At 33.9% G+C, this 72,089-nt stretch overlaps 1 pseudogene; it reads left to right on the plus strand.

The window, feature by feature from the left end:
* The first annotated feature begins 35,841 nt into the window (after positions 1-35,841).
* LOC107858906 lies at positions 35,842-40,802 on the plus strand (annotated as a pseudogene).
* Positions 40,803-72,089: the final 31,287 nt, after the last annotated feature.

A 72,089-nucleotide genomic window follows, 5' to 3' on the forward strand; every position in this document is an offset into this window, starting at 1 on the left:
ATGCCAAAAAGAGGTATATATATTGCAGAAAAATCAGGTATTGCACCAGTTTTTTCACATCAATTTCACCCCAGATTTCAACGGAGTGCCCGAGATTCGTTCGGAGTCTGATACATGCAAACAAAATATGCAACCATACTAAGTTCGACGTTCCTAATGCATTGGCGATATCAGATTATAGAAAAAATATTATTTTCTGAAAGTTGACCTCCAAAATCCGAAATCATAATTTTCCAAATCGAGGGTCGAAATGAGATTTAAAAGCCGTAAAATTATACCAAACATGCTAACACCCTAAAATCAATATTCTTGAATCTACTGGAGAAGTTGAATTTTTCATCCAAAGTCGTTTCGAACAAATGTGGGTCCCACACTCATATTTCTAATTTTCCAACTTTCCAATCAATAGGTCGAAATGAGCTTGGGTGCACCGGAACTCAAACCAAAGGTCTACCTAGCCTAAAATTGATATTCCAATGTTGTTGGCGCAGTCCATTTGGCCATCTATCACACGGATTAAAAGATATCCCCATAAATCTAAAATAAGGCTTTCGAAGCCATCAAAAACCACAATATCGCATAGATGATACCAAAATGCATTGGAAATCATGACAATCACTCCTACATCCTAGAAATACCATAATGCAACTACTGGAAGGAGTAAAATAGTCTAATCACAAATTTCACATATTTTATCAAATTTTTAGGTCGTTAAGATTTGTTAGACGATCCAGCTTCCAACAGTAGCTACCAATAGGAAACATTACTTGTGCTACACAATAATATTTTGATTATTTTTTTCCGCTCCAAGATATATACGAATAGCTTAGTTAGTGACATGTACAAAAAATGAGTTGTGGATGGAAATGTCGCAAAAATATTATGACCAAACTCCAGATGTTTCACAATCATAGGATATAACTATGAAAGGACCTCACTTACTGAATCATCACTACCAGCAAGGATAAGTGTTCACTTAAATTTAATAACCACGTGAAAGCCTGTTGTGACTTGGTGGAGCTTGTATTTGTTTGTTCTTTTCATATAATTGTTAAGAGCTTTATTGAGGATGAAGCTTCTGACAGATCCAGAGAAAATTGTAAGTTGAAAGCTTAAAGAAGATAACTTGTCAAGTTATAGATTAGCAACTAGAAAAGAAAACAATTAAGAGAAACTACGTTGCTTATTAAGTTTAATCAACCCCAAAAAACAGCATAAATAATTGTTAAGTGTTCACTTAAATTTAATATAGTTGAGTTGAATGTATTACCTGTATTAACAATGGGAGTCGGGCTATTTGATTCATGCAGTGATTGAATTGCTTGAATAGATCCTCCAGTAAGTGTAGTTTGCCTAAAGACACTTCCTCCTGATGCCATTGATTTGCAAAATTCTGCTCAAACACACTATGTAATTATAGTACATTCATAACATAAAGATTCCACTGGTTTAACAAATGAATAGTTAATAAAACAAGCAATAATTGACAACTAAAAGAAGATTTAAAGAACGTAAATCATCAATCTAAAATGTCATTTTATTTTTAAGTCTCATGTCATTTTATTAATAGTGCTAGCCGCATTTAAGTCATCGTATTTTAATTCTACATATTACATCTTCATCTATCATACCATTATCCAATACCATTCTCCTGGAACACTGAGTGTAGATATCTGACTGTTTATATTTACACAACAAAATTTTATCTATTCTAAGTTCAATTTCATTCTTCTTATAGGGATTACAATGCTCTAGTTATTGTCTTTGTTTATGTTTTTTTCCAGTACATACTTGATTTGCAAACTAAGGGGCTTAAAATGGAATCAAAATATGCTACTTGTGTTCTTTTGCTTGCATTATTTGTATCTCAATGTGTGCATACATGGTTTTTTATTCATGTTGTTAATATTGTTGTTTAGCTTACTTTTCCTTTTGAAGATGGAAAAAGAGAAAACTCACAAATATATATATAGCAACTAATATATAAAGGGTACAAAGCAAACATCAACTTCAATAGTCTTCCTATTGAAACTGGTGACAGAGCAACAAGCCAGTGAAAGGTGGTTAGTTTTACACCCTTTGCCGAAAATCATATTGATATACCTATAAATAAGTAAACCAACAGTGTTGGGACAAATATACATTTGGAATCACCTATAGATTACAAACAAACTAGTTGGAGAAAAATAAAGCCTTTAGCATTTAATTTTCATTAAAATGTATGTTGAATTTCTTTCTGTACAACTATATGACTTACAAGCTAGGAGTAATTAAGGAGGATGACTCATGTTGCTTCCTTTGATTCTTTATGTGGTTTGTGACACATAAACTACCAGAACACCACTTCTTTTCATAGAGCCTCACCAAGTTAACCTTGAGAAGGAGTGGACATGAAGAAGAACCTATGCTTATTTTACAGAAGTTGCCTAATCTATTTACTGACCAAAGGATTAAGCAGACAACAACATGCTTTTTAACATTCTACACCCTCCAACTTGAGGGGGAGTGTTGAACTAAGCATAAGCATGTTACAATCACTTATAATTAGTTGGTTATTATTTCTGTAATCAGTTTATATTCATAGTTAAATGATTAGCTAGAAAAGTAGTTGAGTAGGTACGAGTCTATATATGCACTACAACTGTAATAGATTAGATTAATACAGTTTCCAATTCAGAAAATTCTTCTACTCCCTCTATCTCACAAATTATCCATTGCTAAATTGTTGAAGCTGAAGCTGAAGCTCTCGATCTAGATTTTACCACTAACCTATTTATATAAAAAAAATTATTGTTCAACATAGCAGCCCTGTTCAACTTTTTCACAAATGATACTGACCTTTTCCCATATGGGTACAATGGCACCAAAGGCACAAACAAAGCTACAAAAGGATATCTCTAAGAAAAGGGCACCCAAGGACACACCTCCAGCTTCGAAAAGTGAGTCCAAAACTCAAGTGGGACTGAGGTGGAATTTTCCAATAGATTTGAACAGAAACAACACTCATTTTGGACAATGAGGGCTAAGGAAAAAAATAGGGAACAAGACAAGGCCACGACATTTGCAGCCTTCGTCAAGACTGCTACCCCAATAAACATTTCCTAGTCTGAAGAGGGAAGGGACCAGGGGGTAACAATAAGTATACTAAATAAGAAAGTTCCTCATAGGAGAAGGATGAGTCCAATCTCGAATAATTTTAGGGTGCTGCTACTGCCTCATCTTAAAGGGGCGTGGATTTGAGATGTTGGATAGTCCTAAACTCTAGCAACTATTACACTAAAGGGATCTCAGTGACAAACTGGGGGAACAGGAAGATGATCATTCAAGAAGAACCACAAATCCTACTAGAGTCTGTCCAGAAAATTCTAGCATTAGTTCATGGATTTGAGCGATTTGAGATGGGATGGATGACAAGACCCTAAAGGAACTATGTTTTAGAGTTGGTAAGTTTTACTCTAGCAATGCATCCATGCTAAAGAATATGAATCCTTCAGGGAAGAATAAAGACATGAAGAAGCAACCTATACTTAACACTATATGGGTCCAGGACACTAAAGTAGATATCTCTATCAAGGGTATCTCTAGTTCCTTATTCTGAGTCGCATTTGAGATAACTGAGGAGATGGTAGAGTATAAATTTTAGATAAATGACTTAAAGAGGGTCAGAAGTTTGAGTGTGGGTGATAATTTGATGCACTATAGGTGTCGGCGGGTATTACTGAAGTTGATAAAAATGCCCCAGGATCAATATGGTTGCAATCTACAAGCACAGTATAAAGTTTACTACCAACGTCTGGTGGTCAGTTGTCAGCAATGGATCGTACCTAAAACTAATTATAATACATTGGGCATGACCAATGCTTTATTGGTAGCTGCATTTATTTCTGAAGTTGAGTTAAACATCCTATAGATCATTTCAAAAAAGATATGAGACAGGGTGCTCTAGTTTAGCACCATATTATATTTCCCCTATCGTGTTACTCAATTGATGAGACACGCATAGGTTCAACTATTAGTGTAGTAGACCAATTGATTCAGTTGACCAAGGTTGATGACATGGCATTGATAAAGGATATATACAACCAGACTACCCCAACAATAGGTCTTAAGATACCAGATATAGTTGGGGGTGCCCCAGCGAGTGACTCACTAGAATCTAATAATCGTGCCTCATCCTCTTTTGCACCACCAACATCCATTCACAGTCGACCATTGGTTCCAACTGGTTACACATTGATTCGAACTACACAGTTAGAAGAGATCTTATAGAGCTTACTTCTACATGATGCTAGGATCAAGAGTTAGACGTTGGGATTAAGCCCTATGTTAGTGATGATATTTGGGGTATGGTTAGGTTAATGTATACCCAATAAGATAGGTATGATAGCCGAACTATGGCTAGGATGTATATAATCTTAGAACCAAATGTGATGAATATAAAGACGGCCTTAACCGAGCTTAAAGCAGTGGTCAGGGTATTGACTGAGAGGGTATTCTCACCATAGCTGTCAATTTATCTTCTAATTTTAATTCTTCTTTTTCTAACATTAAATATAAATGTTCACCTATTTTCTTATACCTTTTACCTAAATTAGAAAACACTATTTTTATTTTTAATCCTTCGTGATTTTCATATGTTTTTTCGTCTATTATAAATTTTTCTTTGTTCATTTTTTATTTAATTGTTAATAGATCATGTTGGTATGAATATTCTAGACTATCTATTATTGATTCTAAATTTGATATTTCTTCTTTTGTGAATTTATTGAGTTTTTACTAACTCCGGCAATTATGTTATATTATAGTCTTTCTATCCTTATTTTTAATTCTTTAAGTTTTTTAGATATTATTTGCTTTAATTCTTTATATTTTTGTACGTTATTCATTTAAATAATATTTTGGAGAATATCTAAATCTATTTTTATCAAATAAATCAAAATAATAAATTAATCAAATAAATCCATATATATACGACTTTCGTATCATGTAAATAACAAGGCTTTGATACCAATTATAGGGGGTTGCAGATTAGGCATGATAACTTTACTAAGAAATAAATAGTTATTGGGTATTTTTGATAATTAATCAACAATTGAAGAAAATAAGTAAAAAATAAATAAATTTTATCTATTGTAACGGTTTTTAATAAAGGACAAAAAATTTAAATAATATTTTACACTCTTCACTTTTAATATAGTACTAATTTAGTGTATGTGCTTTTCACGCGTGTCTAATGTTAATTAATGGAATTATTTTTAAAATGAATAAAATTATTTTTTGTAAAAAAGAAAATGATTGTTGTAGATTTCAAAGTCTTAAATATTATGAAAATTATTAAATAATTATTTCTTATGTTAGGAATTGATTAAATGATTGTTCTTAAATATTAGAAAAATAAATAAATGACATGACTATTTATATATATTAGGAAATAACGAAATGATTATATTTAATAAATTTTATTGTTGATATAGATATTGAACACGGTACTTCAATTACTGTCTGAAAAATCATTGAATAAAAAAAATATGCAACAAACTTGATAAAATTGAAGGAAAGATGTCTTTTAAGTCTTGAATGAAGGATTGGTGACATTGACCAATAGATAGGGTCAAACATCATTAGGAAACTTGATTAAGTTAATCATGGACTTGATTAATATTTTCAAAACTTTCTAATCTTTTCAAAAAAATAAATCAACCCAACCCATACCCCTCTTTAATCTTAATCAGCCACTCTATCTCTCCAGCTTCTTCCAACCAACAGTTGTGCAAAATTTCTCTCTTCAACCTCCGACGATAAATAGTCGGGCAAGTTTCTTTTCAGCTTTCAACCATCAATCGACGTGAATACTTCCCCAGCGATAACAACTTTGAGTTCTTCGTCCTCCTATTTTCTTTTTCACAAGTAAAAAATTATAAAGAAACAGAGGAACTTGAGCCAACTACTCTTCTGGTATTAAAATGTGGACTGAATAAAGCCCTAATTTCTGGCATTTCTGCATTCCTTCTTCTCGTTGTTGTACTGTTGATTCAAATTTTTTGGTGATTTTTGATTACAGTTGATGTTCTTAGTATGTATATGTATGTGTGATATATTGGTATTGCTGGGTTGATTTGTTGTTTGTCTTGGTAGAAATGGTATTGTAACAGTTGAAATATTTGATGTAATAGATGAAACATATGATGCAACAGATGAAAATCTGATGTAACAGATTAAAAATCTGATGCAACTATGAAAATCTTATGCAACAGGTGAATAATTTAACAGATCATTCATCTGTTGTGATAGACGACTCTTCTGTTTGGAAGAAATCTAAACAATATTGATACAAAAGATAACAGACTAGTGATCTATTTTTATTCTTTCCAACGGTTTACTCTTCATTTTAAAATCTGATGCAACAAATTAAAAATCTGATGTAACTACGAAAATCTGATGCAACAGGTGAACAATCTAACAGATCATTCATCTATTGCGACACACGACTCTTCTATTTGGGAGAAATCTAAACAATATTGGTCCAACAGATAACTGATTAGTGATCTGTTTTTATGCTTTCCAATGGTTTACTCTTCATTTTACAACAGATTAGGACTGTTTTTATTCTTTCCAATGATTTACTCATACAGGTCGGTTATCTGTTACAACAGATAACATACCTGGTGCAACAAATTAGTGATCTATTTTTATTTTTTCCAACGGTTTGCTCATCCGTTGCAACAGATCGTTATATGTTGCAACAGATAAAATACCTGGTGCAACAGATTAGTGATCTGTTTTTATTATTTCCAACAGATTACTCATCCGTTACAACGGGTCAGTTATGTGTTGCATTAGATAAAATACCAGGAGCAGCAGATATTGCTGTTTTATGGTTCCCACGTATTACTCATCCGTTGTAACAGGTTGATTATATGTTGCAACAGATAACATGCCTGGTACAACAGATTAGTTGTCTGTTAGAACTGTTATATTACTGTTATGCATTAATCAATTATAATCTATGTTATATTCCTATTAATTTAAATGGCTCCCAAAATAAAAGAAATTGAATCAAGTCCAAGTAAAGGAACAAGTGCAGCAGCTCAGCTACATCCGCTACTCTATAAGCTTGCTTTACAAGCGTTATCTCAATCAGGAGCAGAAGATAATGAACACGGGGAGGAGGAATCTTTCAAAAAAAAGATCCAAATGCTAATATCCCTTCCGATGAAGAGTTGGTCAAAACCTTCAGCATTGATCGTTACCTTTGAGAATACAGTGCAATCGTGCCATAGATTTAACGGGTGATCTCGTGATTAAGTCAGTCATGGGAAAATCTTTTGACGCCTTCAGAAAAATACTTCGAGAACAAAAATTAGATTTTTAGTTCAGGGAAAGATACTTTGGGAAATATCTTGATTTGTCGGAGGACAACAATGCTCGTTTCCAGATGAAAATGGTATATGATTTGCTCAAGCGCAGGTTTATGTATGAAAACCAAGATAAGGTGGATGAGGTGTGGATAAATTAATATGGCATACCTGTTTGTTTTGGTTGGGAGGAGTTTGCCATAGTTACTAAACTAAAATATTATCCTCCTTCTCCTTCTCAAGTTATACCTACTCTGACCTAAAAAAAACACTTCGCACACCCAAAAAAGGAAAAGGCAAGTCGAGTGATCGTGATGACCTGGTGTCCATTGTTGGTCCAAGCTTCAATAATAAAAATCTGATTGAAGCGTTGAAAGGTAAAGGACTTTCAAAGAAGCACAAGCAATCATTATGCTGTAATACCTCGGGAAATTTTTTGTTGAAATTTTGTGCGTAAACGTGTTGGGTTCTATCTTCTAGAATAAATTATAATTTTTTCATGTGGAATGTCTTAGATTATGACCCACCATTGCATAGATTATTGAATAAGTTTTCCAACTATATGTGGATCATTCAAAACGGACACCCGAGCGACGAGTTATGAACATTCCGATCGAACCGTGAATAGTAGTGAACAGTAAAATATGCAGGAAAAAGTACTGAGTCCTGGTGTATTTTTGCTCCAACTTTAAACGATCATAACTCCTTGTACGTAATGATATGAGTGATCTACTATATATCAACAGAAAGCTCTGCGAGTCCTCTTTCCAATGAAATTGGTTTCATCCAATTTGTCTATCGGAGCAAAAAGTTATGGTCGATCTACTTCAGCCTATCAAAAGTGAATTTTTGGGTCAACTTCAAATGATCATAACTCCTCGTACACAATGAGCTGGGTGAGATACTATATATAAACGAAAATATATGAGAGTCCTTTTTCTAATGAAATTGGTTTCATCCAATTTGAATATTGAAGTAAAACGTTATGGTTGATCTACTTCAGACTATCAAAACAGTCCACAAAAGAACAGATTCGAGAGTTATTTAATTTTTAGGGGCATTTTGGTCATTCCCCCTCACCTAAAATCCATCCAAACCCTCTATTAAAGCCAATTAGAAATATTATATGTTATATTTCATCAAATCTCCTCAAAAAGAAAACCCTAAGCTCCTACATCCAACTTCAAGAACCTCCAAAGTTCACCATTAATTCTGCAAATTTATTCAAGATTCCAAGTTCCTAGTTTAAGAACTCCAAGAACCATCATTCAAAGGTACGATTAACATCTCAAAAATGAGTATTGATCTAAAGTTCATCATTCAAGGTATGTGGGGTTTTTAAACAAGAACTCTCTTTCGTTCTTGTGCCCAAAAGTACTTTTGTTTACAAAGGCATGATTTTTATTTGATTTTTTATGAATTTGAAGCATGAACCCATATCTTATGATGATTATTATGAAATCTTGATGTTTATGATTTTGAAAGATGAATTTACTGTGTGGAGATATAAAGCATGAATCTTGAACTATATTTATCATGATTTTGAAATTTTGGGTCATGAATCCTCATTGAAAATTGTGTTTTTTTTGAGAAAGTATGTGTTATAAGCACATTGATGTTGAATATTTGAGATATCTTGAATGATTTGACCTTTTGGTTTTAATGGAGTTGTTTTGAACTCGAGTGTGAAAGAAATCCACAACGTGGTTGATTTTGATAGATGGGAAGCATGATGGCTCCCGATGTATATTTATATATTACTGAAATTGTTTTGTTGTGGATTGTTTCTGAAATGATCTGAGCTAAGTTCGGGAGAAATCTTTAGCACTGAGTGGGAGGTATAAAGCGACCTTACTTTTCTAGAACTACGTGCCCCTATAGGAGTGAGCCTCAGGCTGATTTATATAGTGATCACTAGTTTGTGTGGATTTGATATCGATAGTCCTACTTCGATGGAAAGAATAGGACGGCTCTCCCCAACGTGGGTTGTAAGTTGGACCCCATGTAGCTCACATGGTTTATGTTGGTTATAGGATCTCCCAGTGTGTGTGTGTTTCCTTGTGTCTATGGTGAATGGTGAAGTAATTTGAAAGTGGAAATGTGAAAGTTTTTCTTTTGAAAGATTTAAATGATATTTACATTATGAGAATTGATATTCATGATGAACTGAAAGTGATTGACAAATTATATGATGATTCACATGTGTTATTGTACTTATTTCATCCTCTCATGATTATGATGATTTTCTTCGAGCTAGGTGAGTCTTTCATACATCCTGTATATTTCTTAGAAATATTTATGATGATGATGTTTATAAAACTGCATACACCCCCATATACTCGGTTCCTTTCCATAGTACTAACCCACATCTTTGGATGTGGGCTGCATTTTCTCGGAATGTAGGTTCAGGTGCTTAGTTCCAGGTTCGACAGTGATTTTTCGAGAACGTTGTTCTACATCCCCTGTTGTGGTGACTCCTCATGTTTCGAGGATGTGATGTCTGATGTTGGTTTCACAGAATTGTTTACATTTGATAACTGAGTATGAGTCAGTTGGGGCATGTCTCAATGGCTCGCTGGTTTTATTGATTTTCTTAGAGGCTTTTCAGATTAGTATAGATGTTGGGAGTTGACTAATAAGTCATATTTTGTTATCTTTTTGAAATTCTTTTATTCTTGGATGATGATTACTCTGTTGATATTTGAGGGTTATTTATGGAAACCCCATTGATTTGTGTCAAACTGAATAAAAATGGCTCAAAGGGTTAGCTTGGGGCTACTCGTAGCCTCAAGCACTGTGTGACGCTCTGGGACCCATTTTCTAGGGCGTTACATGTGCTTGGTTTGGTTTGTACATAATGTTCTTTGGGAGAGAGACATTAACAACAACATAAGCCTTGGTTTAATAAATCTCTCCGAGGATCTTGAGGCATTTAACAGCTATCCTTGGGGTTATGAAAGCTTCAAAATGACTGTCAAATATTTGTTGACTCCGTTAACGCCAAAAACAGTCAACTTATATGGTTTTCATGGGCCTTCATGGTAAATATTTCTTTTATCATGATATGATTCATCTTTTTTTTATTCAATAATGCTTTTGATTTATTGGTGTTATGTTATAGGCTTGGGAATTTGAAGCCATTTCTTATTTGAGACAACAAGTGAACTACCAGGAAGAAGTTTCCTGTCCAAGAATTTTGAGATGGTTGTCGGCCAAAACCGATAAAAATGCAAAATTTCTTGATCTTTTCAATCCCGCCAAGGAGGCAATAAGTCCAATTCTAATCAAGTTTTTATTTTAATTAATGATTAAATGATTTCATCATCATTCTTAATATGTGTACCGATTTATTTTAGATTGTCTATCCATGGCTTGTTCTGACCAACCGAGAATTGAAGATGCCATTTTTTCTTACTTTATGGTCTGTGCAAAATTTATCGGATCCTAAGATCGTTGATGGAATAAAAATGAAATTATTTGGAGCAACAACTATCACAAGAAAAACAATTTCGAAGGGTGGGGCTAATGATGCTCCTCTTATAGTTTTTTAAACAACAAGCTATTATGGTTAAGATCATAATGGTTGTACAGATTTTTTTTCTAGATTTTGCCTCATCTAGCGAATGTTCTTCATGCAAATTTCAAGACTGCAAGACAAAACACGATGGAGTGATTAATGATATTAATGGAATAACTGCTTCTGTAAAGGAAATGACATCTAAGAGGGGTGTCATTTCATCACAGAGGATTTCATATCCAGACACTCCACTAGAGATCAAGACGGCTAAGAGGAGAAGGAAAGAAACTTCCAAGGCATCATCAACCATTAAAAAAAGCAAGATTGCAATGCCTCTATCTTTGTCTTGCACCAATGTTCAGTGTGCAAGGGCCACAGAAGAACAACATGAGCTGAAGAAGGTGAATGTACATCATCTGTTCCAAAAAACAAATAAGCATATATCTGTTTCAACAGATGATACATTTGGTGAAAATTATCAAACAGATGTATACATCTATTGCAACTGTTGTCTAACCTGTTGCATTAGATTCGTTATTTATTTCAACGGATGAGTCTTATGTTGTAACAGATGTGCCATCTATTTGAAATTGCAACAGATAAGTCTTATTGTACGTCTGCTCTGATTTACCTGTTCGAATTTTTCCCAATAGATAATCCATATGATGCAACATAAGAATCATTTGTTACAACAGATGGAAAATCTGTTGTATATCTCTACTTAGCATCGACAATTTTGGCTTTCCAGGTGGATGTCACAGCTACTGTCGAAGAGCATAATATGATAGTTGATAATCCATCAACTACTTCCAAAGATGAAGAAAAAGTAGAGCCTTTAAGTTTGGGAGAACGGAAGAATTACTCATTTGAAGGGTTCAACATCTCGGACGAGGCTCCAATAAAACTAATACAATTAATCAATGACTATTCATAATGGATTGCCGATGGGCTGTTAAAGCATTATGCCGGAAGGTACATAAATCAATTTTATGGATATTGGTTTATACAATTCTTGTTGTAAGAACCTGACATTAACACATATAAATCATCATGTAGAAAATAAAATGATGAGCACTACAAAGTGAACGAATCGAGTTCTGGTTTTGATATATTCGACTTTGTTATTGCATATCCCGGAATGAAAAATTGGTTCTATTTGATGTCATAGCCCCAAACTTGCTGGAATGATGAGGTTTAAAGGCCATACATATTACTATTAATTAATAGTTTATTTAATTGCATCTGTGTATTGATTTTTTTGTCACGTAATCCAAACTATTTGATGATATGTGCAGCACATCGATGTCATTTTTACTACCTCCGAAAGAAGGAAAAGTTGCAAACACAAGAATAATACAGATGCACAACACATAATTGTTAGTACAAAGTTTACATCAATAATGCCTACGATAGGTATTGTCAACAACAACCGAAAGTTTCTCAAAACGAGGAATGCTTAATCAACATCATCAAAGGTTTTAGCATTTTGGCTGGCTTACCTTGGCATTTGGTCAACTTAGTGTAAATTCCAATTAATTATGGTGATGAATTCCATTGGCTGTTGGCTGTCGTCGTTCTAAAAGAGAGGCGCATCCGAGTTTATAACTTGATGTCGCAAAAGAGACGTTCCGAACCGTCATCCGAGATACAAAAGATAGCCAAAATATTGCCTACTCACCTTGATATGAGTGGCTTTTTGGATCAAAAGGTTCGTACTGATTGGTCGACGATTGAAGCATACCGGGATAAAATGGCTAATCTATTTGATGTACAATATATTGATAGAATTGCTCAACAAACCATTGGTATCCTGTAAGTTTAAGTGTCATGATTTAGTTTCATTTCACAAATTTCACAACGCTTGCATGAACTGTAAGATATGGATTATCTATTTTTCTTATAATGCAGGGATTGCGGTCCTTTTGTTGCCGCCTATGCCGAGTATTTGAGTGATGGATTACAAATACCAAATGATGGACTTGATACCGAATTACTCCGCAAAAGATATGTTGCTATTTTATGGTAATATGGAGAGGCAAAAGCTTAGAAGTCGTACGTAACCGATGTTAAAGATCCACGACGACTAAAGCCGAATTCCATAGCACTAGATAAAGAACAACTTGTCCATATTGATTAGATCTTTATAGCTTGAGTCTGTCAATGTAATAACCTATCCTCCTTGGTTTAACTTGTTGATTTATTTGTAGAGTAGATCGTTTGTACTCATAATGATTTTTTTACATTTCATTTTTTTGTTGAGTTATTTTATTTCATGTAATTTTTGAAGGCTTCGATTTATTTTATTCTATCTATGAATATAATTAATTCTGAGTTTTGAACATGTTAATTGAAATTGAGTACTAGATTCAAATATCACAGCAGATAATACATCTGCTACAATAGACGACATATCTTATCAGATAGATTTAGAAATATGTTGCAACATAAGATGCAACACGTAGGTCATCTACTGGAAATTATATTATAGGTCTTCCTACTTTTTTGATTTGCTCCAATAGATTATCGATCAGTTGCAAGAGATAAGTTATATGTTGCAACAGATCATAAATCTGTTGCGACAGATAGACGGGGAACATTTGCATAATGTAACAGATGACCAACCTATTCCAACAGATAATCAATCTGTCACAACAGGTACTATATCCGTTATGACAGATATTAAATCTATTGCATTATAAAAATTCAACTTTGCCAGACATAAAAATTACCGCCCCTATATGTATAGTGAATTGGCTTGAAATGAAAATTTGTTATCGTGTTCATCTCTGTCTTTGTACATTTTTTTTATACACGGGATTAAACCATTTAGTTAGTACCCCATATGCCCAGACCTATTGAATCTTTCCCACAACGGTGTCGCATACACCGGTCATTTGTGTGCCGGTCAAGAAACACTCCATGTATGCAAGCGAGTAAGGACTGTACGCTGCACCAGTTGTATTTTTTAGAAGCTAGATATTCTTATTTTGACCTTCAAAAACCCATGATTCCTTCGCCAAGACTTCAGCCAGCAAATGATCCATCAGCTTACTCTGCGTCAACAACTTTAAGAGTGGCTGCATGAGGGTTAAAAATGTCTTCTCGCTGAACACAGGTAAGTTGCAGTCATAAAACTTAATATTTCCCTCGTATAGTAGTATCTCAACAGTAAGAAAATGGATGACATCCACATTCATGACTGCAAGGATTTTCTTTGCCTTGCTCCAGATCTTGCCGTGTGGATATGGCCTTTTCCCTCTAATATATTTAATCGCTTCTTCATCCATTAAAATGTAGAAACTAACTGATCAAATCCCAGGCCACCAGAATTAGCTAGATTACGAAGATCAGCGTATCTATCTTTGAAATTATTGTAGAAGTTGAGGTCTATTATCCTATCAGCATCATCATAAGCATCTGGGTAGGCTAATTGCCTGCCCCTCATGAGGCAGAGAATTTCATCAACATATTGTGGTATAAGAATATAATTTTTAAATAAGTTAGTAATTGTAAAGAATAAAAATACAGTGAAAAGAATCCGACGCAGAGGGTTCTCTGAATCAGTTCACAGATTACCCAGCTAATGCAACTTATGCAACAGATGTGTATTATGTTGCAACAAAATTCCAAGCTGTTGCAACAGATTACACATCTGCTGCATAGATTCTTCTTCATGGAGTAGATTGGAAGGGTAGGTTAGAAAAAGTAAACTTACCTTGTCCTCGTACCACACACACATATTTGTCATATTCGAGAAGTCTTTGGTGGCAAATGAATGCATGATGTATTCTTTTTGAACCTTTATCTTGATGAATTCTTCCAATTCCTTCTTCTTCTCCTTGCCAAGCGCCGTAAATATGTCCACCTTCTTCCGCGGCCCCTGAACTTCAACAACTATTAGAGCGGGGGAAGTTGCATTTTTTGCTTATTTCAGAACGGAGAGAATTTGTCTAATTTTTATTCTCTTCCTCCTAACCTCCACTGTAAGAGTGCATGGCTCCCTCACCTCGTTGGATGGTATGATATCCCTCCTGTATTTTAACTCTTTGGAAGCTTTATCAATTGCCTCTAGCTTGTCGAGGATTTTATCCTCTCTGTCCTTACACACTTTGCATTTGCAATGAGAACATGAGGGTGAGGAGGGGTGAGAGGGACCACTGTAAGGGTAGGAGGGACCGATGTAGGGGTGAGAGGGAGGACTTGTTCAAGGGGTATTTTCAAACATTTTTATTTTTTGCTGAGCACCAACATGCTCATAATCACGAATGGCAGCAGAAGCAAAAGCAGGATGCTGCCACCATCACAAACAACTCCACCAGCAATACCCCCAGAAGAAGCACCCAGATCTGTTGTAGTTTGAGTTAGGTCGTGAAGAGCTTCAACATTTGACTGACCTTGCCTAACTGCTTTTCTTATGGATGTTTTCCATCCAATTCCTTCTTTATTAACTCTACCGTTGGGTCTTCTTTTGTATCAACAAAACCCAGAGTAAGAAAATAAGTCATCCCCAACTCATCAATGGTAGGCACAATACAAGGATGCAAAACCTATAAAAAAATGACAGGAGAAATTTAAATCATATAATAATAATTTACAGTCAGTTGGATTACATGGGGCTCGGGTTATGTTAACAAAGACAACTTATGCAACAGACGATCTAGCTATCGCAACAGCTGATTTGTATGTTGAAACAGATTGATAATATGTTGCATCAGAATACCTATCTGTTGCATAATTTACAGTAGATGGGTAATCTGTTGAGTAGGGTTCAGAGAACAGAGCAACATATGGTTAATCTGTTGTGAAATATGGATCATCTGTTACAACAGATTACCCATTGCACCAGTTGCAGTTGACTGGTAATCTCTTACAATAGATGGAACATCTGTTTCAATATCTTTCTTTGAGACAAATTATTTTAGTTGAAAGAAGACGTACTGTATCATCCGGAGGGTTAAAGAGATCAACCTTATTAATATTTTTTTTGCTACTATCTACTACAGCCAACCACATAAGGATCCTTGGATGATAAACCTTATCTGGGTAATCCGTGAAATACTTTTGGAGGGGAGGAATGACTTCACATGCCCAAGCCTAAAAATTGTAAACAGGAAGCAAGCAAAAAAAAAGTCATAAGTATATTCAATATAAATTAATGAATGAGTAAAAATAGTGATCAATTTTACCATGAAAGCCTAAGGAAAGTTGTATAATGTGGTCGTCTTTCGCTTTAGCTCTTTCAGTAAATAATTGACAGTCAAGTAGTAGCTGTTGTAGCCCCAGGGATAATTGTTGAATCTCCCAAAATAATCAGCAAGCGCTAACAAATCATGTTCTATGACTTTCTTGATGTCTCATACCTATAAAATAGAATGGACAAACCAAACTAAGCACAATTTCTCCCTGTAGTGCTTTGGTATGTCTTTATTCTTGAGATCCGCTATCAAATCCTTCACTTTGTAGCTAGGTCCACAAATGCCCAACAACCCATCTTTTTTTACCTTTCATTTGTCAGACCCTTTGTGGGGTGTTGTCTTGATGGCAGGTTCTTTTGGACGATTGCATCTCAAGCCCGTCACAATGGCAAACTCTTTCAATCCAAAACAAACCGGCATGCCACAGTAATTGATCCAAAATTCATCCATCTTATTACCACCCTTCTTTGGACCTCCATCATCCCCCGCATACATGATCCTGTGCTTGAGAAGGCCATATACCATGATCATTGGGAAACAGAGAGGGCGGGGCCCAGACAACTCAAGAAAGTGTGCAAAGCAGCTCTTCTTAAAAAGTCCATCTATGTTTTCCTTCTTCATAATACTCCTAAGTTCGTCAAAAGGTTTCCCCAACTGAAGTTTAAGTACAAGATCACCAAATACTGTATTAGGATTATTCATCGGCATCGTAACTCAAAACTTGTCAATACTAATGGTTTTGACAGAATCATGCTGGAATTTTGATATTATTTCATGCCCCATTGGTGAGGAGGAGTTATCACTTTCCTCGACTTTATTTTGCCCTGACTGAGATTGTTCTGGAAGATTCTCCGAATCTATCTGTACTCTAGACTTTTTTGTTTGGTGATCGGAGTTGTTCCACTTTCTCCACTTTCTGTTTCTTTTCTTTTGGGAGACATCTTTTAACTACAAACAAAAGAAAAATAAAAAATACATTGCATTTGATGTCTGCATAATGTTTTTAAAAAAGGTGAGACAAATTTCAATAAATTATTCTTACCACATAACCCAAAAAAATACTCCAACGGACAGCCCAACAGTTGGAACAGATGGGGAACCACAATCTGTTTGAAGACCTATTTAATATCTCCCCACAGATATTCCACCTGTTGCAACTGGTGGAGAAATTTCAATAAATTATTCTCTGCCACATTATAAGAAAATACTCCAACGGATAACCCATCAGTTGGAACAGATGGGGAATCTGTTTGAAGACCTATTTAATATCTCCCAACAGATCTTCCACCCGTTGCAACAGATGGACCACCACCACCACAACCAATACCACGACCAATGCCACCAAGACCTCCACCAATGCCACCAATACCAATACCAACACCAAGACCACCGACACCACCACCAAAAAACACAAATACCAACACCACCAACAACACCACAAACACCATCCAATAATACCACAACAGTCAACAAAACACTGAGAGAAAAACTAGGGTTTTCTCGGGTGCTCCCTACTTTTTTAGCATCAAAACTCAAAATTGTTAACCCATTCTCAAAGATAATACAACTAAAAGTCTTTTTCTTCAGCATTAACTAAAAAGCCCTATTTTTTAGAATAAAGAACAAATGTAGAACTCTTCTCGAACTCTATTACTTTTGAAGATAGAGAAAACAATAGATACAAGAGGGAATGAAGTCAAAAAAAAATAACTATATGTAGTCATAAATGGGAAGAAAATCGACCTGTTTTGAAGGGTTGACCAATATGTTGAGTAGTTGTTTGTATTGTTTGTATTGTTGAGAGGGAGAGGACACCCCAAGAGAGACAGAGAAGAGAGAGAGCTTAAGATTTAAAATAAAAAGTTTTTCACGCAAATAGATGATTTGTATGGGTTGATTTGTAATTTTGGAAAAGAATGACAAGTTTTGAAATTGCTAATTTGGTCCGAATTGATCTTAATTAATTATAAAAATTTTAGAAGATATATTTTTTAAAACATTGAGTTGATGAGAACTCATTTCTACTCAGAGTGATCGATCGACGACTCAGGTCGGGATGAATGCAATACCAGCACCATGCAATTACAAAGACTCAATTGTATTTGTAGTTGACCCTGCGAGCTCATTCATTCATCCCTAGTTCTACCTAAATCAACTTAGGTACTATCACTATCCTAACATTGAGTTAATGAGAACTCATTTAAACTTAGAGTGATTGATTGATAACTTGATTCGGGATGAATACAATACCAACGCCATGCAATTGTAAAGACTCGATTGGATTTATAGTTGACCCTGAAAGATCATTCATTCATCCCTAGTTCTACCTAAATCAACTTAGGTACTATCACTATCCTAACATTGAGTTGATGAGAACTCATTTGAACTCAGAGTGATTGATCGACGACTCGGGTCGAGATGAACGCACTACCAATGCCATACAATTGCAAAGACTTGATTGGATTTGTAGTTGACCCTACAAGTTCACTCATTCATCCCTAGTTCCACCTAAATCAACTTAGGTACTATCACTATCCTAACATTGAATTAATGAGAACTCATTTCAACTCAGAGTGATCGATCGACGACTCAGATCGGGATGAACGCAATGACATACAATTGCAAAGAATCGATTAGATTTGTAGTTGAACCTGCAAGCTCACTCATTCATCCCTAGTTCCATATAAATCAACTTAGGTACTATCACTATCCTAACATTGAGTTGGTGAGAACATATTTCAACTCAGAGTGATCGATCGATGACTCAGGTCGGTATGAATGCAATACCAATGACATGCAATTGCAAAGAATCAATTGGATTTGTAGTTGACCCTGCGAGCTCATTCATTCATCCCTAGTTCCACCTAAATCAATTGCTATAAAATCTATTGCAACAAATGACTAAGCTATTGAAAATTTTCAAACAGGTACATATATGTTGCAACAGATGAAATATCTGATTTAATTATCAAATAGATATTTGCATCTATTGTGATAGATGACTGAGTTATTGGACATTTTCAAAAACATATTTATATATGTTGTAACAAATGACATATTTGATTTTATTAATTATCAAATGAACATTTTTATCTGTTGTCACAGATGACTGAGATTTTGGGATTTTTAAACAGATATTTATATCTGTTGTAACAGATGATTGAGCCGTTCAGATTTCTAAATAGATATTTATATATGTTGCAATAGATGACATATCTGCTTGAAAATATTTTTATCTCTTTTAATTTTAAAGCAAGAAACTTCTGGTCCGAGTAGATAATGTCAAGTAGTAGTACTTACTACTAAAGGTGGTAAAAAATGTTTCTTGGATATCTCAAAAGTGAGTTTATTGAGCAGTCTTGTCTTGTCTTTTCAATGTCAGTAGTCTTAGTCTTCCTCGTGCCCCTCAAATTATTAATGAAATTAATGAATATTAATTAATGAATATTCAAAACCACCACGTCTACGTACAAAATACATCTATAGAAATTATCTCATCTCTTCCTTCAGCTGCAATTTATTTTTTTCAACTCTCATCTTTTTATCTCTCCTCTTTAGGGTCACAACCTTTTTTCTCTCTTTTCTCTTCTCTTCTCGTAAAGATCTTTTTCGATCTAAACCCATCCATATCTTTTCTAGACTTAAATTTCTATTTTGATCCCCTTCTTGATATTAAGGTATGGTTCATTATTGCTTTTTTATTCTCGTCTTCTTCTTTGCATGTTATTTACATCAGTTTTTTTATTTAATTAATATTTACCCATATCATATTTATTAAATTTTTTTTAAGGAACTTGTAAGTGTTGAATAAATAATTCGAGAATTTTTATTACAATATGAGAAAAAAGTCATCTGTTAAGAGAGGTTTAAAAGTCTTGTTGGCAGTATTAGTTTTTTGGTATATATTTTGTTTGTTTCATTATTGTTGATGCAGTTATTGATGTTGTTGGTGGGGTTGGCGTTGTTGGAACTTATGATTTTGTTGATGGTTCTGGCACAAAGGATGTTGCTTCTTTGTTGTTGATGATGTTGTTGGAACAAATGTTGTTTCTTTTTTGTTGATATTTATGCTGTTGTTGATGTTGCAACAGATGGAGAAACTATTGAAATAAATAAAACCACCAGAAAGGATGGTTTGATGTATTCCATCAGACTCCATATTTGTTGCAATAGACTTCACATCTGTTGCAACAGACAGACTCCACATCTGTTGCAATAGATGGATAATATTCTTTTTGTGACATCAAATTTTTTCCTCTTCTTTGTAGATATAAGGAACTGACAGTTGATTAACTTTTGATGGACTATCTCAAGAGGCTGCAGTAAAAATGGGATCGGAGGAATAAGATGCTTGTAGATGGAACCACTTTATATGTGGGAGGTATGTATTACTGATAATGTTATCGTGGAAATACACATAGAGTGCACTGATTTTGTGAATGATATTTTTACTGATTAGTCATAGATCGTTCAAATAAGATGCCTACAATTTTACAGTTAAGTTTGGTAGGTCCGAACTGATAAGGCTGCGGGACCATGAATATGGTTCTGATAGCCTGTTAAGATTTAATGTCGGTTGTTGCTCATGTTTATTTGTCAAGCATTATGAAGGGATCTAATTTTTGTGTCATTGTAAAGAGATTCAATAGCGATTGGACTAACTTTTAGGGTGCATTGGACCCTTAGAGGGCCTTTAAAACTTAGCACTACATCTAATAAGAACGAAAAAACAATATATTTTTTTCCCTAGACAAAATTTATATGGCAGGGTTGCTCGCTTGGGGTGATGATTTTATGCTAGAATGTCTGGTAGGAGAACGCTTTCGAAGGAAAATGGGTGGTTAATGGAAGACTATATCATCTGAGAGCTAATTGAAGAAGAGACATAGGATAGAAAGTAACTTTTAACAAATCTGGCAGGTAGAATTATCTTAACAGATGCGAGATCTAAATCAAGTGTAAATATAAAAGTGTATCCGGTAATGTAATTTCATCTGTTGTGTCTTGGAAAGAAAAACAATATAGATGGACACTTTGCTAGGGAGTTGCGTGGTCGGGATTATCACCTAGATAGAAAATAGGAGAAGACCAACAAAGAAGCCTCACGAGCATCGAAGGTAGAAATAATATACAGCAAGTGTAGAAAACTTATGCCAACAATAAATGCAGTTAAAATAAGGAATCTAAGCGAATGCGAAAAATTTCTGAATTTTAAATTTCATCCCATGCCTTCTTGTTTGTGTTTTTGATCAGGTCCACTGTCGTTGACCTGATCAGAACCACAAATGAGATTGAAAGGCAAATAGAGTATCATTGGTTCCTTAGAAAAATGGTTATAATTGATTGTGTTTTCTTGCCTTGACATGCTTTCAACATTTTTTGGAGAAGATCAGATGCGTGCTGTAGTATATGAATCCCGATAATTTTCAAGCTTGCCTCCAGCTTGTTGATTCTGTATTCAAGTTGGTCGTTGCCCTCTTCGAAGTTGGAAAAGAGTTCCTCGTTTCTCTTGAGCTCGATCAGGAACACTACCTTCAAAGTTTTGGCATTCTAGAAGCCCTTTAGAGCACTTTCTTCAGAAGCCTTAAAGGATACATGGAGGGTCTCTGTGTTTGATTTAGGTCAAAATATGTTGATGCACATTGAAGATGTGGTCCCAAAAGTTGAACAACACACTTTTATCTAGTATTGCTCCATGCATCTTGCTCAACCAATTTGATAAATTAGTAAGTATGGAGTTACGTAGCGTGTGATCTAAACCGGCTCTACCAAGCCTATCAAACATTACGTAACTCTAAGCTCATTACTTTATCAAAAAAATATGACCAAGTTATTGAACAAATCTAACCCTCTCAGGCTTTCTGCTGATTGCTCTTCTCCAATATAGATGATAAGATATCTACTATGCAAAAGTCTACACTATCGCCAGACATGTTCCCAGGCAATCATGTCTGGCGATGGTATAGACTTTTGCATAGTAGATATCTTGTCATCTATATTGGAGAAGAGTGATCAGTAGAAAGGCTGACAGATTGGGCTTTTTTTCTATGTGCACTAACTCAGGCATATTGTTTTGATAGGGTAATGAGCTTGGAGTTACGTAACATTTGATAGGATTCTACGTAACTCCATGCTAACTAATTTATCAAATTGGTTGAGCAAGATGAATGGAGCAACGCTCGATAAAAATATGTTGTTCAACTGTTGGGACCACATCTTCAACGTGCATCAACACATTTTGACCTAAAACAAACACAATGACCCTCCATGTATCCTTTAAATCTTCTAAAGAGAAAGTGCTCTGAAGGGCTTCTAGAATGCCACAACTTTGAAGGTAGTGTTCCTAATCGAGCTCACAAAAGATGAAGAACTCCTTACCAACATCGAAGGCGATAACGACCAGCTTGAATACAGAATCAACAAGTTGGAGGCAAGCTTGAAAATTATCAGGATTCACATACTACAACAATCATTTGATCTTCTCCAAGGAATGTTCAAATCATGTCAAGGCAAGAAAACACAATCAATTATAATCATATTGCTAAGGAAGAAATGATACTCTATTTGCCTTTCAATCTCATTTGTGGTTTCGATCAGGTCAACGGTAGTGGACCTGATCGAAAATACAAACAAGAAGATGGGATAAAATTTAGAATTCAAAAATTACCGCCTTCGCGTAGTTTTCTTATTTTCACTGTAGTTGTTGTTGGCATAAGTTTTCTAGACTTGCTGAACATCATTTCTACCCTCGATGCCTATGAGGCTGCTTTGTTGGTCTTCTTCTATTTTCTACTTAGGTGATAATCCCGACTATGCAACTCCTTAGCAAAGTGTCCGTCTGCATTATTTTTCTTTCAGAGACACAACAAACGAAATTACATTACTGGATACACTTTCATATTTGCACTTGATTCAGATTTCGCATCTGGTAAGATAATTCCATCGGCCAGATTTATTAGAAGTTACTTTCTACCCTGTGTCTCTTCTTCAATTAGCTCTCAGATGATATAGTCTTCCATCAACAACCCATTTTTCCTTGAAAGCATTCTCCTACCGCACTTTCTGGCTCATAATCATCAACCCGAGCGAGCAACCCAACCATATAAATTTTGGCCAGGGCAATAACTATATTGGTTTTCTATTCTTGTTTGATGCAATGCAAGGTTTCGAGGGCTTTCTAAGGGTCTAATGCACACTTAAAGTTAAGTCCAATCGCTATTGGTTCTCGGTAGTGACGACAAATATTGATCCCTTCTCAACACTTGACACGTATAAACATGAGCACCAACCGTCAGTAATTCATAACAGGGTATCTGCACCAACTTCATGAGGTCCTCAGCCTTATCAATTTTGAACCCATCAAACTTAACGGTATAATGCAGGATTTTGTTTGAATGATCAATGCCTAATTGGTTAAAAATTGCATTCACAAAAACATTATACTTTGTTTGTGTTGTCCTGGTAACCTTATTAGTAATACATACTTAACTCCCATACATATGATAGTGGATCCATCTGCACTAACCTTTTTCTTCCTAGACCATCTATGGCTTAAATTGAATAAAAAGATGACTAGCTTATTGCAATAGATGACACATTTGTTTATATTGTCAATCAATTGGAGACATCTGTTACGACAGTGATCAACCTGTTGTAGAAATCAAAAAAATATATACATCTATTGCAAAAAGATTGCCAGTATATTGTAAGTTATCTAACAGAAAGAATATATTTTCTAACAGATAAACCCATCTATTAGATTTATTTTAAAGCAATTTTCTTTTCTTTTAGAGATACAATAATTTATAAATAGGTCCCTCCTTACAAATATGGATGATCCAGATTTGTGCAAGAATATTCATATCGAGTCCATGCGTGAACTTCAAAGACAGTTTGATTGATAAACTCCAGAGAGATATTTGGATGACTTCGGAGCAAGGCTGCCGGATGAATGAAAGATGTCTGATTGACAATAATAATAATAGTAGTAATAATAATTAGGTAATGTATTTTATTTTAGCAATTATTTTCCTTCTTTTGTAGATCAAATCTATCCAAGGAATTCAAAAATCTATGAACATTCATTTCATTTTATTGTCGACTTTGAATTTTTAATTCTTATTTAGTATTTAATAATAATCATTCTGCTTATTCCTTATTCTCAACATGTCGACGGTTGGTGGTAGGGATTGAGCAGCAATTTATGTCAATAGTTAGAGGTTAATCTGCTACAACAGATTGATCATATGTTGCACCTAGCAGTTATTAATAAAAAGGGCAATTGTTGTTATTGAGAGGGTGAAAAGATAGACATGACTCGGAGTTCTGATTATTCAATATGAAAAATGTTTTGTAAATAAATAATAAGGAAATAAATAATAAACACAATTTATAACCACAATTTTAATAACTGATCGTGACTTTTCACCATTTTTGTTTTTTAAATTATTTATTATATAATAAAATGATTATTATTTTATTAAGGAATTTGAAAAGGTATTTTTTTTATTTATAAAATAAAAAAGTAAGCAAATTTTGATTAATGATATGATGATATAGTTTTTTTTTAAAAAAAGTAGATTATATGTTGCAACAATTAAATTATCTGATGCAACAGGTTCACTATGGTTGCAACAGATGATACATCTATTGTCACAGATGATTTATCTGATGCAACCTATATCGAGTCACAACTCAATAAAAACAGTTCTTGGAAAGAACTAATTAATAATAATAATCTGAAAAGTCATGACTTATCACAATATTTCTTAATTTAATTAATTCATTACTTTTGACATTAATAAAAAATATAATTAATAAATGGAGGTGAACAGTTAGATTATATGTTGCAACAGATATGTTATCTGATGCAACATATTTTATATTTGTTGCAACAGTTAATATATCTGTTGTCACAGATGTGTTATCTGATGCAACAGATATAGAATATGTTGCCACAACTCAATAAAAACGGTTCTTCGAAAGACTAATTAATAATAATAATCTCAAAAGTAATGACTTATATCACAATATTTATTTTCTTAGTTTAATCAAAAATTTAATTAATGTATGGAGGTGAATAGTCGCGTCTTTTTACCTCTTATTCAAATTCAATCCTCTATAAATAGGTCTGTCCTTACTCAATCATTCATTCAAATACACAGTCTATTTATTTATTGCATCTCATCTTTCATATTACACTCTAGAAGATAAGATTATGGCTGACCCAGTGTGGGACGTTGCTTTTCTACAAGACGCCGTGAATGAACTTCGGAATCAAGTTCGTGATCTGCAATGGGAATTGAGAGGAGTTAGATCAAGAATGCTCCGTGAGATACAAAGGCTGAGGAGGGCCTTGTTGCTACTTCCGGTTGAAGATTGGCTGATTGGCAATGATGATGCTGATACTAATAATAATAATTAGACTATTATTTTTCTTTTAGTCTATTATATGTATTTTTAAAAATAAATTATGTTTTATCTTTGACGTTTTAATCCATATTTAATTTTCATTCTGTCTATTATCTTCTCAACAATTTTGACAATTCGATGTAAAAAGGAATAATTTAGAATCCAGTAGCAATAGCAAGATTTATCTATTGGGTTTGTGGCAGGGGTTGATTTGTGTTGTTTCAAACAGATTAATCATTTGTTGCAACAGATAATTAGTCTGGTGCAATAGATAAACATTCTGATGCAATAGATAATTAGTCTGGTGCAACAGATAAACATCCTGATACAACAGATAATACGTCTGATGCAACAGATAATATGATGATGCAATAGATAAATAGTCTGATGCAATAGATTACTCATCTGATGCACCAGATGATTGATCTATTTAAATTATGGGAACTTGTGCTGGATTCATAATTGGGGTTCTATCCATTGTTGGAAAAATAGAAGTGTACCCAGATGATAAATACGAATAAAAATCATAATTTTACTTACCAAAGTAACCTATGAAGTAATGCCAAAGTGGAAAGTGATGTCGTAAACAAAATTTGACCTAAGAAATTGGTCAGATTGCAGCAGTAGTGTTATACCAACAACAATAACAACAACAACAGCAACAACAAATGATTGACAAGAAGAAAATGAAGCAGAAGATGATGAATAAAGCAGCAGAAACAAAAACAAATAACAACAAAAATACTAAGAGAGAGAAAACAACAATGAATGAGAAGAGAGAGAAAGGCGCCTTTTTCCCCCTCCGTTTTTCATTATTTTAGGTATACATTGGGATCAAAGTGTAAATTTAATAACTTTTGGGTTATTTTAAAACTTTTCTAACTTTCTTAATACATAATAAAGTAATTGTCACCTCCAACTAATAATTAAGACTTGTGTCACCTACACCCCATTTTAAAACTCTTTTGTCACCTGTGGCCCAAACCCCCAACAAACTTACAAAATTATGATTCAATAGTTATGCCTTCAATCTCAAGATAATTTTCAATATAATCTCAATGTGTATTCTGTAAAGCATAGAATACATACCTTATCACTACTTTTGTAGAGCAAAGAGATTGTTTTTGATAAACCCTCCACTAAATTATAAATAATATGATTTTAATTTTTTATGCTTCCAATCTCAAGATAATTTTCAATATAATCATATATGTGGAAATAGAATAGATACCTTATCACTAACTTTGTAGGGTAGAGAAACTGTTATTCGATAGACCCTCGACTAACTATGGATTCTATGGAGAATAGAATAGATACCTTATCACTACCTTCCTAGGGTAGAGAAACTATTTTTGATAAACCCTCGGCTAACTTACAAAACTTATGATTCAATACTATGTCATCAATCTCAAGATAATTTTCAATATAATCTCATATGTAGAGTCAATAGATCTTTGTCTAACTTGTAAAAATTATGATTCAACAGTTATGCCTTCAATATCAAGATAATTTTCAACATAATCTCATATGTAGAGTCAACAGACCCTCGACGAAGTAACAAAAATTATGATTCAATAGTCATGCCTTCAATTTTAAGAAATTTTTTAATATAATCTCATATGTAGAGTCTACGGAGGATAAAATACATACCTTATCACTATCTTTGAAAGATAGGGAAATTATTTTCGATAGACCAAACATTCATCTACCATTTGTATTAAGCTAAACAGTTTCTAACAATAGACATGATTGTAATAAATACTATAGAATAAATTGTATATCAATATTGTGGGTCAATAAATTATAATAATGAGTTATCTAGATATGAAAAATAATATATTTGAAAATAATTAAATCAACAACAATTGTATATTGATGAATCGCACAATAATATAATTGTAACAATAAAAAAAGAAACAACATCTCACTCTTGCTAACATATGTATCCAATTATCTGAAAGTTTGGCATGAAATTCTTTACATGTCCATGCCTGCAATTTATATGCTTAACAACATTAGAAGAAACAATAAATATAATCCCACTATGAAAATATAGAACTCAAAAATATTGTCAAAATACACACAAAAAGAATTACTATAAAGAATGTTAAAAAGGTCAAAATAAAATTGCACGTCACATACCATTATCCTTATGCTTTTCATATATGTTAGAAGTCTAAACATCTATTATTTTCTTGCTATATATTTTAGAACTCTTAGGAGCACTTTTCTCATGATAAAAACTTTTTCATGAATAAAAAATTGTGTTATAGAATCTTTCCACTACCCTTTATATAGAATTAATTATAAATCTTTTTATTTTGATTAAAATAATAATTTTAATAACTTAGCTTAGGTAAAAATCTAATTCTATAATTAAACTTATGGAAAACATTAATTCCATTCTCAATGGACCTGTGGCCGTACAGGGAATTTCCATAATTGGAAACTTATACGTGATTATACACGTGATTGTCCAATATAATTGAATGCTTTTTAAGTATGTTAGGAGTCTTACCATATATTATTTTCTTGCCATATATTTTAGGACTTCTTAATTTTTTAGGTTTAAAAGTCATAATTTAATATTATAAATATAATTAAATAATAATTGGAGAAAATAAGTGAAAAGACGATTTTGTCTATTGTAAAGAGTTTTAATGAAGGAAAAAAAGTTCAAATCATATCATTAAGGATCTTCACACTTTTAATATATTATAGATATAGATATATATAGATTATAGATACAGATATATATACTACAATATATTCACAAATAAATTATCACAAAATTATAATTAATTCAAATACACAAATTTTTATTTAATCACTAATCACTAATCACCAATATATTAAAAGTGTGAAAGACCTTAAAAATATTGTTTGAACTTTTGTCCTTCACAAAGAACTCATGATAGACGAAATTACTTTTTCACTATTTTTCATATATAAAAATAGTATTTAATTATTTTTCTATTATTTATTTTTTCTTATAAAATTAGTACGAATTTACCATAAGTAATAATAATAATAATGATTTAGGTAATTCTCTTTTATTTTTTGATTGGGCTTTCACAAAATCGCCGCATAAGAGAGTCCTAATTGGCAATTGGCAATGGATTGAAACTGATAAAATTATATATATAATTTTACAAGATAAATTGCTACAAATTTTGACAAACCAAAATAACAACAAATTTAGTCTAAAAAATGCTATTTACAAAATAAATATATTTAAATAGAGATTCTATACAAACGACTATCAAAATTTGCTTAAATTGACTAAAGTATATTTTAGTACAAGTTAATTTGGTTTAACACTAAACCAAATAAATTAAAAGAAAAATGCTTTGTTTCCCCCCTGAACTATACAAGAAATTGTTGAGACACACCCGAACTTTAGAAGGGTCCTATTACCCTTGGACTAATTAAAACCGTATTTTTGGTAACCTTAGTGCCTATGTGGCATATACGTGGCACATACATGTGCCTACCTAGACCTTCAGTGTGTTAATTCGCTGATGTACTACGTAGGCACTAAGGTTGCCAAAAATATGGTTTTAATTAGTCCAGGGGGTAATAGGACCCTCCTCAAGTTCGGGAGTGTTTCAGCGATTTCGTGTATAGTATAGGGTAGAAATAGAGCATTTTCTCTAAATTAAAATTGCAAAGTTATCGTAAATAAGGCTAATAATTTACACCAGTTTTTTAACGTGTGTACTTAATAATATAATGTATACAGATGAATTTATTTTTCATATACATTTATTTTTAATTGATAATCTCTATTTCTTTTATATGATTTGTACGAATATATTAGTTTTATATTTAACAGTTTTTGTATTACATAAATAAATTAATTTATTTCTTAATTCAAGCATATTTTCTTTTATAATATTGAAATAATTTTGGTAGATGAATTTCTTGAGCGAGATACACGTGCGAGCCATGTAAGATACGACTAGTTATCTAAAAAAAATCATTCTAACCTGTGTGACTACTAATAAAACATAAATGTATAATACTTTGATTATTAATTTACCTGCTAGTTATATGACAACTGTTTTTACCCGTTAAAAAAATAGTCTTATTTTGGCTTTAGGCAAACGTTACCAAGGACAAACAAAGTATTCAAATACCTCTAAGAAACCCATCAAGATTCAAGAATTCCATATTCAAGTACCTCTAATTCCTATTTTTTAATCCTAAATTTCTTCAAGATTGGTACTTTTTTTGTTTAGGGTTTATGATTTTACATTTAGGTGAGTTGATTTAGTTCAATTACCTCAATTTCCTATCTTTTTTTATTCTAATCTTGATCAATATTATAGCTTTTTAGTTTGGGGTTTATCATATTACATTTAGGTGAGTTGATTTAGTTTAATTACCTCAATTTTCTATGGTTAACCTACATTTTAATATGAATTTCTTGTTCAAGATTCTAACTATTTGTTTTGGGGTAGAAGATTTCTATGATTGGGTGGATATAGCTGGATTCTGACTTTCTATTTATTGAAACTAGAGGTAAAAGATGTTTTTTTGATTCTTCATATTAAAATATCAAGTTCTGATTTATGAATTGATTTGTCATAAGTGGAGATGAAAATATAAAAAGATGGGGAGATGACAAGGCTTAAATTATGCGGTTCAGGGCTTAAATTAGGAAGGGAAGGGAAGGGTAAGGAAAATTCAACATGGGAAATAATGGGACAGGGTAGGTACTGTATTTAAACTTTTAATAGAAAATTATAAAACAAAGAGTTACCATAAAGGCTTAAACTTGTATGATAATTATTTGCTTTTGCAGGTGATCATGGATAAAAGTTGGATGCATGAACCAAAGTTTACTAAAAGACATATTAAGGGTGTTTAATATTTTATGCGGCTTATTCGATCTCACTTTGTTCAAAATATCAAAGTTCGATGTCCATGTACAAATTGCTTAAATGTGTTTTATCAAACACAAGAAGTAGTGCATGACCACTTATTGCTCGAAGGAATTATAAAAAGTTATGTGCACTAGAGACACCATGGGGCACAATCACAAATGAGAGATACCAATGAAGCAATTTAGAGTGAATATGAAAATGAAACCTAAGATAAGGATGATGGGATTTGTGCTATATTAGAAGAGGTCGCTGAAGTATCATTTTCCAATTATTCGGTGGAGACTGCTAATAACGTGTGTAGTAATATGAGTGAGAAATAAGTTACAACATTTGATAAATTTCTGAAAGAAGCTGAATATGAATTATACCCGGGATGTAAGAAATTTTTGAATCTTTCATTTCTTGTGAAGTTGCTACACTTGAAAGTATACAGTCAATAGAGTAATAAATCATTTGATATGTTGCTGGAGTTGCTAAAAGAGGCATTGCCTACTTATGAGACACTTCCTAAGTTATATTTTGATGCTAAAAAAATGCTGTAAGGTTTGGGATTAGGATATATTTCAATCCATACTTGCAAAAATGATTGTGTGTTGTACTAGGCTAAACATAAAGATAGACAAGAGTGTCCATATTGTGGTACTTCGAGGTGGAAAATTGACAATGAAAGGGATAAAATGATTCCTCATAAAGTTCTGCAGTATTTTCCATTAAAGCTGAGACTTTAAAGGTTATTTATGTCTAGTAAAACAAGTGTCGACATGAGGTGGCATAAAGAGAAATGTCTAGATGAGGTGAATGTATTAAGGCATCCTGCTGATTCTGAAGATTGGGAAAAGTTTAACTAGAATCATCAGTAGTTTGTACAAAAACCTCGTAATATTAGACTCGGTCCTGCAACTAATGGTTTTAATCCATATAGTAACATGAGCACATCATATAGTATGTGGCCTGTCATTCTTTTTCCAAATAATCTTCCTCTATAGAAATATTTTAAGGACCCATTTATGATGATGTCATTACTTAATCCTGGTCCCCAAGAACCAGGAAAGGATATTGATATTTATTAGCTTCCTCTGGTTGATGAATTGAAAGAGTTATAGAGTGATGGTGCAGAAACATTCGATGCATCAACTAGGGAATCCTTCAAAATGTATGATGATGTTTTATGGACCATAAATGACTTTCCAGCTTATGGTATGTTTTTAAATTCTCTATTTTTCTAGTTGTCTAATAATCTATACTATTTGTGTCGTATTGTAAAATAATTTGAAGGAGTCAAACTTTGTAAGAGTATTTTATGTATTCAACTAATTCTCTTCATAACTTCTTTGTCACTGAATAAGAAAGATGGGGAATTAAAGTGTGGGGTATTTTCTTGAAATATTATGGATCTTACTCTTGTAGTGAGTCCTCAATCAAGTCCTCCTCATGAATTCTTTCTTCCTTTTCTCCAGTTTTGATAGCATTTCCTTCCAAGTTCAAGTGTATTGTTATATAACCCTTTTTATCACTTGGATCACTTGTATCTTTCAAACTATTCCTTGAAATTCTTTTTCATTTTTCATTTTTGGAGGATAACTATTCTAATAAGAAATGAAGAACATGGAGAAAAAGAAAAGTTGTGCAATTATTAAAATTATATTTTTTTCATGAAAAAAGGTGTTCTTTTAGTTGGTTGACAACGCATGAAAAAATTAAATTTTCATTCATTATTGTAGAAAATCTTGTTTTTCTGCATATTTTATGTTTATGTTCAGGTTATAAACGATTGCTGAACATATAATTTTTTTTAATGAATTAGGTAATTTATCTGGATGGAGCACTAAGGGATACATGGCATGTCCTACTTGCAATAAGGATGCATCTTCATAAAGGGTAATAGGTAATATTTCTTACACGTGTCACCATCGGTATCTTGAATCCAATCACTCTTGAAGAAAAAGCAAGAAATTTGATGGGAACAAAGAAAAAGGAATGAAGCCAAAAGAGCTATCAAGTGATGATGTCTTGCAACAATTGGATTTAATCAGTACTTATAACCCAGGAATACACTCAAAAAATAAAAGAAACTTCTTCATGAAGAGTTGAATTGGGCGAGGAGAAGTATTCTATTTGAGTTGCCTTACTGGAAGAACTTGAAGTTATGACATAATTTGGATGTCATGCACATAGAAAAGAATATTTGTGAGGCTATTTTGGGGATATTATTGAATATTGAGGGAAAAACTAAAGATACATATAAATCATGACAAGATCTAAATGATATGAACATAAGAAAAGAACTATGGTTGCAACATGATGGTTCTAATTATACAATACCAGGTGCTTGTTATAGTATGTCAAAAGAGGAGAAAAAGAAGTTTTGAGCATTGTTAAAGTCTGTTAAATTTTCTGATGGTTATGCTTCAACTATCTCAGAGTGTGTAACTGCGGATGATAGTAAGATGACCAGACTTAAAAGTCATGACTATCATGTTTTGTTACATCGATGCTTCCTATTGCTATTTATGAATTTAAAAATAAAGATGTCTCTTCAACATTGATTGAGTTAAGTGATTTTTTCCGACGATTATGTTGTAATACATTAAAATGAGATGACTTGAAACAACTAGAAAGGGATATAGTTATTATATTATGTAAGCTTGAGATGATCTTTCCACCTATTTTTTCGATGTTATGGTACATTTAGTTGTGCATTTACCACAAGAGGCAATGTATGGGGGACCAGTACAATATCGTTGGATGTACAAAATTGAGAGGTTCTTGTGCAAGCTTAAGCTTTATGTTCAAAACAAGGCACGACCTGAAGGTTCTATTGTAGAAGGCTATATTATTGCTGAATACTTGACATTTTTTTCTATGTATCTTGATGACATTAAGCCTAGATTTAATTGTAAAGATAGAAATGATGATGGATCTAGCAACAATGATCTATTTTATATAATTTTCAAAAAATTATAGACCCTATAAAGATGGAGATTATGATGCCATACCAAAAAAATATTTTGACATGGCTCAGTGGTATGTGTTGAATAATTGTGAAAAAGCAAAACCTTTTCTTGAGTAAGTAGTTCTTTTATATATATTTACATATATTGATATTTTTTATTTAAGCTGTTTCTAAATAACTTACTTTGTTACATCCAGAGAGCATAAAAAAGAGCTATTAAAGCAAGGTGTTGTGGATATAGAAGAGAAACACAGAGAACAATTTCCTCATAGTTCAGAAGAAAAGTAAGTGACTTTAAGATAATAATCATGTTGTGTGCTTAAATTTTATCTTTTTATTCTTTATTAATTGAAAGCAATAACTTTTCCTAATAGATTATGCAGTTATTTAATAAGGAGAAGTCAAGGTCTATCATGAAAGTATATCCTTTAGTTGTGGGTCTTGATGTGCGTGGAACAAAACATACTAGTTGTATTGTAAATGGTGTTAGGTACCATATTCAACAATGCGATAATTTGTGTAAAATTCAAAATAGTGGTATAGTTGTTAGAGGCCTTCATGAAAAAGTGGCGATTGATTTTTATGGTATCATAACTGACATCCTTGACTTAGAGTATGTTGAAGAAAGTCATATTTTTCTATTCAAATGCAAGTAGTTGATCTTCATAAGAAAAAGGGATGCAAGAAGATAAAAATTTTATGAGCATCTGTGTTAAAAGATTTTGGTATGAACATGATCTCTTTGTACTAGCTACTCAAGAAAAGCAAGTGTTTTATATTGATGACCCAAAACTGGGGAAAGATTGACAAATTGTGCACAAATTTCAAGCTAGAACCATATATGATGTGCCAGATAAGGAAAACTCAGAGGTATAAAATGATGAGTTGTCTATTACAAATGCTGAAGTGTATCAAGATACGTCATTTGAAAGTAAATCAATTGTTAATGATACAGTTGATATGTTGAGTCTACATAGAGATGATGTTGAGTTGACTATCATAGATGAAATTTAATTAAATTGGAGGCTCAAATAGAATGTGAAGTTGAAGTTGATTATAATTGAAAAGATTCTGACCAAGAGAATGACACTATGATTGAGTACATCAGTGACTATGAGGAGCATGAAGGTAATAATAGTACTACTAACAATGAAGCTGATAGTACAAATGACAATGACGGCATTAACTTGTGATGTAACCTCATAATAAGTAAGGTTAGTTACATATATGTTAATATATAACTCTCCTAAATTATTTATATCTTGTTTAGTTGATTTTAGGGGATGAATTTCATAAGTTATTTGCAGACACACCTATTGAGATAAATTTCCATGAAGATAAAAAAGAAAATGAAATATTGGTCTTTTGCTTGTTACAAGTCTCCTGACAGTAAATGATTAAATTGATTTCCTTGCCCCAAAAAAAAAAATGTCTTCTAATTCCAAGCTTTGAGCCCATCTTCATATGTAGCACTATTATGACATTGATATGATAGAAACGAAGTACCACTGAAACTTTTAGTTTTTACATTTTCTTAGTGCCATCAATGATATTACTTACTTCATCAAAAGACAAAGTACTACTAAAATTAACATTTGTATGTTTGCTAATATGCAGATCCCTCCAAGGAAAAGTGCAACATTATATTGGTTCAACTAATTCATTTCATCTAAGAATTTTGTCTCCTGCACTTAGCTTTTCATTCATTAATGAGAAAAATTTTGGTGATTCTTGCGAATAATGTAGGCGAAATCCATTTAAAGACAAATGGATAGCGTAGTAAATGCACTTATAAAAAATAAATATATAAACAAATAACTGATAATAGAGGAAAAGTCAATGAAACTAGGATAAGCACAATCAGAGTTTACTATATAAAGATGTGTCGGTTAATTATGATAAATGATATGTAGCAAATTTTGGTGTAGCTTTTCTGTTGTTCTATGTTGTAACTTCTGATGTTGCTTTTCCCCATTTTTTCTAACATTCTAGTTGATATGATACCTTTAGTATTCAACCTATATTTGATTGAAGAAAAGATATCTCAAGATACATGTAAAACTTTCTTGTCTGGTGGTTAAACAAATGGAACAAACATTGATATACTGAGGTTACAAAGGAAGAAGATTTTTAGAACATAGATGATAATACCAAGAGTAATTCAAATATCACTGATGTGGTTCTGCCTAAGCAGTTGCACGATAGGATGAACCCCATTGTGGTAGAAAAGAGGAAGAAGATAATTCTTATCAAATGTTTGAATGTCAAGTAGATGAGGGTGCAGAATGTAATTCTGATGTTACAGGAAAAAAAGAGTTGATTGGAGAACCAATCAATTCACGTGATCTTGGGAATTGATTTAGTTCTATTAAAATGTGTAGATGTGTTTCCTATTTCTTTTCCTTTGCACATTTCCCTATAAATGCATGACCAATTCTAATTTACTACATCTGCAAGTACTAAGGAATCTGACACTGGGTTGGCTGCACCAAGTCAATATGATCTAGTTTCTGATAAGTAGATGATACAGGAAGAGCAACCTCTTCAGGTGCGGTTTTTTATAAATAAAAATGACAAAGGCATTGTTCATCAAATACTTTAAAGCTATAACTAGATCATTGGAGTAGGTGGCTAGGTGTACAAAGATTATTATCCCTAATACAGAAGATGCAAAACATGTTATAAATATCAAGCAAATTGCTAAGGCATGTTATGCTATCTTTCATGTATGGTATTTGCTGTATCAATTTCTCCGTGTGGTTGGAAGCAGTTTGTCATGTAAGTCTCCATAAACTGATTCAGAGTTAAGAGGTCTGTGCTTAACTAGTAATGAGTAGCATATTTTGGTTAACAACAACATATAAGTAAGAAGTTTGACGTGTCTTGATTTAGAGATCTATCAGTCATTTTCCTTTTCTTTTGAGAACCTACATTAATTTAACAAAATATCTTACCATGTTTATCTTTATCCTGGTGTTTGTGCTCTTTAGTTTGCTTTAATTTTTGTAGGTAAATGATGTTACATATAATGATATAGATGGATATATAAGGAGCAAATTGAGAAGATGTAAGAGGTAATGATGAGTGCTCATTCTTCTGCGGTATGTTTACATTTTCTTTTTCTTCTTTGGTTGGTTGAAAAATTAGGTTGTGCTCCTTTTCTTGCTCAATTAACAATAGTTTGTTGAGTTTCCCATTCTTCAACCCAAAAAATTTGTCAAACTTGGAATTGATCCCTCTAAGGGTGTTCTCTGCTATGGTCCTCCAGGTACTGGGAAAACATTGCTTGCCCGACCAGATGCAAATAGTATAGATGCATGCATCATTCGCGTTATTGGTAGTGAGCATGTTCATAAATATATTGGTGAGGGGGCTAGAGTGGTTTATAAATTTTTCCAGGTTAGAAGCACACTAATTCCCAACTTCAACTAGTCCACTGAGAGTATTGATCTACACCTCTACTATGTTCCCACTTAAATATTAGATTTCGTATCTGGTACAGGGTTGAAACTTGTGAGCTGCACCACCTCATGTCCTTACTATTGAACCAAAATCCCACTGCCAGATAATACACTCTTATAATTGAATGCATTTAGATTTAACTTTAGCATTGATTCATTTGATATGATAAATGGCATGCTCTAAGAGGGCCTGCATTGTTTTTTTTAATGAAGTAGATACCATGGAGGTGCATGATTTGATGATGGATTCAGGGGAAACAATAAAGTTCAATGGACCATGTTTGAAATTGTGAACCAGTTAGATGGTTTTGATGCTCGAGGGAATATTTAAGTTCTCATGGCAACGAATAGGTTAGTCTGCCTATATGCTGCAGTTATTTTTTTCCACCAGTACGCATATCTACTTTTTCTTGTTCAGTTGCTTATGGTATTTCAAGTTTTGGTGATTAAAATGTGGAGCTATTTTTCAGCCATATATTAATGTTTGGTAGCTTAAAATGCTGCTACCAGCTTGTTATCATCTTGCTCAAGTTATAGCTCCATCCTATTTTTTTCCAGACCTGATATACTTTATCCATCTTTATTACTAGATGATTGGATCAGAAAGAACAAGTAGGGCAGAGCACACTCCCAGGCGAGGATATCCTAGCACCATCTTAATTATTTGATAATAGCATTTGATAAGCCTGTCCAGTCTCTTGCTTTACACTCTGGTATCTTACTTTCTTTGTAGAAAGATGGAAAACTGGAGAAACTTTCATCAATTGGAATACATAATTAGATGAGGATATGAAGATGATCCAATTTCAAGACAACAAGAATCACATTGTCGAGGTACTTGCAACAAATGACCTCGAATGTAATGATCTACGATCAATTTGTCACCTGGCACAATGGTGCTGAGTAATTACATAGAAGAAATTATTATATTTTCTATATTACATCATTTAATAAACAGCAAGGATCCAAAATATCAAAATGGGAAGCTCCTCATATCATTTAGTAAGTAGATGCCAAGCTTTCAATTTTTATTAGCTTACTTTTCCTTTTGTGTACTTTATCTTTCAAGTGCTTACTATGCTGATCTTAGTGTATCTTGTCCTATGGATTAAGTGTATTCCAGGATAGAAAGAGTGGTTGTAGGGACTCCCTCAAAATTGAGTTAAATACTGAATCCAAGGTTTCTTTTGTATTTTACTGTTTCTGTTGAAACTTGAGGAATTATCTATGATAGGATTAATTTTGTTCTCTTTTCAATCTAAAATAGGATTGTAGGATGGATGATAATGGATTAAAGCCTGAAACAAAGAAGTAGCAAGCTAAAATGGGAGGAATGCGAAAGGTCATTCAGATGAGAAAGAAGAAGCCACAGAAGAAAGAGTAATTACTTTGAGGTCTCTAAACATGGAAGGCGTGAGACAAGATAAAGAATTAGGTAACCCAGTCCTTATATATTTAGTCCACTAAGTATTTGTAAAACACAAAGATGATAAACCACATCATAACGATAATCCTGTTCGCATTTGATTGGTCCATACAAATAACTTAGTTCTTTCTTTAGTTTTATTTTGGTCCTACATCTGATTTCATAGATGCTCTTTGTCCATATTAGATCAAAAATTGTAGTTTTTGATACACAAACTTTCTTGGATAACTGTCTTTATAAGGATTTGCAGACAAGACCCTGTTATGCTGGTTATTTTTCTCATTACTTCTCTCCCCCTTCATTATTCTAAATGATCCTTATTTTGACCAGTCAAGTCTGCCTAATTTTTTATCAGAGGAAGAAGGCTCAGCAAATCATGGCTAAAGCGAACACTCAATTAGATTAGTGGAACTTCTGAATTTCCATGTTGAAAGTCTTTATTTCTGCTAGGCTGACCTATTATTTAGCCAGATATCATAATTATCACGTCTCTGATATGAAGTGTACAGAAAGTTTGGAAATAGAACTGACCAACCTAAACTACTATGTATAATAAAAAGGTAGCAAATTTCTTTCCTTAAATCCAAGTCCTACTAATATACCCAAAAATCGTGTTCCAAGATGAGTTTAAACTTCAAATCATTATTAAGATTGGATTCTTAACAAACTTTGGTAGCTTTCAGCTATTAATGTGATTGGTTAGTGTAAACAAGATTAGACAGATGACTATGGTCTAAGGGTCTAATTGATGTTCAGAACCCACTTTTCACAATGGAAGAAGACCTTAAAAAATAATATTATGAAAGTTTTCTAGAATTGTGCAGTCTACAGGAACTGCAATGACAAAGAAAATTCCATCAACTTAAGGGACAGAATAAAGAAATTACATTGCACCAGCCACCTTGGGCCATTAAAGGACAAAACAGAGAAATTACATTGCACCAGCTACCTTGGGCCATTGGAGAATTTGTCAATCCTATATCAATTGGACCTCAGCTCCACTTTTCCAAGTAGGCTGATATATTTTCCTTTATATATAAGGTGACCCAGGATTATGTTGATTCAGCGGACGAGTTAATGCAGCCACTGGTGGATGAGGTAATGCTATCAGGTTACAATTGTAGAAAAGAATAGATCTCAACTATGGTCATTTCACTATCGAGTAAAAACCTGATGCTACATGTAATGATGTAAGAAGCAAATTGAGAAGATGCTAGAGGTTCTAATGAGTGCTCATTCTTCTGTTGTGTTTCACATTTTATTTTTCCCCTTTGATTGGTTGAAAAATTAGGTTGTGTTCCTTTTCTTGCTCAATATGTCAAACTTGGAATTGACCCCCCTAAGGGTGTTTCTGCTATGGTCCTCCAGGTAATGGGAAAACATTTCTTTCTAGAGAAGTTGAAAACTGTATAGATGCATGATTTATTCACGTTATTGGTAGTGAGATTGTTTAAAAATATGTTGGTGAGGGAGCTAGAATGGTTTGTGAACTGTTCCAGGTTAGACGCACTCTAAGTCCCAACTCCAACTGGTTTACTGAAAGTGTTGACATACCATGTTCCCACTTAGATATCATACTTCATGTGTAGTACAGGGTTCAAACTCATGAATTGCACCACTTTACATCTTTACTATTGAACCAAAATCTCACTGTTTGACAATACACAATTATTGTTAAACTCATTTAGATTTAACTTTAGCATTGATTTATTTTATATGACAGATGGCACACTCTAAGAAGGTCTACATTGTGTTTTTTGATGAAGTAGATGCCATTCGAGGTGCAGGATTTGATGATGGAGTCGGAGGAAACAACGAATTTCAATGGACCGTGCTTGAAATTATGAACCGTCTAGGTTTTGATGATCAAGGGAATATTTAAGTTCTTATGGAAACCAATAGGTTAGTTTGCCTATATGCTGGAGTTATTTTTTCCATCAGTATGCACATTTACTTTTTCTTGTTTAGTTGCTTATGTTATTTCATGTTTTGGTGATTAAAATTTGGAGCTATTTGTCATCTATATATTCACGTTTGGTAGCATAAAATGCTGCTACCAACTTATTGTCATCTTGCCTAAGTAATAGGTCTATCCTATTATTTTGCAGAGCTGATGTACTTGATCCAGCTTTATTTATATCCTGGACGATTAGATCGAAAAGTTGAATTTGGCCTGCTTAGCCAGTAGAGTAGAGCACAGATATTTAAGATTTATACATGGAGAATGAACTATGAGTGGGATATCCAATTTGAACTCTTGGCCCATCTTTGTCCCAACTCTACAAGTAATCTCTCATAAACATGAGTAGCATGTCAGACATTACAAAATAAACAATAATACAACTGCCATATTGACATTCTACATAGCCATATTAAATGTGCCCGAATAAGAATGCATATACATGATTTGTATTGAACAACTACTGTTAGTTTGGGAGTGAGTTCTAGTTAATATATTGTCTGATACCATCTATAAGAATGAGAAGTGTTCAATGTGCTGGTTTTTTTGTATTTTTCTTTTAAATTTGTAGCTGTTTGTATCCCTTGTAAAACTCATGGATTTTCTGTGAATGGTAAACTGAAGGGATACCTTTCTTATCACAGACAGAAGGAAGAATGAATAAAGTTGCAATTCCTTATGTGACTAAAGCTTTAGAGGTAAAGTCAGTATGTTAAGTTCAAAACTTGTTCTTATACTGTTGTATATGCCATTTTGTCCATGCATTGGCAAAGACTTTAGTTTTCTGAGCATTTGAGATATAACATAGATGAAGTTCCAGAGAACACTAAATATCTCTTTTTATTTTATATATAATTTAATGGTACTTGTTGACATCTTTATCAGTGCATAATGCACCTTGGACATACCGCATTAAAGTAATAAATGTCAGAAGCATGCTTTAGGTTCCATACAGATTTGCTAAATTCACTACACAATATAGTGGACCATCATGTGTTGTCTTTTTGTGTTTGGAGATTCTCTAGAAATGATAGTGGTAGTCTATCTAAATGAACAATATATTTTTATAATACATCTAGAGGGAAAAAGAAAAGTTCTCATTTCTTTGTCAAAAGTTACTAAATAAAATTATTTATAAAAATAGGCTGTTATAAAGTACTTATCACATTTTAGTTTTCAAAATATCTATAGAAAATCTGGCATTGTGAAGGCTATGCTTTGAAGTTGTTGTTCCCCTAGCATAGAAACTACATACAGTCCAAAAAGTGTAAGAATTTCATTAACATAGATCAATCATATAAAAGTGGAAGGTAAAGTTACCTTATATTTCCATTAGAATTAAAATCTAAGTACCTTATTTCTACTTACTGCCTTCAGTTTATATTAATATCCCTAGTGGCATGGCTATTAGGATCTCATCATGGAGTAGAGAGTTGGAAAGGATATAGGCATGTCTAGGATCTTTGTCATCTAATTTTGAAGCCAACAAGATTTTGATGGTCAGGCACATCTTGGTTTTATGTTATCAAATATGTTTCTAGAACACATGACGATTGTCTATTTTACAAGTGTAATGAGGGCATATCCTATTTGGACTCCTGCCTATCACATTGTCCCATAAGGCTTAAATTTACAGTTCTTTTACAGTAATTATGAATTCCTTTTATCTGGTTATACAGTATAACCTTATAGAAAACTGATGAGGGAAGGGCTAATTGTAAAGGAGAACTCTGTTGTTGTCCATAATCAGGAGAAATCATCTTTCTGTTTGATGAATAAAAAGGGGAAAGAATTAGTATTGTGATGAATTATGTGATAACACCTATATAACTAACTCAGAGAAAATTTTCCTCTAGACTTAGTGTTACAAATAAATATAAGAACCATTTAAGAAGTTTGATATAAGGCATTGAAAAACCAAGAAATGAAACATGGTATATCCTTATATTGTTGTTAACCTCTCTTTTATTATTTGATATGGTTAACAAAGCAAAGGACGATTTATGCTACAGGGGTGGCTTCCAGTTTGGTTGAAACAATACAAGGTTTAGGATTCAAGTTACAAACATTGAATTTGAGCGCTACCAGAATGAAAAAGATATCAGTTAAGGAGTGGCTTTTGGAGTTCAGAGACTTGGTAGACTGATATCTTTATAAGTATCTTAAGATAATTATATTTCTCTTTTTGGATGCGAGTGGATCAGTAAGTTTATATCCATAACATTTTTTGTATTATCCAGTTATGCTCTATTCCACAACCTGTAAAAGAATACTTGTGAGTTACTAATGAGCAGAAGAATCAATTTGTTTATTTGAAATTTTATTATTCACGTGATGGGAAAAATGTTAATATACAAGTGGTATACAAAGAAGATAAACTTACGACATTACTTTGTGTTGTAAAGGAAAGGATAAAAATAGTAAATTGGTGTCTTTGGTAACTAACTCATTCTCAATAGTTAATGAATATATGATATTGTTCGATTTCTGAGGCCATAAAGATCGATCAGTAAACAGTCTTGCTTAACTTTGATATTAAGAGTCGTCAGCTTCTATCACTTGGTAGTTTTTTGTCAGTTAATCAAGAGTTTTATGCAATGCAACTATTGAAAAGGACAAGAAGAACTTTTAAGGAATGGTCTATTTCTAATACCAGTGATTCCATTTATTAAATAATAGTAAAGGGCATGAATTTTCTTATAAATAGCTTGTTTGAGAACCTGGAACATGCAGATTTCGAAAAACAATCTTAATTTCCTTCAAATAGACAAAGATGGCTCTCTAAAGGTTTTTTTTATTAGAAGAATAAAGTTCAGAAAGACATGGTTGAAGCTAAAACTCAATTAGATCACTGGAACTTCTGAATTTCCATGCTAAAAGTCTTCATTTCTGCAAGGCATACTTAGAATGTTTCCCATATATGACAAGATACCTATATTTACTTTGTATCCTTCTAAAAAATTCATTCAATAAATCCACTTTAACCTTCACCTTCACACAATTAGATCGAGTCTTGTTTTCTATTGCTATATCAATATACATTTTCTATAATCATAAACAAGAATAGCTGAAGATTAATTTATATTTAGCTACAATTTTTTTTCGTACCAAATAGTTAAATTTTTAGCTACAAATTTGAAATCGTCACTATTAAATGATGTCATATTTTGTGATAAAATTATGTTGTCACTTAATCACAGGTTGATTAGAGATAGTAAAATGATCGTCACTAATTGTTTATAGTATTAGTGACAAAAACCACGATCACAATTAAATATCAAATTTTGTAGTTTAAAATTATAATATTTAACCACAAACTCTAATTTGTCGCTATTGCAATAAATTATTTTTATGATAATTTTTTTGTGTCTAAAATTATAACTAATTGAAGACAAATATAAGTTTGTCATAAACTGGATATGCTATTAGCGACAAAAAAGGGTGTCACTAAAAACTTAAAATTCGTCACTAATGATACTTAATAAATGATGCCAAAATATTTTTTGGTGGAAAACTTTAGAGGACAAAACTTTGCTACAAAATTTTATGTATCATCACTAAAAGTATGTACTTCATGTATTTAGATACGAAACTTAATTATCGCCAATAAAAGTCAATAATTAGTGACGAATTTTATCTCATAGCTATATATCAATTTTGTTGTAGTGGTTCCTCCCGATCTAAGTCGCCAATCGATCAATCTGAGTTAAAACGATTCGTGTTAATTTATTACTGAGCTAATACCTAAATTGATTTAGCTATAACTAGGGATGAGTTCATAGGGTCAACTACAATTTCAATTGAGTCTTTGCAATTGCATGATATTGGTATTATATTCCTCCAGACCTGAGTCGCCAATCGATCAATCTGAGTCAAAATGATTCATATTAACTTATTACTGAGCTAATACCTAAATTGATTTATCTAGAACTAGGGATGAGTTCATAGGGTTAACTACAATTTTAATTGAGTCCTTGCAATTGCGTGATGTCGGTATTGCGTTCCTCCCGACCTGAGTCGCCAATCGATCAATCTGAGTTGAAATGATTCATATTAACTTATTACTGAGCTAATAGCTAAATTGATTTAGCTATAACCAGGGATGAGTTCATATGGTCAACTGAAATTAAGTCTTTGCAATTCCATGAATCTGGTATTGCGTTCCTTCCAACCTGAGTCACCAATTGATCAATCTGAGTCGATATAATTCATATTAAATTATTACTGAGAGATTATCTATATTGATTTAGCTAGAACTATGGATAAGTTCATAGGTTCAACTGCAATTTCAATTGAGTCTTCGAAATTACATGATGTTGGTATTGTGTTCCCGATATGAGTCGCTAATCAATCAATCTGAGTTAAAATGATTCATATTAGCTAGTACCTAAATTCATTTAGCTATAACTAGTGATAAGTTCATAGGGTCAACTATAATTTAAATTGAGTCTTTGCAATTACATGATATTGGTATTGCGTTCCTTCCGACCTGAGTTGCCAATGGATCAATCTGAGTTGAAATGATTCATATTAATTTATTACTAAGCTAATACTTAAATTCATCAGTGTTATAGTTGAACTTAATACAATTTATTATGATGAAACGGTTAAAAATTATCTCTTTTAAAAAATAATTAAGATCAATTCGGTCTAAATTAACAATTTCAAAACTTGTCATTCTTTTCCAAAATACAAATCAATCCATACAAATCATCTATTTGAGGAAATATATTTCATCATTTCAAATCTTGAGTTCTTGGTTTTTTGTTTCTCTCTCAACAGTACAGACAACAACTAATCAACATGTTGTTCAACCCTTCAAAACAAATCAATTTTCTTTCCATTTTCGTCCACATAGTTTTTATTTTTGCCTTCATTCTTGCTTGTATCCATCATTTTCTCTGTCTTCATAGGTAACAGATTTCGAGAAGATTTCAATATTTTTTCTTTATTAAAAAAATTATGGTTTTTTAGTTAATGATGAAAAAGAAGACTTTTACTTGTATTATCTTCAAGAATGGATTAACAATTTTGAGTTTTGATGCTAAAAATATAGGAAGAATCCGAGAAGACTCTAGTTTTTCCCATAGTGTTTCGTTGACTATCACGGTATTATTGGATGGTGTTTGTGGTGTTGTTGGTGGTTTCAATATTGGTGGTAGTGTCGGTGGTGTTAGTGTTAGAATTGGTGGCATTGGTAATGGTGTTGGTGGTATTGATGGCATTAGTGGTGTTGGTGTTCCATCTGTTGCAACAACTGGAATATCTTTTAGGAGATATTAAATAGGTCTTCAAATAGATTTCCCACCTGTTCGAATTGATGGGTTATTCGTTGGAATATTATTTTGAAATACGGCGTATAAAAATTTATTAAAATCTGTCTTATTCTTTTTTTAAAAAAAATTATGCAGATATCAAATGTAATGTATTTTTTTTTTTTTGTAGTTAAGAGATGTCTCCCAAAAGAAAAGAAACTAAAAGTGGATCAACTTCTGACCATCTAACCAGAAAGGCTAGAGTACAGATGGATTCAGAGGAACTTCCTGAACAATCTTAGCCAGGGAAAAGTAAAGTTGAGAAAAGTTATAAAAATGATATTAAGGAAGGTGGAGAGTAGTATTTAGAGGCAGGTGAGGATAATAAAAGTGAGGAGAAAGAATAAGATAAATAAGAAGAAGAAGGAGAAAGTGAGAAATAGGATGATGAACAACATGATGATAAACAAGAAGAGGAGGAAGTAGAAAGTGAGAAAGAGGATGATCATAATGCATCACCAATTGGGCATGAATTAAGATAGAAATCCCAGCATGATCTTGTCAAAACTATTAGTATTGACAGTATTCAAGTTGTGATGTCGATAGATGACCCTGCAGAATTAACTGGTGATTCGGTACTTAAATGTTAGTTGGGGGAACCTTTTGATGACTTTAGGAAAACTATGAAGAATGAAAAACTAGATGAATTATTTAAGAAGAGCTGCTTTAGAAACTTTGTTGATCTGCCTGAGGACAACAATGCGTGTTTCCAAATGAGCATGGTATATGGTCTTCTCAAAAACAAGATTGAGTACGTGGGGGATGATAAAGATTAAAAGGAGGGGGCAAAAGGATGGATGAAATCTAGATCAACTACTACGGCATGCCAGTTTGTTTTGGCATGAAAGTGTTTTCCATAGTGACAGGCTTGAGATACGATTGTCCAAGTAAAACTCTCATCAAGAAAACACCCCCAAAAAAAGGCCAAGGTAAGCAGGACAATCAAACTACCACCATCAAATAAAGGGAAGACATTGTCCAAGTGACTACCCACCAAAACTAACAAATGAAAGAAAAAAATAGATGGGTTATTCGACATTGCTGGACGTAGCTACAAAGACAATGTTAATACACGATCTTAAGGATAAAATCATACCAAAGAAGTACAAGGAGCATTTGTACTTGGTTTGGTTTGCCCATTCCATTATATTGGCAAGAGACGCCAACAAAGTCATAGAAGATGATTTGTTGGCTCTTGCTGAGGATTTTTATAAATTCAACAATTATCCTTGGGGATATGAAAACTACAACTTGTCTTTCAAATATTTACTGACAAAGCTATCCCCAAAGACGATCACATTATACGGTTTTCCTTGGGCTTTCATGATAAATTTAATTACTATTTGTTTACTTATACATTAATTTATATTGAATAATTATTACTAGTTTTTTTTTGCTTTCTTCTTGTTTACATTTTTAGGCTTGGACATTTGAATCCATTCCTTCCCTTCGCAAGCAGGTCAAGGATTACCCGAATATGGTTTCTCATCCAAGGATCCTTAGGTGGTTGGCTGAAAAGATCAACATACAAATTAAGGAGGCTTATCTCTTTAACCCTCTAAATGATGCAGTGCATCTTCTTTCAAGTAAAATAATTTAACTCAAAGAAACATATTGAAATAGCTGTGACATTTGTTGTGACAGATAGATCATCTGTTGCAACAGATTACCCGTCTACTACAACTGGTGCAACAAATGGGTAATCTGATGCAACTATTGTTAATTTATTGTGCAGATAGATCAACTATTGTGACAAATAGATCATCTATTTCATAAGTTGTCTGTGTTAACATATAACACAACTGACAACAAATTATTATATGATTTAAATATAACTGTCTTTTTTTATAGATTGTGCATCCATGGATTGTGCCTACTGAGAAGGAGTTGGGGATGACTTCTTTTATTACTCTAGGTTTTGTTGATACAATAGTAGACCCAATGGTGGATTTAATAAATAAGGAATTGGCTAGAGAAAATAGCCATAAGAAGAGAAGTTAGGCAAGGTCAGCCTAATGTTGAGGCTCTTCATAACTAACCTACTACAATAGATCCGAGTACTTCTTCTGGGGGTGTTACTGGTGGATTTGTTGATGTTGGTGGAAGCCATGCTGATGATGCTGCTACTATTAGTCGTGATGATGATCATGCTGATGGTCAAGAAAACATAAATATATTTGACACCCCTTACACAGGTTCTTTGTCCCCTTACATCGGTCCCTCTCACCCTTACAGTGGTCCATCCCACTTTTGTAGTGGTCCCTTTCACCCCTCTTTACCCTCATGTTCTCATTATAAATGCAAGAAGTGTAAGAACAAATAGGATAAACTCTTTAAAAAATTAGACGCTATCATTGAAGTTGTTGAGGAATTGATATCCAAGAGGGGTATTGTACTATCCAAGAAGGTGAGGGATCCATACTCTCTTACAGTGGTGGTTAGGAGGAAAAAAAGAGCAATTAGCTAAATACTCTTCAATCTTAAACCAAAAAAAATTGCAACTCCTCCTTCTCTAAAATTTGTAGAAGTTCATGGGCCATTGAAGAAGTTGGACATATACGTGACACTTGGCACCAAAGAGAAGAGGGATCTGCGAAGGACCATGAATGTCAAGTAACCTGCACAAGATTACACTATGCATACCTTTTCTGCCTAAGACTTCAAGAATATGAAAAATATACGTAAGTGGTACGTGGACAAGGTAAGTTTACTTATCCTAACTTAGACTTTTAATCTATTCCATGACGAAGAATCTACGTAACAGATATGTCATCTGTTCCATCAACTGGGTATTCTGGTGCAACTGGTAGTAATTCTGTTGCAATAGATTACCTATCTATTACATAAGTTGCGTTAGCTGAATGGACTATCTGTTGCATCTTTCAACTGTGTTTTTCTTCTTTACAATTACTAACGTATTTAAAAATTTCTTCGTATATCACAATATGTTGATGAAACTCTCTGCCTCATGAAGGGAAGGTAATTAGCATACGCGAATGCTTATGATCCTGCCGATAGAATAATGGACCTCAACTTCTACCATAATTTCAAGGATAGGTACAATCAGTTCATTAAGCTAGCGTCAACTCTTGATGGCTCGGGATTGGATTCATTAGTTTCTAGGTTCCAATAGGATGAAAATATAAATAACTATGTTAGAGGAAAGAGGCCATATCCACATGGTAAGAACTGGACCAAGGCAAAGAGAATTCTCGCAGTCATGAACATGGACATCAAACATTTTCTGGCTGTTGAGATACTACTCGAGGAGGGAAAGATTAAGGTTTATCTAACACCCCATATTTTTGCGTTAGAATTTGAACCATTATTGTTATGTCTATAAACTCTAAATCCATGAATTATATTTGAATACATATGTCATTATCATTATCCTAGTGAGAATAGTGCTTATGAGGTGAAAATATTCATAGGAAGCACTTACAGTGAAGTCGAGTTGAGAACACTTTTATCGATTGAGTTTTTGTATTCGATCCTACAAAGGTCAATATAAAATGAGTGTATCTCCTAGAATATATAGATTCATGTGTCCTGCTATATATCAAATGAAAGATCTTAAAGTCATCTTTCCAAGCATCTGGCTTTACCTTAATCTGATATCGTAGTGGAAAGTTATGATCATTTTTCCTCAGTATGTCCATCTATCAACAAGGTGATGAATTAAGGTGATATGCCATCAACTAAGTGAGGACTTATCAACCAAGTCGTCAGCCTTAACAAAAATATGATCCTCCTGCTACAAAGTGATGACTTAAGGTGATAAGACATCAACTAAGTGGTGACTTATCAACCAAGTCGTCACCCATAACCAGAATAGGATTAACCTTAGCTATAAAGTGATGACTTAAGGTGATAAGCCGTCAGCCAAGTGACGACTTATCAACCAAGTCATCACCCTTAAATAGCAAGGGTCCAAATCAATATATGGGTTGACAACTTAAGTTGATAATCTATCAACTAGTTGTAAGCTATCAACTAAGTCATCAACTAAAAATTTCAGCAACTTTGATTCAGTTTTTGTAGGGGTATTTTGGTCTTTTCCTCACCTCAAAACCTACCCCTCCCACAATTTAAAGCATCATTATGCATTATTAGATATCACTAATAAGTTTTTGATGTCATTAATCCTCTCCACTCTCAAGAACAATAAGATTAGGATTTCTTCCCAAGAACAAGCAATTCAAGTCTTCTCTTTAAGAAAAACCAAGAATCTAAGTTCCTTAATCCAAGTATTTCAATAAAAACTTTCAAGATCATCTCCAAGTCTTTCAAAGTCAATATTTATCCACCAAGTCAAGTCTATTAAGGTATGTGGGGTTATGAATAAGGATACTTCTTTCATCCTTGTACCCAAAACTAGTTTTAAAATTTAAATTTATATGAATTGCAGTCTAGGGTTCATACCCAAATATCATTGTTTGAGGTTTATGAAGTTACAAGTGATTTAAGAGTTGAATTGCATGACTATTTTCACGTATTTATGCGTGTGACTTGATTTCTCATGTTGAGAATCAGATTTCATTATTTTAATTAGAATGGTTAAAGTATTTCAAGATTATAACTATTGGGCATGCAGTTTATTATGAATTGACATGAGTTTAAAGCATGAGTTTTAAGCCCTAAGTTTAAGTCTTGAGATTTCAAGAAGATTATGTTATTATCATTCTGTGATTAGAATACATATAGATTTTAAGCAAGATTTGATCTTTCGATCCTCAGCTAAGACATGAAATCCATACATATCAGTTTAAATTACAGTTTACATCAAATAGATGCATAACTGGTTTTCATTATAAACCCTTATGCTATTTTAAGGTGGATTTCCTATAGAATGAGCATATAAGTAAGGCAGTAGTACTTAGCACCGAGTTGGGTATATGTCTTAGTGCACATGCCATATAACTATGAGCCAACATAGGTTTAGATTATTCCCATTTATATGGATATAGATACAGATTATGATCACTTAGCTCAGGTCCTACTCCTTGGCAAGAGTATGCTGGTACTCCCTAACATAAGCTTTTCCCCACAGGGAACCAGACGTTGGACACCATGATAGATCACATGGTGTATGCCAGTTAGAAGAAACTCCCTAAGATAGAATGAAAGTAAAGTTGTTTCAAAACTAAGTGTAAAGACTCACAGTTTTATCCAGATATTGTTTTAAGAAAGTTATTTTCCATGAGACTTTCAACTTTCAATTTACATATGATCGAGGTGAGTATTTTACACTTAGCCCGTATGATTTGAAAGTATACCCATCTTCAGTTCTACTTATTCCAAAATAAAGATTAAAAGTAAAGGTTTTAGAAACTAAGTTTCTGACTCACAAGATTTATTCAGCATGCTTTATTAGTTATGTGTTCTGATTTTTAGTTTTTAGTTTTATTCAAGTTCAAGGTGAGTCACCTACACTTAGCATGCATTACATCTTAAAAAAACTGAGTATTATGGCTCACAAAGTTTGTTATTATGCACTATTATTCATGTTTATGATTTCACAATACTTGTTTTATTCAAGCCTGAAATGATACACATACACTTAGCATGCATTGTTTGAAATTTTCAAGTACAAATTGAGTTATTATTTTACTTAAGCATTCACCCCTATATACTAAGTACTTTCCAAAAGTACCAATCCATATATATGTCTATGTGCTACATTGTCTCATAATATTGGTACTAGTCGTAGCCCACACATCATAATTAGATAGTGTGCAGCTTTCAGTCAGTAGGTGATGAGTCCTTTTGATTTGAGGGCTCAAGTTAATCATAGTTCAAGTAGCATCTTGTATTCTTTATTTAGTTTTATTTATTTGGGATAGCTAGGGGTCATGTCACAGATACCTATAGTCAATATTAGTAGAGGCTTCATAAACAGTTAGTAGAGTTGATGTATCTGATTCCAGTTTAGTTTTGTATAACCAAAGTTATAATCATTATAATAGTTTGTTATGAAGATATTCAGCTAATACGTTTCGTCCGCTTATTACTTTGAGTTTTATGTATTTAAATTAGTTTCTCACGAGTTATGCCAGTATAAGGGTTAGCTTGGGATCACTTGTAGTCCTAAGCACTGTGTGACATTCAGGGGGTAGTATCAGGGCATTACAAACTTGGTATTAGAGTAGAGAGTTCAAGTGTCCTAGGGTTTCTATGAAGCTGTGTCTAGTAGAGTGTTGCAGAATGGTATGAGGATTTTCGTACTGTTCTTCAGGAGGCTACAAGTCATTTAAGAAAAGTTTTGTTTCTTTCATACTTTAGATCATGCAGTAAAGTTGTTCTTTTAGAAACTTCTATTGATTCATGTGTTACTCCGTAATCCTTCATTTATGGCTTATTCTTGAGATAACACGATTAAAATTTTTCAATTCCTCCCAAAATGATTCTCTAAGATTTACTATTAGTGATTTCTAAAGTCATGCAAGGGGCTAGAGAGGAGCTCGCTAGTGTGTTATAAGTTCCTCAAGTGGAAAGTTATGTCCTCATCTATATAAGTTGTTCAGTTAAGAAAAAATAAGATATGTATACAGATTCCTTGTTAACCCTTCATTATAGATAGCACTCGAAAAAGGAGAGAGCATGTGGCTTGAGTATTGAATAAAATTTTTATTAAGGCAAAGCATAACTTAGGGTGTTATGATTTCATAAGTAGTAGAACATTCGTAGAGTTGGAAGTATGGATTTAGAAGTATAGTAACCAGAAAAGTTGGGGTTAGCATTTGATTGAGGGTAAAAATTGATAGATCTATGTCTTTTATTAAGTAGGATGCAAAATGAATTGTCCTTGTGTGCTAATTAAAGGGTAGTGAATTTGGTGTAGGTTTCATGGTGGAAGGTAAAGAAAATGTTATTAGATAAGGTAAATAATGGTATGCTTAAAGGAGGAAATGAGTTTTTGATGATATTTCTTTGTGTTAGAAAAGCATAGGTTCCTAACGAAAGTATTATGTTGATAAGAATTGTTAATGTTGGTTATCCTTGAAATTATGAAAAAGAAATTGGTTGATATTTGTAGATGTAACGCCTCATATTTTTTCTTAGGTTAAATTCATCTTGAGAATGTCAAAGATTTACTTCTAAGATGAATACCTTTTTATTTCATGTGGTATTTTCAAGATTTCGACTTTTCATTTTGTGGAAAATTTAATAAGCTTTCCATCGATAAAAAATTCATCCAAATCCAACACTCGGTGAAGGAGTCATGGCATTTTTAAGTTGACAGTGTACGACCTTGGCACTTGGCGTGTTGCGGAGATGGGAAAAATGACAATCATCAATTCCAATGGTCCTCTGTGATAGCCCTTCTATCGCGGAGAAGCCCAAATTCCCAATTGTCCCCATTCTTCCAATAGACCAGTGCGATGATGGTGCATCACGCAAAGGGAAAAATTGGCAATACTATAGGGTACCGCGATGGTGGCGTGTCGCGTTGAAGTTCCACGTCCCAATTGTCAAGCTCCGCATTGCGGAGGTCCCCATTTCATAGTCGTCCTTTTCTAGAGAGCCACCACGATAGTGACGCATCGTGGTGGCCCAGTAAATCAGGATTTTTGATCAATTTTCAGTTCTAATTTAAAGTTTAATAGGGTCATTTTGGTCAATCCCTAGGGCCCCAATCTTTCCAAAATACATCATTAATCATATACCAAAGAACTTTATGCTTATTTCATCACTTTTCTCTTAAAAGAAAACCTAGATCATCAAAACTCGTTATCCAAGAAACCCAATTCTTCCATTAATTCTCCAAGAAAATTCGAGATTAAGGATTCCCAATACAAGCACCCTAAGAATTCATCTTCAAAGTATCAATGGAAATCCAAGATTCAATTTTTAGCATCTAGTTCATCAATTGAGGTATATGGGGTTAGTCAACAAGGATAATCCTTTCATCCTTGTGACCAAAATTTGTTTTAATTACAAATTTACCGAATTTAATGTGATTTCCCATGAAATTGAAGTTAGGGTTTATACCCATCATTGTTATTTACAAGCTTATGATGTTTCCAATGATTTAGAAGTTGAATCACATGACTATGTTCATGTTTTCATACATAATGCAGAAATTCCCAGTTTTTAAATTAATTTCTCAATGTTTACATTATCAAGCATGAGCAATTTGATGTTTTAACATGAGATTTATACATGGGGTACTATCCCAATATTTAATAGTATTACCTCATGAAAGATGATTCTTTAAACATCTTATGAGCAGATTATTTTTAGTTTTCAGAAAAAGCTTTGATCTTTTGATCATTAGTTTAGCTATGAAATCCACTTTACATAATTTAGATCAGCTGTATTTATAGATTTACTCAGATAAAATCATTTTTGGTTTCATAATGAACCATTATACTAGTTTTAAAGTGGATTTCCAATAGAATGATCATAAACACTAAAAAGGGAGTAGTATTTAGCACTGAGCGGGAAGTGTGGGATTAGCGTGCCATATCTTCCATAGAACTATGTAGCCAATATACATACAAATTATGAGATTATTCCCATTTCAATATGGATGAAAGATTTAGCTTGTGATCGATCACATGGAAAGTAGGATATACTCCTTGGCAAGAGTATGACTCCTTTCCCCAACATGAGGATTCCACCTTAGGGGCACAAAAACATTGGACTCCATGAATTCTCACATTGTTTATGTCGGTTAAGAGAACCTCCCTGCTAGTAAAAGTAAATAAACAATTTTGAGTATTTGTCTACGTGTAAAGAAAAGCTTTGAAAGAATTCCCTTCAGATAAAGTATTTTCCTATGTAGAATAAATTTTTCTGATTTCTAAACCCTTAAGATTAAGTATTTTCTCTAAAATAAAAGAATATTAGAAAATATTTTAAAAACTAAGTGTAAAGGCTCACACAGTTTACTCAGATTATGCTTTACAGAAGGATACTAGCCACAGACTTCAGCTTTCTGATTTTTGAATTAGGAGTGAGTCCTTTTTGCACTTAGACAGTACGATTTAAAGAGATAATACATGCATAGCTTTTAGAACTAAATGTTATGACTCACTATATGTATAAAGTATGATTTGCTTCTTATTATTTTAGTATTTTAGATATTCCAGTTTATGTGAGTCATTTACATTTAGCATGCATTGTTTTATAAATGATGATTATGAGATGATGTTTTACTTATGCATTTCACCCATATATACTCAGTACATCATCAAAGTACTAGTCCACATATACGTCTATGTGCTACATTGTCTCATAATGTAGTACAAGTTGTAGTATGTGAAGATAGAATCAGACAGTTGCAGATTTCAGCCACCAGATGATGAGTCCTACTTCAGGGACTTTAGTTAGATGTTATTTATGTACTTTACTTTCTTACTCATATGTATTGATTAGTAGTAGATGGAGTTGTGCCCCAACTATCTATAGTCAGTATAGTAGAGGCTTCATATATGTCAGTTAGAGTCAGTTATGTAAATTTATTTTTATTTTTTTCATACTTTATCAGAATGTAAATTGGTATCAGTATTGTATTTTTCATAGATTCTATCATTTTATGTTTCCGCACAGAAAGCTTATTCATTTTAAACATATTTTATCAGTTGCTTAATAGTATGCCAGTTCATGAGTTAGCTTGGGATCATTTGTGGTCCTAAGCATCGTGTGATGTCTCGAGATAGATTTTTAGGGAATTACAAACTTGGTATCAGAGCACAAAGTTCAAGTGTCCTAGGGTGTCTGTGAAGCCATGTCTAGTAGAGTCTTGCGGAATGGTATGGAAATGTCTTTACTTTTCTTTGAGAGGCTATGAGGCATTTAAGAAAAGTTTCCTTTCTTTCCTACTTTAGATCGTGCAGTAAAGTTGTTTTCTCAGAATCTTCTATCTAATCTTGTGTTACCCTAAAATTCTTTATCTATATATATATTCTTGAGATAACATAATTAGCAAGTTACAATTCCTCTCCAAATAATACTCTCAGAATTTACTAGAAGAAATGTCAAAAATCACACAAGGGGCTTGAGAGGAGTTCCCTTGCGTGTTAAGAACCTTAAGTTGAAAAGTGTATGTTCCTATCCTTACGAGTTATTCAGTTAAGACAGAGTTAGATATGTATTTAGATTTCCCATTAATCCTTTTTAATATAGATAATACTCATGAAAGGAGATAGTATGAATCTAGACTGTTAAATATAGTTAGGATTTGAGGGATATTATGAACCTCAGTGTTATGTTTATGAATAGTAGAACCTTACAGTTGGAAGTATGGGTATAGAAAAGTAGTGACAAGAAAAGTGGGAATGGCAATTGACAGAAACTATGGATATAAACTTAGGGATGCTGTTTAATTTTGTTGAGGTGATATGTCCTTGTGTGCTAGTTTCATGGAAGGTAGAGAATGAGTTTTTAGTTAACTTAAATTATTGTCTTCTTGATGTACAGAATGAGTTATTGATGATATTTATTGTATTTGAAAGGTATAGGATATTAATGAAGTATTATGTGATTGAGTACCATTAATTTAAGGATATAGAATAGTGAATAGTAATGATGCGTATAAGGAGGATGTGTTAATGGATTATGATAAGATAGGCCATATAATTACGATAGATTATTGTTGTTATGAAGTTCTAATGGACTAGTGTTTCTTGACGTTTTATTTCATAGCTTCTAAGTGAGAATTATATGTGGGGTTAGGTTGTTGAAGTATGTTTAGCACTATACATTAAGTTTGAACAGTTGATGGTCTTCAAATTAAATATAATGATTTATTGGTTAGTGATGCTAGTTATATGGAAGTGATCTAGTATGCTTAAATAGTTTATACAAGAGTTTGAGTTTAGTTATCTGTAATTAAGTATGATGTTATATATATTATGAAGAAGTATGCCCAAGGTGATATGGGGTTGCATTATTTTCTTAGGTTATTACGTGTTGTGAGTGATTAGTAGTACCGTTAAGTTGCTAAGTAGAAGGAGACTAGTTATATAGTATATGGTGTTCTAAATAGCTAAGTTAAGGAGTTTCGATTGATGATGTTGAGCCTTCTTGATATGATCTCGATTCTCATGGTTTAGAGATATAAGTGTAGAAATATGATATTAGTAGGCTATGATGAAAGCAACATGGTTTATTAAAGTTTGAAAACATTGTGTTAAGTGTTAGAATCTAAGTTTGAATCTTGAAGAATGAACGAATAGAAATGAGAGTTGACTCTCTAGATGGTGTGAATTTAGTATGTGGTAATACTAATGAAGATTCTAAGATAGTAAGTGTTCAAAATATTATATGATGACTATTGGTCTATAGAAATATAGAGTTGTATCTCTGATGGAGGTATTAGCATTGGGTGTTACACATTAAGATATAGTCCTTCAGGGTAAGTTTAGTTTTATGTGTATTGATTATACCCGAGACTCAAGAGTAAAGTGATTGTAGTTTAAACTGATGTTTATTTAGTGGTTCACATACGTAGAGTGATGGCTTAAAGCTAAGGGGGAGATGATAGAATGGGTACCAAAGTCAGACTTCCAGATTCTAGTAAGTGATGCCAGTGTAGTATAGAAAGTCAATAAGAGAGGACAATGCTCGACCCATTCTCATCTCAGTACAAAGTATCATGCTTTAGTTATCCCGATATTTACTAATGCCTCACGTGTCAATTCCTTAACCATATCTCATGTTCTTGTGTATAATAGAGAGTCATGTACTCTCCCAGTTACTAGTAAGAGGAGTTACAGTTCATCCAGTAGTTGGAATCACATTCCATAAGTTATGAACTCTAAATTCAAGTCATGCAACTCATGACTCATATACTCAGGCCTTACAGTATGTTCAGTTCCAGTGCTCATGCAATACCCTTAACGATCAGTGAAATTTAGAGTTTCATCATTTAGTCGTCAGATTAGATCTCTTTAGTGAATCCATGATATGAATATTCTATTCCTCAGGCCCCAGTAAAGTGTAAAATTCTGCTTAGTATTCCTTCATGTTTTAGACCCTGGCATTCTAACCTTTCAGTGACCTTCTCTAGGTCAAGACAGTGATTATGAAAAAAAAAAATTATGTAGATAGGAGAGAGTGAATGTGTTATGTGGGAAAATAAAATAGTTGTATGCTTGTTTTATGAAAGTCTACAAGTGGAAAATATTAAGGTGAAGCTTTTTGTGTATGACTTGGCTAGTTGAGAATATTTTATATGTATCGTCCTAAGAATTTAATAGTGCATGGAAGTTGTTATTGGTAGAGGTATTAGAGAATATGAGAAAGAAGATTTTATGGGTATTTGTTTAGAAGTGCATGTGGTTATGAAGATAGGCTTGAACGTCATGTTGGTATATAAGAAGTTAGGTGTGTTTTGCATTAATTAATTTCTAGTAAGAGATTGAATTTAGTTGTTAAAGTGATATGAAAAATCATCCTATAGCGAGAAGTTATGACAATGCTTGGGGTATTGAATCCATGGTTTAAAACTAGTATTATGGCGTTATGTGCAGTACCTTGTTATTTCGAGTTAGACTTGACCACAATGAGAGAATTTAGTTCAGTTTAGACTTTAGTAGACGGATTTATCAATGCTATGTAAGAATTATAAGTTGAATCAAGCGAGTATGGTATTTGAAGGGAATAGTATAGTTGAGGGAGAGTTTGAGAAGTGTTTCTACGCTTGAAAGTAAGAAGTTGCATTGCTTAAGGCCAGAAATTCTATCCTGACTTATGATTTATAGGTCTAAGTTCCTTGCTATAGAGTTGTAGCAATGTTGTAGTTTCCTATTTAGATGTTTTGTTCAGATTATGCCTACAATTCTTTACTCCCTAATAGCATTAGGAATTTCATAGAAAGGTGTTGAAGAAACACTCCATCAGGGTATGAGCATTCAGCATGATAGCTTAATAGTCAAGAAGACAAATTTCTATAGTTTTCCATCTTCCAATTTAGTCTAGTCTCCCCACCTGGAATTTCGTGAGTATGGCTATTTCAAGAGGTAGTTTGTTCACATGCATAAAAAAAATTTGCAAATTCAACTTAGTATATGCATCAGGCATCAATTTCAGATTCAGTTATAAAGTCATGATTCTGCTCGTAGGTATCCCATGTAGCATCTCAGTCTTTTCCTAGTATTCCAACCAAATTAGTATCATTCGGGGATGAACGATCCCAAGGGGGAGATATTGTAATATCCCGATTTTTCATATTATAAAGCTCTCATCTTTTTCTCATGAAATTAGATCCAACCTAAAGTAATGGTTACTCGTAAGCTCAGTCTCTCATTTCTATCTAAACCATATAGCTATTTTCATGAGAATTTATGCACTCGCAAACTAGTTCAGTAGCTCATTATGTTTAAAATTCATCTATTCAAGTAATTTCAATTGTTCATGATAGCTTATAGCCTCAGATTCCTTAGTATTTTTAACTTAATTAGCCACATTTGAGGATGAGTGTTTCCAAGGGGGAGATATCGTAATACCCTGTACTTTTTTCTAGCTTAAATTTGTCCTGAGAATGTCAAATATTTTTTTCTAAGATGAATACCTTTTTATTTCATATGGTATTTTAAAGATTTCGACTTTCCATTATGTGGAAAATTGAATAAGCATTCCATCGATATAAGATTCTTCCAAATTCAACACTCGGTGAACGACTTATGGCATTTTAAGCTGACAGTGTGCCACCTGGACTCTTGGTGCATCACGGAGATGGGAAAAATGATAATTGTCAGTTCTAGTAGCCCTCTGCGATAGCCCCCGCATCACGAAGAAGCCCGAATTCCCAATTGTCCCATTCCAATAGACTGGTATGATGATAGCGCATCACGCCAAAGGCTAAATTGGCATTACTATAGAGCATCGCGATGGTGGTGCACCATGTTGAAGTTCTAGGTCCCAATTGTCAAAATTAGTCGGGCAACACAATAGCTCCGCATTATGGAGGTCCCCTATTTCCCAGTCGTCCTTTTCTAGAGAGCCACCTTAATAGTGGCGCGTCGCGGTGGTCCAGTAAATAAGAATTTTTGGTTGATTTTCAGTTTCAATTTAAAGTTTAATAGGGGAATTTTTATCAATGCCCAGGGCCCCAATCTATCCAAAACAGATCGTTAATCATATAGCAAAGCACTTTATGCTTCTTTCATCACTTTTATCTCAAAAGAAAGCCCAAGATCATCAAAGCTCCTTCTCCAAGAAACCTAATTCTTTAATAAATTCTCAAAGGAAATTCAGGATTAAGGAGTCCCAATACAAACAATCTAAGAATTCATCTTCAAAGTATCAATAGAAATCCAAGATTCATGTTTTTGCATCTAGTTTTTCAATTGAGGTATGTGGGGTTCATCAACAACGATAATCCTTTCATCCTTGTGCCCAAAAATTATTTTAATTAAAAATTTACTGAATTTTATGTGATTTCCATGAAATTAAAGTTAGGGTTTATACGAATCATTGTTATTTACAAGCTTATGATGTTTCCAATGATTTAGGAGTTGAATCACATGATTATGTTCATATTTTCATACATAATACAGAAATTTCCATATTTTTAATTAATTTCTCAATGTTTACATTATCAAGCATGAGCAATTTGATGTTTTTAAATGAGATTTATGCATAAGGTATTATCCAAAGATTGAATAGTATTACCACCTCATGAAAGATGATGCTTTAAACATCTTATGAGCAGATTATTTTCAGTTTTCAGATAAAGCTTTGATCTTTAGATCATCGGTTTATCTATCGAATCCACTTTACAGAATTTAGATCAGTTGTATTTACAGATTTACTCAGATAAAAGTATTTTTGGTTTCATAATGAACCATTATACTAGTTTAAAGTGGATTTCCAATAGAATGAGCATAAATACTAAAAAGGGAGTAGTATTTAGCACCGAGCAGGAAGTGTGGGATTAGCATGCCCTATCTTCCATAGAAATACATAGCCAACGTAGGTACAAATTATGAGATTATTCCCATTTATATATGGATAAAATATTTAGCTTGTGATCGATCACATCGAAAGTAGGTTATACTCCTTGGCAAGAGTATGACTCCTTTCCCCAACATGAGGATTCCACCTTAGGGGGACAAGAATGTTAGACTCCAAGAATGTTCACATGGTTTATGTCGGTTAACAGAACCTCCCTGCTAGTAAAAGTAAATAAACAATTTTGAGTATTTCCCTACTAGTTAAGAAAAGCTTTGAAAGAATTCCCTTCAGATAAAGTATTTTCCCATGCAGAATAAGTTTTACAGATTTCTAAACCCTTAAGATAAAGTATTTTACCTAATAGAAAAGAATAACAGTAAACTATTTAGAAAAATAAGTGTAAAGGCTCACAAAGATTACTCAGCTTAGGCTTTACAGAAAGTTATTAGCTACAGACTTTAGCTTTGAAATTTCAGAATTAAGAGTGAGTCCTTTCTATACTTAGACAGTACGATTTAAATAGAAAATATAAGCATAACTTTTAGAACTAGATGTTATGACTCACTAGATTTATAAAGTATGATTTGCTTCTTATTATTTCAGTATTTCAGATATTCTAGCTTATGTGGGTCATTTACTTTTAGCATACATTGTTTTATAAATGATGATTATGAGATGATGTTTTACGTATGTATTTCACCCCCATTTACTCAGTACATCCTCCAATTACTGATCCATATATATGTCTATGTGCTACATTATCTCATAATGTAGGTACAAGTTGTAGTATGTGCAGACAGAATCAGACAGTTGTAGATTCCAGCTAGCAGATGATGAGTCCTCCTACTTCGGGGACTATAGTTCGATGTTATTTATGTACTTTACTTTTTTAATCAAATGTATTGGTTAGTGGTAGCTGGATTCGCGCCCCAACTATCTATAGTCAGTATAGTAAAGGCTTCACAGATGACAGTTAGAGTCAGTTATGTAATTTCAATTCCATTTTTAGACTTTATTAACATGTAAAATGGTATTAGTTTTGTATTTTTCTTAGATTCCATCATTTTTATGTTTCCACACAGCAAGCTCATTCATTTTATACATATTTTATTAGTTGCTTAACAGTATGCTTGTAATACCCCGTATTTTTCTAAGTTAGGAAGTGAATAAGTATTCCTACGTATGAAATCTCCTACTCGTGTGATTCATACTTGAGTACGTGAATTACAATGAATATTCTACTGATAGGATAGCTTATGATGCATTAAGCATGTTCATATGAGTCACTTAAAGTAATACAAGCTACGAGTTTTTGAATCCATCAAGTTTTAGTGTTTGATTTTGACAGGGTCATATTTGAACGAGTATAACTCGATGTTAATATGATATTTTGGCTGATTTAGACCCATCAAATTGTAGAGAATCGAATTAGCTTTCCAACGATACCAATTTCACCTTAATCCAATACCCGAGCAAAACGTTATGCCAATTTTCATGAGAGACAGTAAGGATAGGCGATTGGTTAGGCGCCGCCTAACCAAACATAGGCGATTGGTTAGGTGCCGCCCAACCTAGCTTACGAAATCACTTGGGCGCCACCTAAGTCAGTTCTAGGTGCCAAAGAAACTCTTTGAGTTATTTTAAGGGTAATTAAGTCTTTTAACACTCCTTACACGTCTATAAACTTAACCCTACAAAATATCTAGCTTCTAAACATATTACAACCCTATTATCATCTCAAAGCTCATCATCTAAGAGAAATAAAAGATAAAAATCCCTAGGGTTTCATAACTAAGCTTGAAGATCCAATTTCAAGGAAATTCCTCCGTGAATCATCAAGAATCTTCCTTCTAAGGTATGCGTGAGTTGATTCATGGACTCCTTTCGTCCATGAAGCTCAAGAACCATCTTCTAAATTTTGTATTATGATGTTTATGTTGTTGGTGGTTGATGTTCGTGTGGTTGTAGTTTGATGATGCCTAAGATGGGATCTTTGTATGTTTATTGTGAGTATATGGTGGTATTTAACGTATAAATATGGTGGTATTTAATGTATAAATATTGTCAGATTAGGGTTGGTGAGGTGGCTTAACCTGTCAGTTTAGGGTTCCCACCATTCTCATTGAGTACCCACCAGATAAGGGTCACTCACAGGCTGTCCTTACCCGTTGAACGGTATTGATACCCCTCCATTCTAGGGCAGAGATTGGACCGTAGCTTAGCCATAATGGCATGCATAGGGCATATTGGTTAAACACTACTTCCCACAGTTTTAGTATCAGTCTCAATAAAAAAACTCAGGGCGTTCTTTAGATTTCAGTATATACAGGACTATCAGATACAGTCGTCTATATTATCAGTTTCAGTATCAGTCATGACAGTTATCAGTAAACCATGTATTAGCTTATAGGTCATGCTATCACGTATTCATGGTCCCAGTTTCTATATATACATGTTTGCACTCCCACGTTCATATTAGTCAGTCAGTGTTGTTCATGCATGAAACCCTTTATGTTTAGCCTACCTTCCTTGTATACTCAGTACTCCAGTTGTACTGACGCATTTGTGCTATGGTGCTTTCTTTTTATGTTACACCATAGGTTCTGAGACACAAACTCCAGCCCAGTAGTAACGGTAGCATTCCAGTCACAGAGACACAGTGAGTCCTCATTGATTCGAGGACAATATGATTTGATACATTTATTTATTTCTTCAGTTTAATTTTATAAAGTTAGTTGGATACATGTTCCTTCAACTCCTTATTCAAATAGTTTAAAGGGTTTCAGGTTTACGTTCAGATTTACGTTCAAACTTAGCTTTCAGATGGACTTGTTTTGTGTATTTTCACCCATATGATTGTATTTAGTTGAACCTTATGGCCTTACAATTCTATGTATTCCGCATTAATATATCATGATTTGAAGTATACAGGTATAGATATCAGTCATGATTTTGCTTATGGTCCCTCGAGGTCATGAGCACCGTGTAGCATTCCGGTTCAGCAAATCGGGGTGTTACAAATTTGGTATCAGAGCCTAAGGTTCAACAGAGTCCTAGGAAGTCTGAAAGCCGTATCTAGTAGAGTCTTGTACATGGGTGTATTGTGCGCCACATTTATGTGCGGGAGACTATAAGATGTTTTAGGAACAGTCCCCTTTCTTCATTATTCATGTCATGCTAGTAAGCATAATCACAAGTTAAACTCTCAGTCTAATCCATTCTTCTCTTATTCCAGACCATGTCCCCAAAGAGAAGAAACCAGCCAGCTCCTCTGCCCAAAGATCCTTTGGGCGAACATGTTTCCCATGCGGAGTTTAGAGCCGCATTTACCATACTTGCTCAGTCCATGGTTGCACAGAATGAACGGCCACCAGTCATTCCGGCCAAGCCAGTGGCCAATCCCAAAGCAGCTAGGGTTTGGGACTTCACCCAGATGAGGGATTTTGTTGAGGGTTTGTTGAGTTAGCTGGCTATTACAGGCGGTTTGTTGAGGGATTTTCTTCTATTGTCCCATGTACAGCTTGACTCAGAAGAAGATTAAGTTTAAGTGGTCAGATTCATACGAGAAGAGCTTTCAAGAATTGAAGACTCGACTCACCTCAGCTCCAGTTCTATCTATTCTAGATGGTTCAGGCGGTTTTATAGACTATTGTGATGCATCCAGAGTAGGTTTAGGTTGTGTCCTCAAGCAACATGGTAAGGTCATATCCTACGCCTCCAGACAGTTAAAGCCATATGAGAAGAATTATCCTACTCATGATCTTGAGTTAGTAGCGGTAGTTTTTGCCTTGAAGATTTGGAGGCATTATCTCTATGGAGTTCATATAGATGTCTTCACAGACCATAAAAGCCTCCAGTATGTCTTTTCCTAGAAAGATCTCAATCTTCGCCAAAGAAGGTGGTTAGAGCTCTTGAAGGATTACGACATGAGTGTTGTTTATCATCCGGGCAAGGCCAATGTTGTGGCCGACGCTCTCAGTCGACTCTCCATGGGTAGTATTTCTCACGTTGAGGATAGTAAGAAAAAGATGGCTCAGGAGATCCATTAACTTGCTAGACTAGGCGTTCGCTTAGTCAATTCTTCAGAGGGTGGTGCATTTGTTCATAGTAGTTCAGAGTCATATCTAGTTTTTGAGGTGAAAGAGAAAAAAGGCAGGGATCCTACCCTTGTCAAGCTCAAAGAGTCAGTTCAGAATCAGAAATTCAAGGTTTTCTCCCAAGGGGGAGTTGGTGTTCTTCGTTGTCAGGGTCGTCTATGTGTTCCAGGTGTAGATGAATTGAGGCAGCGAATTCTTGCAGAAGCGCATGGTGCACGATACTCTATTCATCCAGTGGCCACTAAGATGTACCGTGACATGCGGGAGATCTATTGGTAGAGTGGGATAAAGAGAGATGTTGCAGAGTTTGTGGCTAAGTTCTCTACATGTCAGTAGGTTAAGATAGAGCATCAGAAACCTAGTGGTTCTATGCAAGAGTTCACCATTCCAACTTAGAAGTTGGAAGAAGTTAACATGGACTTCGTGATGGGTTTTCCTAGAACTCGTCATCAGCATGATTCAGTTTGGGTCATTATAGATAGAATAACCAAGTCAGCTCATTTCCTTCCTGTTCGTACTTCTTATTCCACCGAGGATTATGCCAAACTCTATATTAGGGAGTTAGATAGGTTACACAGTGTTCCACTATCTATCATCTCAGACAGAGGTACCCAGTTCACTTCTCACTTTAGGAAAGCGTTCTAAAAGGGTCTCGGTACCCAAGTCCATCTTAGCACAACATTTCATTCTTAGATAGATGGTCAAGTAGAGAGGACCATTTAGACTCTTGAAGATATGCTAAGGGCGTGTGCAATTGACTTCAAGGGAAGTTGGGATGACCACTTGCCTTTGATTGAGTTTGCATACAGCAATAACTATCATTCTTGTATTCAGATGGCTCTATTTAAAGCTCTCTATGGTAGGAGATGTAGATCTCTGATTGGTTGGTTCAAAGTTAGTGAGGCCTCAATAATAGGTCCTGACTTAGTATTTGACGCCTTAGAGAAAGTTTAGCTGATTAGAGAGAGACTCTGGGCTGCTCAGAGCTGACAGAAGTCCTATGCAAATGTTCGTTGAAAGGATCTCAAGTTTGAGGTCAATGACTATGTTTACCTTAAGATCTCTCCCATGAAGGGAGTGAAGAGATTCGGCAAGAAAGGGAAACTCAATCCCTGATATGTCGGTCCCTTCAGAATTCTTTGTCGCTTCGGCAAGGTAGCTTATGAGCTTGAGTTGCATTCAGATCTATCCTCAGTCCATTCAGTCTTCCATGTATCTTCGCTAAAGAAGTGCATAGGTGACCCAAAAGTTGTTGTCCTTATTTAGAGCATCAACATTCAGAACAACCTCTCTTATGAAGAGATTCCAGTTGAAATCTTAGATTATCAGACTCGTAGATTGAGGAATAAAGAAGTCCCTCTAGTCAAGGATCTTTGGCAAAGTCAGTCTCATAAGGGAGCTACTTGGGAAGCAGAAGTAGATATGCGTACCAAGTATCCTCACCTCTTCCCCGCCAACTCAGATCAAGCTCAAGGTAACAGTTCTCCTTATGCTTATTCAGTTTTACGTTCATGTTTCCATTATAAACTTGGTACCTATTAATCATTTCATACTCAGTCATGCATTCATGTGTTAGTTGTCCGTGCATCAGATATGCACGATTTTAGTATGTTTAGCATGTCAGCATTATGTTCAGTTTAGGTTCTATTGTCTTGTATCCCTTCTCAGTAAATTCTCATTCGAGGATGAATATTCCCAAGGGGGAGATATTATAATACCCCGCATGTTTCTAAGCTAGGAAGTGAATAAGTATTCCTACGTATGAAATCTCCTATCCTGTGATTCATACTTGAGTACATGACTTACAATGAATATCCTAGTGATAGGATAGCTTATGATGCATTAAGCATGTTCATATGAGTCACATAAGGTAATACAAGCTAAGAGTTTTTGAATCCATCAAGTTTTAGTGTTCGATTTTGATAGGGTCATATTTGAATGAGTATAACTCGATTTTATTATGGTATTTTGGCTGATTTAGACCCATCAAATTGTAGAGAATCTAATTAGCTTTCCAACGATACCAATTTTGCCTTAATCCAATACCCGAGCAAAAAGTTATGCCCATTTTCGTGAGAGACAGTAAGGATAGGCGATTGGTTAGGCGCTGCCCAACCAAACATAGGCGATTGGTTAGGCGCCGCCCAACCTAGCTTAGGCAATCACTTGGGCGCCACCTAAGTCAGTTCCAGGTACCAAAAACACTCTGTTTTGAGTTATTTTAAGGGTAATTAATTCTTTTAACACTCCTTACACGTCTCTAAACTTAACCCTATAAAATATATAGCTTCTAAACATATTACAACCCTATTATCATCTCAAAGCTCATCATCTAAGAGCACTAAAACAGAAAAACAACTAGGGTTGCATAACTAAGCTTGAAGATCTGATTTCAAGGAAATTCCTCAGTTAATCATCAACAATCTTCCTTCGAAGGTATGCGTGCGTTGATTCATGGACTCCTTTCGTCCATGAAGCTCAAGAACCATCTTCTAAATTTTGTATTATGATGTTTATGTTTTTGGTGGTTGATGATCATGTGGTTGGAGTTTGATGATGCCTAAGATGGGATCTTTGTATGTTTATTATGAGGATATGGTGGTATTTAACGTATAAATATGTGAAACTAGTACCCTGAATATTTGTAATCTTGATGAATTCACCTATGCCTAAGATGTGCATATAAGGTGTTTGTGAAAATACCTAAGGAAATAGAAATCATGCTTTTATGAAATAATAAGTCCTAAATGACTATTCCATGTTCTAAGTTTATGTTCAACGTGATCCCCTTGCTATTGTCTTGAATTAAATAAGTTGTACGAGATGCTTATGATATTGTTGTGTATGGAATGACCATGTTATTGAAGCCATGCAAGTATATACATGTTGTGTGCATTCTCGATCATGTGATAGTTTGTTGAGAATCATTCTTATTATGAAAGCCTTACTTATGATATTGTGAATTATGGACTCAAATCTTGTGATCAAGTCATGCATGTGTGTTAGTTTCCTCCTATCAAGTCCTGGGGGTACTTGTACCCGAAAACTATAGCTGTGTGCCTAGAGCCATGTCATGTTTCACAATATCTGAACTCAAGCTATGATTCCATAGACTTCAGTCTGTCATGTGACTTAGGAAAACCTTATGATCTTAGTCAGTTGTAAAATATCAGTAACATTCCGCCAGTCAATGGAATTGAGTAAGATTAAGTCATGCACAGCCAGTTATTCATGTCCAGTCCCTCCAAATGGGAGAGAGGTTAGCACCGAGTGAACCCAAGGATGAGAACTCACCCGCCAGTTCAGGGTGTGATTCTTAGTAGTCATCCTTGTGTTCCAAAACTACGTAGATAGCATAGGTTGAGACATCTTAACTCGTTAGATTAGGGTTGATGAGGTGGCTTAACCTATCAGATTAAGCTATACTCCCCATGGATAACTTGCTAAGAGAAGCAACAATAAAATTAGCCTTACATAGATGATAGTGAAAAATTATATCCTAATCCTTAAGAAGCTCCAACCATCTCATCTGCCTGAGATTTAGCTTATTTCGAGTGATCACAACTGTAAACTCTTATGATCAGAAAAGATGTCCACGTGCACTCTATATAAATAATGTTTCCATATTTTTAAAGCAAAAACCACCGTTAAAATCTCCAAATCATGAGTAGGATAATTTTTCTCATATACCTTCAAATGCCTAGAAGCATAGACAATAACCTTCTCATGCTGCATCAACACGCAATCAAGTCCCACTTGGGATACATCACAATAAGCCACAAACCTCTCATTACCTTCAGGCAATGTCAAAATCTAAGCTAAAGTTGGATTATCCTTCAGCTTCTTGAAATTACCCTCACAAGCATCCAACCAAGAAAATTTACCTTCTTTTGAGTCAACTTAGTCAATAGGGTAGCTATCAAAGAAAAACCGTTCACAAACCTCCTATAATATCTAACAAAACCCAAGAAGTTTAGAATATCAGTTGGAGTTATGGGTCTAGTCCACCTCTTCACCACTACAACCTTTTGTGGATCCACCATGATTCCCTCACTAGTAATAATATGACCAAGATAAGTTACAACGTTCAATCAAAAGTCACACTTGGAAACCTTGGAATACAACTGTTGTTCCTTTAAGGTCTACAAAACCACACAAAGGTGATTAGCATGATTTACCTTACTCAGAGACTACATCAAAATGTCATCAATGACCACTATGACAAAAAGATCTAGAAACTACCTGAAACCCTATTTATCAGATCCATAAAGGTAGTTGGGGAATTTGTCAAACCAAATGAAATAAGCAAGAACTCAAAGTGCCCATATCGAGTACAAAAATCTATCTTAGGGATATCCACTTCCCTGATCTTAAGCTGATGATACCCAGACCAAAGATCTATCTTAGAAAAGAATTTGGCCCCTTGAGACTGATCAAACAAGTCATTTATTCTTTGAAGAGGATACTAGTTCTTAACCGTCACCTTATTTAACTACCTACAGTCAATGCACATTCGAAGGGAACGATCCTTCTTGAGGACGAACAAAATTGGTGCACCCCACAATGATACACTAGGACGGATGAAACCCTTATCAAGAAGATCCTTAAGTTGCTCCTTAAGTTCCCTCAACTCAGCTGAAGCCATTTTATAAGGAGTAATAGATATTGGATAAGTATTCGAAACCAAATAAATACCAAACTCAATCTCCCTATCTGGAGGAACACCATAAAGCATCCAAAAAGACTTCAAGAAACTCATTCAGTACTGGAATCAATTAAAAAGGACCTACCGAGTTAGAATCTTTAACCTGGACTAAATGGTAGAGACACCCATTGGAGATTAATCTCCAAGCTCTAAGATAAGAAATAAACCTCCCCTTAGGAGCAAGAGAACCACCCTACCACTCAACAATAGGTTCACCATGGAACCTAAAGATAACCTTATGGTTCGATAATCCAAGTACACGTAACTAGAGTGTTGTTGAGCACCACCCTGTTCAGATGACCTGAACTTCTTATACTACCTTGCCCCAAATGCATCCTAACTCCTTTTTTCATCCTCCACCTATTGCATATGAACAAACAACATAGAAATATCCATATCATTAATTAGCAATGCGTTCTTGCTTTCAAGGATAAAATCCTGAGACAATCCTAAGGTGGCAAACTTCTTCATCCTAGTCCTTATATCAGACACCAACTTTAGAACATACCTAGACAACTGATGAAATTTCAAGGCATATTTCTTAACAGACATCTTCCCTTACTTCAGTTTAACAAATTTCTTTGCTTTTGCTTCCCTCAATTCTTGAGGAAAGAAGCAGTCCAGAGAAGCATTTGAGAAAGTCTCCCATAAAGAAGACTCCTTAATATCACCCTTTACCTCATCTTTTTCCTCGTACCATTGGTACGCCACATCCTTAAGCTGATAAGCCACAAAATTCACTCTTTCCACATTCGTGGCCTGCATTACCCTAAAGATCTTCTCCATTTCATCCAAGAAACCCTAAGGATCATCCTTCACCTTCATACCTATAAAAATAGGAGTATTCATATTCATAAATTGGCCAACCCTTGTAGAATCAGTAGATGAAACACCAGAAGAATCCCATTCAGCCTTAGCAGCAACCAACTGAGCAATGGTATGAATCGATTGGTGAAATTCCACATTAGTTACCTAACCTTGAGGAGTACTAGCAGAAATTGGTGAAACTCCAAGATTATCCGGAACTAGACCTCTAGACCGAGTATGGATCCCCTGAGTAGAATGAGTTCTATTAACAATATCCTTAGCCAAGATAGAAGAGTTACCCTACATCTCAGATCATCCAGACATGATCTAAAAAGTGAACAAACCAGGATTAGAAAGGAGCTTAGACCTTACAGCTTGAAAATAGAATACTAAGAAAGTGAAACATTCCTAAATGCTTAGTAGCCTCTCCCTTATGAGTGTGGCATGCTACACACCCCTAAAAGAGACTCTACTTGACATGACTTTCTAGACTCCCAATTGATCATGAACCTAAAGCTCTAATACCATATTGATATAATTTGACCTGGGTTCTTATCATAATGGGTACCTTAAGTCTGACCCAGGACCAGAGACCACCCCCATTACCCAACCCAACCTCCATCTGCCTGCCAAATATATAACAAGATAGTGTGTTATTTCACAAATCTAAACTCTGGGATAGGTCTATGACTGAGACCTACTCAACTGAGCCTAATTGTCCCAAATAAAATGATAACCAAACCAAATCATAACATAATATAAAAGGATGAAACAGTGAGAAATTTAGTCCCACGGTATAATCCCTAATACCAATGCCAATCTAAGGCTGACAACACTACCAAACCCTCTCATACCAACCCATAGTATTTCCCCAAAAGCCTCTAACTCAAAGAAAATCAATATCCATTTGGGACATGGCCCCAACCATAGACAAAACCAATATCCATAAATAAACCAAAGTATGTAAACATATCCATGAACATAAAATGGAGCCTTATGGAATATTGAAACTCACCACTTCAATCCTATAATACCTCGCATTTTCAAACTAGTCCTTGAATCATCGTTCCAATATGTATAAACTATGATCTAAATAATTTCCATGCAAATATGAGTTTCATGATCTTTATCCTCATGTTTGATTTTCTCTTGAGGTGAAAATTTTTCATAAGAATCACTTAGAAAAAAGTTGAGCATAGAGCCTTCGATTTATCTAAATTTTGGTATTCGATTCGATAAGGGTCTAATTTAAACGTCTATAATTTTTTATATACATATAATTTTGCATCTCAAGACATACCAAATTTTAGATGATTATATTAGCTTTTCAATGATACCAATTTTTCCAAAATCCAATATCTGAGAAAAAAGTTATGGCATTTTCCATGTGAGGTAGTAAGCCGATGCGATAGCAATGCAACGCGTCGACTAGAGCATTACACAACTATTTCACATGCTAATTCAGTTTTAAAAGGGTCTAGGGGCACTTTGGTCACTTTCCCTCACGCATATCCACCCATAACACTTAATTTTAGCCCCCCAAAGCAATATACACTCAATTATTCATCTTTTCTCTCAAAGAAAAACCCTAGCCTCCTCAAGAACACCAAGAACTTCATCAATTTTTCTTCAAGAAAAGCAAGAACTCAAGTTTCCTAAATCAAGAATTCTTTCAAGATTCTGCTTCTCCTTCAATATTAAATTTTTAAGGTATGTGGGAGTTCATCCATGGGTCCTCTTTCATCCATGGATCCTAAAAACTCTTTTTCTTTTAATTAAAGAATGAATTTTCCATTATTATGGTATTTTGTATGTTCAAGAAAGATTGAATCTCATATTTTTATGGTGTTTTAATTCAATTCAGCCCATGTATGATTCCATCCAAGATTTTAAATTCCTCATGCTATGAATTTGAATTTCCCATGAAATTCATGATGTTTAGCAATATTCCCATGTTTTAAATTTATGTCTTCCACATGTTTGATGAAATTCCCATATCATGTTAAGTAAATTTCAAGATGAATCCCCAAGTAAAGTATTTTTTCATGTAACTATATTGTTCCTTCATTTTTAAGACATTCTTATATTCATGTT

The sequence above is a fragment of the Capsicum annuum genome, chromosome 1 (assembly GCF_002878395.1).
Source record: "Capsicum annuum cultivar UCD-10X-F1 chromosome 1, UCD10Xv1.1, whole genome shotgun sequence".
Classification (NCBI taxonomy): Eukaryota; Viridiplantae; Streptophyta; class Magnoliopsida; order Solanales; family Solanaceae; genus Capsicum; species Capsicum annuum.